Consider the following 72,089-nt stretch of genomic DNA (forward strand, 5'->3'; position numbering starts at 1 on the left):
TATGTTGAAAACTTTGGAGGTGGAAAAAAGGCGTTTAGAGGCATCCTAGACCCCCTAAAGTCCAGAAAATGGTTGTGGCCCAAAAATGGTGTCAGAGAGTCCTGAATGTCCCAAAAACATTTGCAGCCTGAAAGGGGCATTAACCCACATCCTAGACCACTGAAATTTCCAAAAATACTTTTGGCATGAAAAATTCATCCTATACCCCTGAAAGCTCAGAATATTTTAGCAGCCCAAAAAAGGCCTTAAAATGCATGTTAGGCCTGCAAAAATGTTGAAAACCTTGGATGCCAAAAAAAGGGGTTTACAGGCATCCTAGACCCCCTAAAGTCCAGAAAATGTTGGTGGGCCAAAATCGGTGACAGAGAGCTCTGAATGTCCCAAAAACATGTGCAGCCTGAAAAGGGCATTAACCCACATCCTAGACCACTGAAATTTCCAAAAATACTTTTGGCCAGAAAAATTCATACTACACCCCTGAAGCTCAGAATATGTTAGCAGCCCGAAAAAGGCCTTAAAATGCATCGTAGGCATGCAAAAATGTAGAAAACTTTGGAGGCCCAAAAAAGAGGTTTACAGGCATCCTAGACCCCCTAAAGTCCAGAAAATGTTGGTGGGCCAAAATTGGTGTCAGAGAGCTCTGAATGTCCCAAAAACATGTGCAGCCTGAAAGGGGCATTAAGCCGCATCCTAGATCACTGAAATTCCCCAAAATATTTTTGGCACGAAAAATGCAACCTATACCCCTGAAGCTCAGAATATGTTAGCAGCCCGAAAAAGGCCTTAAAATGCATTTCAGGCCTGCAAAAATGTTGAAAAGTTTGGAGGGCGAAAAAAGGGGTTTACAGGCATCCTAGACCCCCTAAAGTCCAGAAAATGTTGGTGGGCCAAAATCGGTGTCAGAGAGCTCTCAATGTCCCAAAAACATGTGCAGCCTGAAAGGGGCATTAAGCCGCATCCTAGATCACTGAAATTCCCAAAAATATTTTTGGCATAAAAAATTCATCCTACACCCCTGAAAGCTCTGAATATGTTAGCAGCCCAAAAAAGGCCTTAAAATGCATGTTAGGCCTGCAAATATGTTGAAAACTTTGGAGGTGGAAAAAAAGGGTTTACAGGCATCCTAGACCCCCTAAAGTCCAGAAAATGGTTGTGGCCCAAAAATGGTGTCAGAGAGCTCTGAATGTCCCAAAAACATTTGCAGAGTGAAAGGGGCATTCACCCGCATCCTAGACCACTGAAATTCCCAAAAATATTTTTGGCATAAAAAATGCATACTACACCCCTGAAAGTTCAGAAAATGGTGGCAGCTCAAAAAAAGGACTTAAAATGCATCTTAAGCATGCAAAAATGTAGAAATCTTTGGAGGTCGAAAAAAGGGGTTTACAGGCATCCTAGACCCCCTAAAGTCCAGAAAATGTTGGTGGGCCAAAATCGGTGTCAGAGAGCTCTGAATGTCCCAAAAACATGTGCAGCCTGAAAGGGGCATTAAGCCGCATCCTAGACCACTGAAATTTCCAAAAATACTTTTGGCCAGAAAAATTCATACTACACCCCTGAAAGTTCTTAAAATGTTAGCAGCCCAAAAATGCCTTAAAATGCATCGTAGGCATGCAAAAATGTAGAAAACTTTGGAGGCCCAAAAAAGGGGTTTACAGGCATCCTAGACCCCCTAAAGTCCAGAAAATGTTGGTGGGCCAAAATCTGTGTCAGAGAGCTCTGAATGTCCCAAAAACATGTGCAGCCTGAAAGGGGCATCAAGCCGCATCCTAGATCACTGAAATTCCCAAAAATATTTTTGGCATAAAAAATGCATACTACACCGCTGAAAGTTCAGAAAATGGTGGCAGCTCAAAAAAAGGACTTAAAATGCATCTTAAGCATGCAAAAATGTAGAAATCTTTGGAGGGCGAAAAAAGGGGTTTACAGGCATCCTAGACCCCCTAAAGTCCAGAAAATGTTGGTGGGCCAAAATCGGTGTCAGAGAGCTCTGAATGTCCCAAAAACATGTGCAGCCTGAAAGGGGCATTAAGCCGCATCCTAGACCACTGAAATTTCCAAAAATACTTTTGGCCAGAAAAATTCATACTACACCCCTGAAAGTTCTTAAAATGTTAGCAGCCCAAAAATGCCTTAAAATGCATCGTAGGCATGCAAAAATGTAGAAAACTTTGGAGGCCCAAAAAAGGGGTTTACAGGCATCCTAGACCCCCTAAAGTCTAGAAAATGTTGGTGGGCCAAAATTTGTGTCAGAGAGCTCTGAATGCCCCAAAAACATTTGCAGAGTGAAAGGGTCATCAACCCGCATCCTAGACCACTGAAATTGCCAAAAATATTTTTGGCACAAAAAATGCATACTACACCCCTGAAAGTTCAGAAAATGGTGGCAGCTCAAAAAAAGGACTTAAAATGCATCTTAAGTATGCAAATATGTAGAAATCTTTGGAGGGCGAAAAAAGGGGTTTACAGGCATCCTAGACCCCCTAAAGTCCAGAAAATGTTGGTGGGCCAAAATCGGTGTCAGAGAGCTCTGAATGTCCCAAAAACATGTGCAGCCTGAAAGGGGCATTAAGCCGCATCCTAGATCACTGAAATTCCCAAAAATATTTTTGCCACAAAAAATGCATCCTACAACCCTGAAAGTTCAGAAAATGGCGGCAGCTCAAAAAAAGGACTTAAAATGCATCTTAAGCATGCAAAAATATAGAAAACTTTGGAGGGCGAAAAAAAGGGTTTACAGGCATCTTAGACCCCCTAAAGTCCAGAAAATGTTGGTGGGCCAAAATCGGTGTCAGAGAGCTCTGAATGTCCCAAAAACACGTGCAGCCTGAAAGGGGCATTAAGCCGCATCCTAGATCACTGAAATTCCCCAAAATATTTTTGGCACGAAAAATGCAACCTATACCCCTGAAGCTCAGAATATGTTAGCAGCCCGAAAAAGGCCTTAAAATGCATTTCAGGCCTGAAAAAATGTTGAAAAGTTTGGAGGCCCAAAAAAGGGGTCTACAGGCATCCTAGACCCCCTAAAGTCCAGAAAATGTTGGTGGGCCAAAATCTGTGTCAGAGAGCTCTGAATGTCCCAAAAACATGTGCAGCCTGAAAGGGGCATTCACCCGCATCCTAGACCACTGAAATTCCCAAAAATATTTTTGGCATAAAAAATGCATACTACACCCCTGAAAGTTCAGAAAATGGTGGCAGCTCAAAAAAAGGACTTAAAATGCATCTTAAGCATGCAAAAATGTAGAAAACTTTGGAGGCCGAAAAAAGGGATTTACAGGCATCCTAGACCCCCTAAAGTCCAGAAAATATTGGTGGGCCAAAATCTGTGTCAGAGAGCTCTGAATGTCCCAAAAACATTTGCAGCCTGAAAGGGGCATTAACCCGCGTTCCTAGACCACTGAAATTCCCCAAAATATTTTTGGCATGAAAAATGCATCCTACAACCCTGAAAGTTCAGAAAATGTTGGAAGCTCAAAAAAGGACTTACTATGCAACTTAGGCCTGCAAACATGTTGAAAACATTGGAGGCCCAAAAAAGGGGTTTACAAGCATCCTAGACCCCCTAAAGTCTAGAAAATGTTGGTGGGCCAAAATTTGTGTCAGAGAGCTCTGAATGCCCCAAAAACATTTGCAGAGTGAAAGGGGCATTCACCCGCATCCTAGACCACTGAAATTCCCAAAAATATTTTTGGCACAAAAAATGCATACAACACCCCTGAAAGTTCAGAAAATGGTGGCAGCTCAAAAAAAGGACTTAAAATGCATCTTAAGCATGCAAAAATGTAGAAATCTTTGGAGGGTGATAAAAGGGGTTTACGGGCATCCTAGACCCCCTAAAGTCCAGAAAATGTTGGTGGGCCAAAATCGGTGTCAGAGAGCTCTGAATGTCCCAAAAACATGTGCAGCCTGAAAGGGGCATTAACCCACATCCTAGAACACTGAAATTTCCAAAAATACTTTTGGCATAAAAAATGCATACTACACCCCTGAAAGTTCTGAAAATGTTGGCAGCCCAAAAATGCCTTAAAATGCATCTTAGGCCTGCAAAAATGTAGAAAACTTTGGAGGTGGAAAAAAGGGGTTTAGAGGCATCCTAGACCCCCTAAAGTCCTGAAAATGGTTGTGGCCCAAAAATGGTGTCAGAGAGTCCTGAATGTCCCAAAAACATGTGCAGCCTGAAAGGGGCATTAAGCCGCATCCTAGATCACTGAAATTCCCAAAAATATTTTTGTCACAAAAAATGCATCCTACAACCCTGAAAGTTCAGAAAATGGTGGCAGCTCAAAAAAAGGACTTAAAATGCATCTTAAGCATGCAAAAATATAGAAAACTTTGGAGGGTGAAAAAAGGGATTTACAGGCATCCTAGACCCCCTAAAGTCCAGAAAATATTGGTGGGCCAAAATCTGTGTCAGAGAGCTCTGAATGTCCCAAAAACATTTGCAGCCTGAAAGGGGCATTAAGCCGCATCCTAGACCACTGAAATTTCCAAAAATACTTTTGGCCAGAAAAATTCATACTACACCCCTGAAAGTTCTTAAAATGTTAGCAGCCCAAAAATGCCTTAAAATGCATCGTAGGCATGCAAAAATGTAGAAAACTTTGGAGGCCCAAAAAAGGGGTTTACAGGCATCCTAGACCCCCTAAAGTCCAGAAAATGTTGGTGGGCCAAAATTGGTGTCAGAGAGCTCTGAATGTCCCAAAAACATGTGCAGCCTGAAAGGGGCATTAAGCCGCATCCTAGATCACTGAAATTCCCCAAAATATTTTTGGCACGAAAAATGCAACCTATACCCCTGAAGCTCAGAATATGTTAGCAGCCTGAAAAAGGCCTTAAAATGCATTTCAGGCCTGCAAAAATGTTGAAAAGTTTGGAGGCCCAAAAAAGGGGTCTACAGGCATCCTAGACCCCCTAAAGTCCAGAAAATGTTGGTGGGCCAAAATCTGTGTCAGAGAGCTCTGAATGCCCCAAAAACATTTGCAGAGTGAAAGGGGCATTCACCCGCATCCTAGACCACTGAAATTCCCAAAAATATTTTTGGCATAAAAAATTCATCCTACACCCCTGAAAGCTCTGAATATGTTAGCAGCCCAAAAAAGGCCTTAAAATGCATGTTAGGCCTGCAAATATGTTGAAAACTTTGGAGGTGGAAAAAAAGGGTTTACAGGCATCCTAGACCCCCTAAAGTCCAGAAAATGGTTGTGGCCCAGAAATGGTGTCAGAGAGTCCTGAATGTCCCAAAAACATTTGCAGCCTGAAAGGGGCATTAACCCGCATCCTAGACCACTGAAATTCCCCAAAATATTTTTGGCACGAAAAATTCATCCTACACCCCTGAAAGCTCTGAATATGTTAGCAGCCCAAAAAAGGCCTTAAAATGCATGTTAGGCCTGCAAATATGTTGAAAACTTTGGATGCCCAAAAAAGGGGTTTACAGGCATCCTAGACCCCCTAAAGTCCAGAAAATGTTGGTGGGCCAAAATCTGTGTCAGTGAGCTCTGAATGTCCCAATAACATTTGCAGCCTGAAAGGGGCATTAACCCACATCCTAGACCACTGAAATTTCCAAAAATACTTTTGGCCAGAAAAATTCATACTACACCCCTGAAAGTTCTTAAAATGTTAGCAGCCCAAAAATGCCTTAAAATGCATCGTAGGCATGCAAAAATGTAGAAAACTTTGGAGGCCCAAAAAAGGGGTTTACAGGCATCCTAGACCCCCTAAAGTCCAGAAAATGTTGGTGGGCCAAAATCGGTGTCAGAGAGCTCTGAATGTCCCAAAAACATGTGCAGCCTGAAAGGGGCATTAAGCCGCATCCTAGACCACTGAAATTTCCAAAAATACTTTTGGCCAGAAAAATTCATACTACACCCCTGAAAGTTCTTAAAATGTTAGCAGCCCAAAAATGCCTTAAAATGCATCGTAGGCATGCAAAAATGTAGAAAACTTTGGAGGCCCAAAAAAGGGGTTTACAGGCATCCTAGACCCCCTAAAGTCCAGAAAATGTTGGTGGGCCAAAATCTGTGTCAGAGAGCTCTGAATGTCCCAAAAACATGTGCAGCCTGAAAGGGGCATCAAGCCGCATCCTAGATCACTGAAATTCCCAAAAATATTTTTGGCATAAAAAATGCATACTACACCCCTGAAAGTTCAGAAAACGGTGGCAGCTCAAAAAAAGGACTTAAAATGCATCTTAAGCATGCAAAAATGTAGAAATCTTTGGAGGGCGAAAAAAGGGGTTTACAGGCATCCTAGACCCCCTAAAGTCCAGAAAATGTTGGTGGGCCAAAATCGGTGTCAGAGAGCTCTGAATGTCCCAAAAACATGTGCAGCCTGAAAGGGGCATTAAGCCGCATCCTAGACCACTGAAATTTCCAAAAATACTTTTGGCCAGAAAAATTCATACTACACCCCTGAAAGTTCTTAAAATGTTAGCAGCCCAAAAATGCCTTAAAATGCATCGTAGGCATGCAAAAATGTAGAAAACTTTGGAGGCCCAAAAAAGGGGTTTACAGGCATCCTAGACCCCCTAAAGTCTAGAAAATGTTGGTGGGCCAAAATTTGTGTCAGAGAGCTCTGAATGCCCCAAAAACATTTGCAGAGTGAAAGGGTCATCAACCCGCATCCTAGACCACTGAAATTCCCAAAAATATTTTTGGCACAAAAAATGCATACTACACCCCTGAAAGTTCAGAAAATGGTGGCAGCTCAAAAAAAGGACTTAAAATGCATCTTAAGTATGCAAATATGTAGAAATCTTTGGAGGGCGAAAAAAGGGGTTTACAGGCATCCTAGACCCCCTAAAGTCCAGAAAATGTTGGTGGGCCAAAATCGGTGTCAGAGAGCTCTGAATGTCCCAAAAACATGTGCAGCCTGAAAGGGGCATTAAGCCGCATCCTAGATCACTGAAATTCCCAAAAATATTTTTGCCACAAAAAATGCATCCTACAACCCTGAAAGTTCAGAAAATGGCGGCAGCTCAAAAAAAGGACTTAAAATGCATCTTAAGCATGCAAAAATATAGAAAACTTTGGAGGGTGAAAAAAAGGGTTTACAGGCATCTTAGACCCCCTAAAGTCCAGAAAATGTTGGTGGGCCAAAATCGGTGTCAGAGAGCTCTGAATGTCCCAAAAACACGTGCAGCCTGAAAGGGGCATTAAGCCGCATCCTAGATCACTGAAATTCCCCAAAATATTTTTGGCACGAAAAATGCAACCTATACCCCTGAAGCTCAGAATATGTTAGCAGCCCGAAAAAGGCCTTAAAATGCATTTCAGGCCTGAAAAAATGTTGAAAAGTTTGGAGGCCCAAAAAAGGGGTCTACAGGCATCCTAGACCCCCTAAAGTCCAGAAAATGTTGGTGGGCCAAAATCTGTGTCAGAGAGCTCTGAATGTCCCAAAAACATGTGCAGCCTGAAAGGGGCATTCACCCGCATCCTAGACCACTGAAATTCCCAAAAATATTTTTGGCATAAAAAATGCATACTACACCCCTGAAAGTTCCGAAAATGGTGGCAGCTCAAAAAAAGGACTTAAAATGCATCTTAAGCATGCAAAAATGTAGAAAACTTTGGAGGCCGAAAAAAGGGATTTACAGGCATCCTAGACCCCCTAAAGTCCAGAAAATATTGGTGGGCCAAAATCTGTGTCAGAGAGCTCTGAATGTCCCAAAAACATTTGCAGCCTGAAAGGGGCATTAACCCGCGTTCCTAGACCACTGAAATTCCCCAAAATATTTTTGGCATGAAAAATGCATCCTACAACCCTGAAAGTTCAGAAAATGTTGGAAGCTCAAAAAAGGACTTACTATGCAACTTAGGCCTGCAAACATGTTGAAAACATTGGAGGCCCAAAAAAGGGGTTTACAAGCATCCTAGACCCCCTAAAGTCTAGAAAATGTTGGTGGGCCAAAATTTGTGTCAGAGAGCTCTGAATGCCCCAAAAACATTTGCAGAGTGAAAGGGGCATTCACCCGCATCCTAGACCACTGAAATTCCCAAAAATATTTTTGGCACAAAAAATGCATACAACACCCCTGAAAGTTCAGAAAATGGTGGCAGCTCAAAAAAAGGACTTAAAATGCATCTTAAGCATGCAAAAATGTAGAAATCTTTGGAGGGTGAAAAAAGGGGTTTACGGGCATCCTAGACCCCCTAAAGTCCAGAAAATGTTGGTGGGCCAAAATCGGTGTCAGAGAGCTCTGAATGTCCCAAAAACATGTGCAGCCTGAAAGGGGCATTAACCCACATCCTAGACCACTGAAATTTCCAAAAATACTTTTGGCATAAAAAATGCATACTACACCCCTGAAAGTTCTGAAAATGTTGGCAGCCCAAAAATGCCTTAAAATGCATCTTAGGCCTGCAAAAATGTAGAAAACTTTGGAGGTGGAAAAAAGGGGTTTAGAGGCATCCTAGACCCCTTAAAGTCCTGAAAATGGTTGTGGCCCAAAAATGGTGTCAGAGAGTCCTGAATGTCCCAAAAACATGTGCAGCCTGAAAGGGGCATTAAGCCGCATCCTAGATCACTGAAATTCCCAAAAATATTTTTGTCACAAAAAATGCATCCTACAACCCTGAAAGTTCAGAAAATGGTGGCAGCTCAAAAAAAGGACTTAAAATGCATCTTAAGCATGCAAAAATATAGAAAACTTTGGAGGGTGAAAAAAGGGATTTACAGGCATCCTAGACCCCCTAAAGTCCAGAAAATATTGGTGGGCCAAAATCTGTGTCAGAGAGCTCTGAATGTCCCAAAAACATTTGCAGCCTGAAAGGGGCATTAAGCCGCATCCTAGACCACTGAAATTTCCAAAAATACTTTTGGCCAGAAAAATTCATACTACACCCCTGAAAGTTCTTAAAATGTTAGCAGCCCAAAAATGCCTTAAAATGCATCGTAGGCATGCAAAAATGTAGAAAACTTTGGAGGCCCAAAAAAGGGGTTTACAGGCATCCTAGACCCCCTAAAGTCCAGAAAATGTTGGTGGGCCAAAATTGGTGTCAGAGAGCTCTGAATGTCCCAAAAACATGTGCAGCCTGAAAGGGGCATTAAGCCGCATCCTAGATCACTGAAATTCCCCAAAATATTTTTGGCACGAAAAATGCAACCTATACCCCTGAAGCTCAGAATATGTTAGCAGCCTGAAAAAGGCCTTAAAATGCATTTCAGGCCTGCAAAAATGTTGAAAAGTTTGGAGGCCCAAAAAAGGGGTCTACAGGCATCCTAGACCCCCTAAAGTCCAGAAAATGTTGGTGGGCCAAAATCTGTGTCAGAGAGCTCTGAATGCCCCAAAAACATTTGCAGAGTGAAAGGGGCATTCACCCGCATCCTAGACCACTGAAATTCCCAAAAATATTTTTGGCATAAAAAATTCATCCTACACCCCTGAAAGCTCTGAATATGTTAGCAGCCCAAAAAAGGCCTTAAAATGCATGTTAGGCCTGCAAATATGTTGAAAAATTTGGAGGTGGAAAAAAAGGGTTTACAGGCATCCTAGACCCCCTAAAGTCCAGAAAATGGTTGTGGCCCAGAAATGGTGTCAGAGAGTCCTGAATGTCCCAAAAACATTTGCAGCCTGAAAGGGGCATTAACCCGCATCCTAGACCACTGAAATTCCCCAAAATATTTTTGGCACGAAAAATTCATCCTACACCCCTGAAAGCTCTGAATATGTTAGCAGCCCAAAAAAGGCCTTAAAATGCATGTTAGGCCTGCAAATATGTTGAAAACTTTGGATGCCCAAAAAAGGGGTTTACAGGCATCCTAGACCCCCTAAAGTCCAGAAAATGTTGGTGGGCCAAAATCTGTGTCAGTGAGCTCTGAATGTCCCAAAAACATTTGCAGCCTGAAAGGGGCATTAACCCACATCCTAGACCACTGAAATTCCCAAAAATATTTTTGCCACAAAAAATGCATCCTACAACCCTGAAAGTTCAGAAAATGGTGGCAGCTCAAAAAAAGGACTTAAAATGCATCTTAAGCATGCAAAAATATAGAAAACTTTGGAGGGTGAAAAAAGGGATTTACAGGCATCCTAGACCCCCTAAAGTCCAGAAAATATTGGTGGGCCAAAATCTCTGTCAGAGAGCTCTGAATGTCCCAAAAACATTTGCAGCCTGAAAGGGGCATTAACCCGCGTTCCTAGACCACTGAAATTCCCCAAAATATTTTTGGCATGAAAAATGCATCCTACAACCCTGAAAGTTCAGAAAATGTTGGAAGCTCAAAAAAGGACTTACTATGCAACTTAGGCCTGCAAACATGTTGAAAACATTGGAGGCCCAAAAAAGGGGTTTACAAGCATCCTAGACCCAATAAAGTCTAGAAAATGTTGGTGGGCCAAAATTTGTGTCAGAGAGCTCTGAATGCCCCAAAAACATTTGCAGAGTGAAAGGGTCATCAACCCGCATCCTAGACCACTGAAATTCCCAAAAATATTTTTGGCACAAAAAATGCATACTACACCCCTGAAAGTTCAGAAAATGGTGGCAGCTCAAAAAAAGGACTTAAAATGCATCTTAAGCATGCAAAAATGTAGAAATCTTTGGAGTGCGAAAAAAGGGGTTTACAGGCATCCTAGACCCCCTAAAGTCCAGAAAATGGTGGTGGGCCAAAATTGGTGTCAGAGAGCTCTGAATGTCCCAAAAACATGTGCAGCCTGAAAGGGGCATTAAGCCGCATCCTAGACCACTGAAATTCCCCAAAATATTTTTGGCACGAAAAATTCATCCTACACCCCTGAAAGCTCTGAACATGTTAGCAGCCCAAAAAAGGCCTTAAAATGCATGTTAGGCCTGCAAATATGTTGAAAACTTTGGATGCCCAAAAAAGGGGTTTACAGGCATCCTAGAGCCCCTAAAGTCCAGAAAATGTTGGTGGGCCAAAATCTGTGTCAGAGAGCTCTGAATGTCCCAAAAACATCTGCAGCCTGAAAGGGGTATTAACCCACATCCTAGACCACTGAAATTTCCAAAAATACTTTTGGCCAGAAAAATTCATACTACACCCCTGAAAGTTCTTAAAATGTTAGCAGCCCAAAAATGCCTTAAAATGCATCGTAGGCATGCAAAAATGTAGAAAACTTTGGAGGCCCAAAAAAGGGGTTTACAGGCATCCTAGACCCCCTAAAGTCCAGAAAATGTTGGTGGGCCAAAATCTGTGTCAGAGAGCTCTGAATGTCCCAAAAACATTTGCAGCCTGAAAGGGGCATTAACCCGCGTTCCTAGACCACTGAAATTCCCCAAAATATTTTTGGCATGAAAAATGCATCCTACAACCCTGAAAGTTCAGAAAATGTTGGAAGCTCAAAAAAGGACTTACTATGCAACTTAGGCCTGCAAACATGTTGAAAACATTGGAGGCCCAAAAAAGGGGTTTACAGGCATCCTAGAACCCCTAAAGTCCAGAAAATGTTGGTGGGCCAAAATCTGTGTCAGAGAGCTCTGAATGTCCCAAAAACATTTGCAGCCTGAAAGGGGCATTAACCCGCGTTCCTAGACCACTGAAATTCCCCAAAATATTTTTGGCATGAAAAATGCATCCTACAACCCTGAAAGTTCAGAAAATGTTGGAAGCTCAAAAAAGGACTTACTATGCAACTTAGGCCTGCAAACATGTTGAAAACATTGGAGGCCCAAAAAAGGGGTTTACAGGCATCCTAGACCCCCTAAAGTCTAGAAAATGTTGGTGGGCCAAAATTTGTGTCAGAGAGCTCTGAATGCCCCAAAAACATTTGCAGAGTGAAAGGGTCATCAACCCGCATCCTAGACCACTGAAATTCCCCAAAAAAAAAGTTTGGCACAAAAAATGCATACTACACCCCTGAAAGTTCAGAAAATGGTGGCAGCTCAAAAAAAGGACTTAAAATGCATCTTAAGCATGCAGAAATGTAGAAATCTTTGGAGGGCGAAAAAAGGGGTTTACAGGCATCCTAGACCCCCTAAAGTCCAGAAAATGTTGGTGGGCCAAAATCGGTGTCAGAGAGCTCTGAATGTCCCAAAAACATGTGCAGCCTGAATGGGGCATTAAGCCGCATCCTAGATCACTGAAATTCTCAAAAATATTTTTGCCACAAAAAATGCATCCTACAACCCTGAAATTTCAGAAAATGGTGGCAGCTCAAAAAAGGACTTAAAATGCATCTTAAGCATGCAAAAATATAGAAAACTTTGGAGGGCGAAAAAAGGGGTTTACAGGCATCCTAGACCCCCTAAAGTCCAGAAAATGTTGGTGGGCCAAAATCGGTGTCAGAGAGCTCTGAATGTCCCAAAAACATGTGCAGCCTGAAAGGGGCATTAAGCCGCATCCTAGATCACTGAAATTCCCCAAAATATTTTTGGCACGAAAAATGCATCCTACAACCCTGAAAGATCAGAAGATGTTGGAAGCTCAAAAAAAGGACTTAAAATGCAACTTAGGCCTGCACAAATGTTGAAAACTTTGGAGGCTGAAAAAAGGGGTTAACAGGCATCCTAGACCCCCCAAAGTCCAGAAAATGTTGGTGGGCCAAAATCTGTGTCAGAGAGCTCTGAATGTCCCAAAAACATTTGAAGCCTCAAAAGAGCATTAACCCGCATCCTAGACCATTGAAATTCCCAAAAATATTTTTGGCACGAAAAATGCATCCTACACCCCGGAAGCTCAGAATATGTTATCAGCCCAAAAAATGCCTTAAGATGCATTTTAGGCCTGCGAAAATGTTGAAAACTTTGGAGGCCCAAAAAAGGGGTTTACAGGCATCCTAGACCCCCTAAAGTTCAGAAAATGTTGGTGGGACAAAATCGGTGTCAGAGAGCTCTGAATGTCCCAAAAACATGTGCAGCCTGAAAGGGGCATTAAGCCGCATCCTAGATCACTGAAATTCCCCAAAATATTTTTGACACGAAAAATGCAACCTATACCCCTGAAGCTCAGAATATGTTAGCAGCCCAAAAAAGGCCTTAAAATGCATTTTAGGCCTGCGAAAATGTTGAAAACTTTGGAGGCCCAAAAAAGGGGTTTACAGGCATCCTAGACCCCCTAAAGTCCAGAAAATGTTGGTGGCCCAAAAACAGTGTCAGAGAGCTCTGAATGTCCCAAAACGATTTGCAGTCTGAAAGGGGCATTAAGTCGCATCCTAGACCACTGAAATTCCCCAAAATATTTTTGGCACAAAAAATGCATCCTACAACCCTGAAGCTCAGAATATGTTAGCAGCCCAAAAATGGCCTTAAAATGCATTTTAAGCCTGCAAAAATGTTGAAAACTTTAAAGGACCAAAAAAGGGGTTTACAGGCATCCTAGACACCCTAAAGTCCAGAAAATGTTGGTGGGCCAAATATCGGTGTCAGAGAGCTCTGAATGTCCCAAAAACATGTGCAGCCCAAAAGGGGCATTAAGCCGCATCCTAGACCACTGAAATTCCCCAAAATATTTTTGGCACGAAAAATGCAACCTATACCCCTGAAGCTCAGAATATGTTAGCAGCCCAAAAAAGGCCTTAAAATGTATTTTAGGCCTGAAAAAATGTTGAAAACTTTGGAGCCCCAAAAAAGGGGTTTACAGGCCTCCTAGACCCCCTAAAGTCCAGAAAATGTTGGTGGACCAAAAACAGTGTCAGAGAACTGTGAATGTCTCAAAAAGATTTGTAGCCCAAAAGGGACATTAAGTCGCATCCTAGACCACTGAAATTCCCCAAAATATTTTTGACACGAAAAATTCATCCGACACCCCTGAAAGCTCAGAATACGTTAGCAGCCCAAAAAAGGCCTTAAAATGCATGTTAGGCCTGCAAAAATGTTGAAAACTTTGGAGGCCCAAAAAAGGGGTTTACAGGCATCCTAGACCCCCTAAAGTCCAGAAAATGTTGGTGGCCCAAAAACCGTGTCAGAGAGCTCTGAATGTCCCAAAAACATTTGCAGCCTGAAAAGGTCACTAACCCACATCCCAGACCACTGAAATTCCCAAAAATATTTTTGCCACAAAAAATGCATCCTACAACCCTGAAAGATCAGAAAATGTTGGCAGCTCAATAAAAGGACTTAAAATGCATCTTAAGCCTCCAAAAATGTTGAAAACTTTGGAGGCCCAAAAAAGGGGTTTACAGGCATCCTAGACCCCCTAAAGTTCAGAAAATGTTGGTGGGACAAAATCGGTGTCAGAGAGCTCTGAATGTCCCAAAAGCATTTGCAGCCTGAAAAGGGCACTAACCACATCCCAGACCACTGAAATTCCCAACAATATTTTTGCCACAAAAAATGCATCCAACAAACCTTGAAAGTTCAGAAAATGTTGGCAGCTCAAAAAAGGCCGTAAAATGCATTTTAGGCCTGCGAAAATGTTGAAAACTTTGGAGGCCCAAAAAAGGGGTTTACAGGCATCCTAGACCCCCTAAAGTCCAGAAAATGTTGGTGGCCCAAAAACAGTGTCAGAGAGCTCTGAATGTCCCAAAACGATTTGCAGTGTGAAAGGGGCATTAAGTCGCATCCTAGACCACTGAAATTCCCCAAAATATTTTTGGCACAAAAAATGCATCCTACAACCCTGAAGCTCAGAATATGTTAGCAGCCCAAAAATGGCCTTAAAATGCATTTTAAGCCTGCACAAATGTTGAAAACTTTGGAGGCTGAAAAAAGGGGTTAACAGGCATCCTAGACCCCCCAAAGTCCAGAAAATGTTGGTGGGCCAAAATCTGTGTCAGAGAGCTCTGAATGTCCCAAAAACATGTGAAGCCTCAAAGGGGCATTAACCCGCATCCTAGACCATTGAAATTCCCAAAAATATTTTTGGCACGAAAAATGCATCCTACACCCCGGAAGCTCAGAATATGTTATCAGCCCAAAAAATGCCTTAAGATGCATTTTAGGCCTGCGAAAATGTTGAAAACTTTGGAGGCCCAAAAAAGGGGTTTACAGGCATCCTAGACCCCCTAAAGTTCAGAAAATGTTGGTGGGACAAAATCGGTGTCAGAGAGCTCTGAATGTCCCAAAAACATGTGCAGCCTGAAAGGGGCATTAAGCCGCATCCTAGATCACTGAAATTCCCCAAAATATTTTTGACACGAAAAATGCAACCTATACCCCTGAAGCTCAGAAAATGTTGGCAGCTCAATAAAAGGACTTAAAATGCATCTTAAGCCTGCAAAAATGTTGAAAACTTTGGAGGCCCAAAAAAGGGGTTTACAGGCATCCTAGACACCCTAAAGTCCAGAAAATGTTGGTGGACCAAAAACAGTGTCAGAGAACTCTGAATGTCTCAAAAAGATGTGTAGCCCGAAAGGGGCATTAAGTCGCATCCTAAACCACTGAAAATCCCCAAAATATTTTTGGCACGAAAAATTCATCCTACACCCCTGAAAGCTCAGAATATGTTAGCAGCCCAAAAATGCCTTAAAATGCATGTTAGGCCTGTAAAAATGTTGAAAACTTTGGAGGCCCAAAAAAGGGGTTTACAGGCATCCTAGACCCCATAAAGTCCAGAAAATGTTGGTGGGCCAAAATCTGTGTCAGAGAGCTTTGAATGTCCCAAAAACATTTGCAGCCTGAAGGGGCATTAACCCACACCCAAGACCACAGACATTTCAAAAAATATTTTTGGCCAGAAAAATGCATATTACACCCCTGAAAGTTCTGAAAATGTTAGCAGCCCAAAAATGCCTTAAAATGCATCGTAGGCATGCAAAAATGTAGAAAACTTTGGAGGCCCAAAAAGGGGTTTACAGGCATCCTAGACCACCTAAAGTACAGAAAATGTTGGTGGGCCAAAATCTGTGTCAGAGAGCTCTGAATGTCCCAAAAACATTTGCAGAGTGAAAGGGGCATTAACCCGCATCCTAGACCACTGAAATTCCCAAAAATATTTTTGGCACAAAAAATGCATACTACACCCCTGAAAGTTCAGAAAATGTTGGAAGCTCAAAAAAGGACTTAATGTGCAACTTAGGCCTGCAAAAATGTTGAAAACTTTGGAGGGCAAAAAAGGAGTTTACAGGCATCCTAGATCCCTTAAAGTCCAGAAAATGTTCGTGGCCCAAAAACAGTGTCAGAGAGCTCTGAATATCCCAAAAACATTTGCAGCCTGAAAGGGGCACTAACCCACATCCCAGACCACTGAAATTCCAAAAAATATTTTTGCCACAAAAAATGCATCCTACAACCCTGAAAGTTCAGAAAATGTTGGCAGCTCAATAAAAGGACTTAAAATGCATCTTAAGCCTGCAAAAATGTTGACAACTTTGGAGGCCCAAAAAAGGGGTTTACAGGTATCCTACACCCCCTAAAGTCCAGAAAATGTTGGCAGCTCAATAAAAGGACTTTATATGCATCTTAAGCCTGCAAAAATGTTGAAAACTTTGGCGGCCCAAAAAAGGGGTTTACAGGCATCCTAGACCCCCTAAAGTCCAGAAAATGTTGGTGGCCCAAAAAGAGGGCCAGAGAGCTCTGAATGTCCCAAAAACATTTGCAGACGGAAAGGGGCATTAACCCACATCCTAGAACACTGAAATTCCCCAAAATATATTTGGCACGAAAAATCAATCCTACAACCCTGAAAGTTCAAGAAATTGTTGGAAGCTCAAAAAAAGGACTTAAAATGCAACTTAGGCCTGCAAAAATGTTGAAAACTTTGGAGGCCCAAAAAAGGGGTTTACAGGCATCCTAGACCCCCTAAAGTCCAGAAAATGTTGGTGGCCCAAAAACAGTGTCAGAGAGCTCTGAAAGTCCCAAAACGATTTGCAGCCTGAAAGGGACATTAAGTCGCATCCTAGACCACTGAAATTCCCCAAAATATTTTTGGCACAAAAAATGCATCCTACAACCCTGAAAGATCAGAAAATGTTGGCAGCTCAAAAAAAGGACTTAAAATGCTTCTTAGGCCTGCACAAATGTTGAAAACTTTGGAGGCTGAAAAAAGGGGTTAACAGGCATCCTAGACCCCCTAAAGTTCAGAAAATGTTGGTGGGCCAAAATCGGTGTCATAGAGCTCTGAATGTCCCAAAAACATGTGCAGCCCGAAAGGGGCATTAAGCCGCATCCTAGATCACTGAAATTCCCCAAAATATTTTTGGCACGAAAAATGCAACCTATACCCCTGAAGCTCAGAATATGTTAGCAGCCCAAAAAAGGCCGTAAAATGCATTTTAGGTCTGCAAAAATGTTGAAAACTTTGGAGGCCCAAAAAAGGGGTTTACAGGCATCCTAGACCCCCTAAAGTCCAGAAAATGTTGGTGGCCCTAATACAGTGTCAGAGAGCTATGAATGTCCGAAAACGATTTGCAGCCTGAAAGGGGCATTAAGTCGCATCCTGGACCACTGAAATTCCCCAAAATATTTTTGGCACAAAAAATGCATCCTACACCCCTGAAGCTCAAAATATGTTAGCAGCCCAAAAATGGCCTTAAAATGCATTTTAAGCCTGCAAAAATGTTGAAAACTTTAAAGGACCAAAAAAGGGGTTTACAGGCATCCTAGACACCCTAAAGTCCAGAAAATGTTGGTGGGCCAAAATCGGTGTCAGAGAGCTCTGAATGTCCCAAAAACATGTGCAGCCCAAAAGGGGCATTAAGCCGCATCCTAGACCACTGAAATTCCCCAAAATATTTTTGGCACGAAAAATGCAACCTATACCCCTGAAGCTCAGAATATGTTAGCAGCCCAAAAAAGGCCTTAAAATGTATTTTAGGCCTGAAAAAATGTTGAAAACTTTGGAGGCCCAAAAAAGGGTTTTACAGGCATCCTAGACCCCCTAAAGTCCAGAAAATGTTGGTGGCCCAAAAACAGTGTCAGAGAGCTCTGAATGTCCCAAAACGATTTGCAGTCTGAAAGGGGCATTAAGTCGCATCCTAGACCACTGAAATTCCCCAAAATATTTTTGGCACAAAAAATGCATCCTACAACCCTGAAAGATCAGAAAATGTTGGAAGCTCAAAAAAAGGACTTAAAATGCAACTTAGGCCTGCACAAATGTTGAAAACTTTGGAGGCTGAAAAAAGGGGTTAACAGGCATCCTAGACCCCCCAAAGTCCAGAAAATGTTGGTGGGCCAAAATCTGTGTCAGAGAGCTCTGAATGTCCCAAAAACATTTGAAGCCTCAAAAGGGCATTAACCCGCATCCTAGACCATTGAAATTCCCAAAAATATTTTTGGCACGAAAAATGCATCCTACACCCCGGAAGCTCAGAATATGTTTTCAGCCCAAAAAATGCCTTAAGATGCATTTTAGGCCTGCGAAAATGTTGAAAACTTTGGAGGCCCAAAAAAGGGGTTTACAGGCATCCTAGATCCCCTAAAGTTCAGAAAATGTTGGTGGGACAAAATCGGTGTCAGAGAGCTCTGAATGTCCCAAAAACATGTGCAGCCTGAAAGGGGCATTAAGCCGCATCCTAGATCACTGAAATTCCCCAAAATATTTTTGACACGAAAAATGCAACCTATACCCCTGAAGCTCAAAATATGTTAGCAGCCCAAAAAAGGCCGTAAAATGCATTTTAGGCCTGCGAAAATGTTGAAAACTTTGGAGGCCCAAAAAAGGGGTTTACAGGCATCCTAGACCCCCTAAAGTCCAGAAAATGTTGGTGGCCCAAAAACAGTGTCAGAGAGCTCTGAATGTCCCAAAACGATTTGCAGTGTGAAAGGGGCATTAAGTCGCATCCTAGACCACTGAAATTCCCCAAAATATTTTTGGCACAAAAAATGCATCCTACAACCCTGAAGCTCAGAATATGTTAGCAGCCCAAAAATGGCCTTAAAATGCATTTTAAGCCTGCAAAAATGTTGAAAACTTTAAAGGACCAAAAAAGGGGTTTACAGGCATCCTAGACACCCTAAAGTCCAGAAAATGTTGGTGGGCCAAAATCGGTGTCAGAGAGCTCTGAATGTCCCAAAAACATGTGCAGCCCAAAAGGGGCATTAAGCCGCATCCTAGACCACTGAAATTCCCCAAAATATTTTTGGCACGAAAAATGCAACCTATACCCCTGAAGCTCAGAATATGTTAGTGCCCAAAAAAGGCCTTAAAATGTATTTTAGGCCTGAAAAAATGTTGAAAACTTTGGAGACCCAAAAAAGGGGTTTACAGGCATCCTAGACCCCCTTAAGTCCAGAAAATGTTGGTGGACCAAAAACAGTGTCAGAGAACTCTGAATGTCTCAAAAAGATTTGTAGCCCAAAAGGGACATTAAGTCGCATCCTAGACCACTGAAATTCCCCAAAATATTTTTGGCACGAAAAAATCATCCGACACCCCTGAAAGCTCAGAATACGTTAGCAGCCCAAAAAAGGCCTTAAAATGCATGTTAGGCCTGCAAAAATGTTGAAAACATTGGAGGCCCAAAAAAGGGGTTTACAGGCATCCTAGACCCCCTAAAGTCCAGAAAATGTTGGTAGCCCAAAAACAGTGTCAGAGAGCTCTGAATGTCCCAAAAACATTTGCAGCCTGAAAAGGTCACTAACCCACATCCCAGACCACTGAAATTCCCAAAAATATTTTTGCCACAAAAAATGCATCCTACAACCCTGAAAGTTCAGAAAATGTTGGCAGCTCAATAAAAGGACTTAAAATGCATCTTAAGCCTCCAAAAATGTTGAAAACTTTGGAGGCCCAAAAAAGGGGTTTACAGGCATCCTAGACCCCCTAAAGTTCAGAAAATGTTGGTGGGACAAAATCGGTGTCAGAGAGCTCTGAATGTCCCAAAAACATGTGCAGCCTGAAAGGGGCATTAAGCCGCATCCTAGATCACTGAAATTCCCCAAAATATTTTTGACACGAAAAATGCAACCTATACCCCTGAAGCTCAGAATATGTTAGCAGCCCAAAAAAGGCCTTAAAATGCATTTTAGGCCTGCGAAAATGTTGAAAACTTTGGAGGCCCAAAAAAGGGGTTTACAGGCATCCTAGACCCCCTAAAGTCCAGAAAATGTTGGTGGCCCAAAAACAGTGTCAGAGAGCTCTGAATGTCCCAAAACGATTTGCAGTCTGAAAGGGGCATTAAGTCGCATCCTAGACCACTGAAATTCCCCAAAATATTTTTGGCACAAAAAATGCATCCTACAACCCTGAAAGATCAGAAGATGTTGGAAGCTCAAAAAAAGGACTTAAAATGCAACTTAGGCCTGCACAAATGTTGAAAACTTTGGAGGCTGAAAAAAGGGGTTAACAGGCATCCTAGGCCCCCCAAAGTCCAGAAAATGTTGGTGGGCCAAAATCTGTGTCAGAGAGCTCTGAATGTCCCAAAAACATTTGAAGCCTCAAAAGGGCATTAACCCGCATCCTAGACCATTGAAATTCCCAAAAATATTTTTGGCACGAAAAATGCATCCTACACCCCGGAAGCTCAGAATATGTTATCAGCCCAAAAAATGCCTTAAGATGCATTTTAGGCCTGCGAAAATGTTGAAAACTTTGGAGGCCCAAAAAAGGGGTTTACAGGCATCCTAGACCCCCTAAAGTTCAGAAAATGTTGGTGGGACAAAATCGGTGTCAGAGAGCTCTGAATGTCCCAAAAACATGTGCAGCCTGAAAGGGGCATTAAGCCGCATCCTAGATCACTGAAATTCCCCAAAATATTTTTGACACGAAAAATGCAACCTATACCCCTGAAGCTCAGAATATGTTAGCAGCCCAAAAAAGGCCTTAAAATGCATTTTAGGCCTGCGAAAATGTTGAAAACTTTGGAGGCCCAAAAAAGGGGTTTACAGGCATCCTAGACCCCCTAAAGTCCAGAAAATGTTGGTGGCCCAAAAACAGTGTCAGAGAGCTCTGAATGTCCCAAAACGATTTGCAGTCTGAAAGGGGCATTAAGTCGCATCCTAGACCACTGAAATTCCCCAAAATATTTTTGGCACAAAAAATGCATCCTACAACCCTGAAGCTCAGAATATGTTAGCAGCCCAAAAATGGCCTTAAAATGCATTTTAAGCCTGCAAAAATGTTGAAAACTTTAAAGGACCAAAAAAGGGGTTTACAGGCATCCTAGACACCCTAAAGTCCAGAAAATGTTGGTGGGCCAAATATCGGTGTCAGAGAGCTCTGAATGTCCCAAAAACATGTGCAGCCCAAAAGGGGCATTAAGCCGCATCCTAGACCACTGAAATTCCCCAAAATATTTTTGGCACGAAAAATGCAACCTATACCCCTGAAGCTCAGAATATGTTAGCAGCCCAAAAAAGGCCTTAAAATGTATTTTAGGCCTGAAAAAATGTTGAAAACTTTGGAGCCCCAAAAAAGGGGTTTACAGGCCTCCTAGACCCCCTAAAGTCCAGAAAATGTTGGTGGACCAAAAACAGTGTCAGAGAACTGTGAATGTCTCAAAAAGATTTGTAGCCCAAAAGGGACATTAAGTCGCATCCTAGACCACTGAAATTCCCCAAAATATTTTTGGCACGAAAAATTCATCCGACACCCCTGAAAGCTCAGAATACGTTAGCAGCCCAAAAAAGGCCTTAAAATGCATGTTAGGCCTGCAAAAATGTTGAAAACTTTGGAGGCCCAAAAAAGGGGTTTACAGGCATCCTAGACCCCCTAAAGTCCAGAAAATGTTGGTGGCCCAAAAACAGTGTCAGAGAGCTCTGAATGTCCCAAAAACATTTGCAGCCTGAAAAGGTCACTAACCCACATCCCAGACCACTGAAATTCCCAAAAATATTTTTGCCACAAAAAATGCATCCTACAACCCTGAAAGATCAGAAAATGTTGGCAGCTCAATAAAAGGACTTAAAATGCATCTTAAGCCTCCAAAAATGTTGAAAACTTTGGAGGCCCAAAAAAGGGGTTTACAGGCATTCTAGACCCCCTAAAGTTCAGAAAATGTTGGTGGGACAAAATCGGTGTCAGAGAGCTCTGAATGTCCCAAAAACATGTGCAGCCTGAAAGGGGCATTAAGCCGCATCCTAGATCACTGAAATTCTCGAAAATATTTTTGACACGAAAAATGCAACCTATACCCCTGAAGCTCAGAATATGTTAGCAGCCCAAAAAAGGCCTTAAAATGCATTTTAGGCCTGCGAAAATGTTGAAAACTTTGGAGGCCCAAAAAAGGGGTTTACAGGCATCCTAGACCCCCCAAAGTCCAGAAAATGTTGGTGGGCCAAAATCTGTGTCAGAGAGCTCTGAATGTCCCAAAAAATTTGAAGCCTCAAAAGGGCATTAACCGGCATCCTAGACCATTGAAATTCCCAAAAATATTTTTGGCACGAAAAATGCATCCTACACCCCGGAAGCTCAGAATATGTTATCAGCCCAAAAAATGCCTTAAGATGCATTTTAGGCCTGCGAAAATGTTGAAAACTTTGGAGGACCAAAAAAGGGGTTTACAGGCATCCTAGACCCCCTAAAGTCCAGAAAATGTTGGTGGCCCAAAAAGAGGGTCAGAGAGCTCTGAATGTCCCAAAAACATTTGCAGAGGGAAAGGGGCATTAACCCGCATCCTAGAACACTGAAATTCCCCAAAATATTTTTGGCACGAAAAATCCATCCTACTACCCTGAAAGTTCAGAAAATGTTGGAAGCTCAAAAAAAGGACTTAAAATGCAACTTAGGCCTGCAAAAATGTTGAAAACTTTGGAGGCCCAAAAAAGGGGTTTACAGGCATCCTAGACCCCCTAAAGTCCAGAAAATGTTGGTGGGCCAAAATCTGTGTCAGAGAGCTCTCAATGTCCCAAACACATTTGCAGCCTGAAAGGGGCATTACCACATCCTAGACCAGAGAAATGTCCAAAAATATTTTTGGCCAGAAAAATGCATACTACACCCCTGAAAGTTCTGAAAATGTTAGCAGCCCAAAAATGCCTTAAAATGCATCGTAGGCATGCAAAAATGTAGAAAACTTTAGAGTCCCAAAAAGGGGTTGACAGGCATCCTAGACCACCTAAAGTCCAGAAAATGTTGGTGTGCTAAAATCTGTGTCAGAGAGCTCTGAATGTCCCAAAACGATTTGCAGCCTGAAAGGGGCATTAAGTCGCATCCTAGACCACTGAAATTCCCAAAAATATTTTTGGCACAAAGAATGCACACTACACCCCTGAACGTTCAGAAAATGTTGGAAGCTCAAAAAAGGACTTAATGTGCAACTTAGGTCTGCAAAAATGTTGAAAACTTTGGAGGGCAAACAAAGGGGTTTCCAGGCATCCTAGACCCCCTAAAGTCCAGAAAATGTTGGTGGCCCAAAAACAGTGACAGAGAGCTCTGAATGTCCCCAAAACATTTTCAGCCTGAAAAGGGCACTAACCACATCCCAGACCACTGAAATTCCCAAAAATATTTTTGCCACAAAAAATGCATCCAACAAACCTTGAAAGTTCAGAAAATGTTGGCAGCTCAAAAAAAGGACTTAAAATGCATCTTAAGCCTACAAAAAGGTTGAAAACTTTGGCGTCCCAAAAAAGGGGTTTACAGGCATCCTACACCCCCTAAAGTCCAAAAAATGTTGGTGGGCCAGAATCGGTGTCAGGGAGCTCTGAATGTCTCAAAAACACGTGCAGCCCAAAAGGGGCATTAAGCCGCATCCTAGATCACTGAAATTCCCCAAAATATTTTTGGCACGAAAAATGCAACCTATACCCCTGAAGCTCAGAATATGTTAGCAGCCCAAAAAAGGCCTTAAAATGCATTGTAGGCCTGCAAAAATGTTGAAAACTTTGGAGGCCCAAAAAAGGGGTTTACAGGCATCCTAGACCCCCTAAAGTCCAGAAAATGTTGGTGGCCCAAAAACAGTGTCAGAGAGCTCTGAATGTCCCAAAATGATTTGCAGCCTGAAAGGGGCATTAAGTCGCATCCTGGACCACTGAAATTACCCAAAATATTTTTGGCACAAAAAATGCATCCTACAACCCTGAAAGTTTAGAAAATGTTGGCAGCTCAATAAAAGGACTTAAAATGCATCTTAAGCCTGCAAAAATGTTGAAAACTTTGGAGGCCCAAAAAAGGGGTTTACAGGCATCCTAGACACCCTAAAGTCCAGAAAATGTTGGTGGACCAAAAACAGTGTCAGAGAACTCTGAATGTCTCAAAAAGATGTGTAGCCCGAAAGGGGCATTAAGTCGCATCCTAAACCACTGAAAATCCCCAAAATATTTTTGGCACGAAAAATTCATCCTACACCCCTGAAAGCTCAGAATATGTTAGCAGCCCAAAAATGCCTTAAAATGCATGTTAGGCCTGTAAAAATGTTGAAAACTTTGGAGGCCCAAAAAAGGGGTTTACAGGCATCCTAGACCCCATAAAGTCCAGAAAATGTTGGTGGGCCAAAATCTGTGTCAGAGAGCTTTGAATGTCCCAAAAACATTTGCAGCCTGAAGGGGCATTAACCCACACCCAAGACCACAGACATTTCAAAAAATATTTTTGGCCAGAAAAATGCATATTACACCCCTGAAAGTTCTGAAAATGTTAGCAGCCCAAAAATGCCTTAAAATGCATCGTAGGCATGCAAAAATGTAGAAAACTTTGGAGGCCCAAAAAGGGGTTTACAGGCATCCTAGACCACCTAAAGTACAGAAAATGTTGGTGGGCCAAAATCTGTGTCAGAGAGCTCTGAATGTCCCAAAAACATTTGCAGAGTGAAAGGGGCATTAACCCGCATCCTAGACCACTGAAATTCCCAAAAATATTTTTGGCACAAAAAATGCATACTACACCCCTGAAAGTTCAGAAAATGTTGGAAGCTCAAAAAAGGACTTAATGTGCAACTTAGGCCTGCAAAAATGTTGAAAACTTTGGAGGGCAAAAAAGGAGTTTACAGGCATCCTAGACCCCTTAAAGTCCAGAAAATGTTCATGTCCCAAAAACAGTGTCAGAGAGCTCTGAATATCCCAAAAACATTTGCAGCCTGAAAGGGGCACTAACCCACATCCCAGACCACTGAAATTCCAAAAAATATTTTTGCCACAAAAAATGCATCCTACAACCCTGAAACTTCAGAAAATGTTGGCAGCTCAATAAAAGGACTTAAAATGCATCTTAAGCCTGCAAAAATGTTGAAAACTTTGGAGGCCCAAAAAAGGGGTTTACAGGCATCATAGACCCCCTAAAGTCCAGAAAATGTTGGTGGCCCAAAAACAGTGTCAGAGAGCTCTGAATGTCCCAAAACGATTTGCAGCCTGAAAGGGACATTAAGTCGCATCCTAGACCACTGAAATTCCCCAAAATATTTTTGGCACAAAAAATGCATCCTACAATCCTGAAAGATCAGAAAATGTTGGCAGCTCAAAAAAAGGACTTAAAATGTTTCTTAGGCCTGCACAAATGTTGAAAACTTTGGAGGCTGAAAAAAGGGGTTAACAGGCATCCTAGACCCCCTAAAGTTCAGAAAATGTTGGTGGGCCAAAATCGGTGTCATAGAGCTCTGAATGTCCCAAAAACATGTGCAGCCCGAAAGGGGCATTAAGCCGCATCCTAGATCACTGAAATTCCCCAAAATATTTTTGGCACGAAAAATGCAACCTATACTCCTGAAGCTCAGAATATGTTAGCAGCCCAAAAAAGGCCGTAAAATGCATTTTAGGCCTGCAAAAATGTTGAAAACTTTGGAGGCCCAAAAAAGGGGTTTACAGGCATCCTAGACCCCCTAAAGTCCAGAAAATGTTGGTGGCCCAAAAACAGTGTCAGAGAGCTATGAATGTCCGAAAACGATTTGCAGCCTGAAAGGGGCATTAAGTCGCATCCTGGACCACTGAAATTCCCCAAAATATTTTTGGCACAAAAAATGCATCCTACACCCCTGAAGCTCAGAATATGTTAGCAGCCCAAAAATGGCCTTAAAATGCATTTTAAGCCTGCAAAAATGTTGAAAACTTTAACGGACCAAAAAAGGGGTTCACAGGCATCCTAGACACCCTAAAGTCCAGAAAATGTTGGTGGGCCAAAATCGGTGTCAGAGAGCTCTGAATGTCCCAAAAACATGTGCAGCCCAAAAGGGGCATTAAGCCGCATCCTAGACCACTGAAATTCCCCAAAATATTTTTGGCACGAAAAATGCAACCTATACCCCTGAAGCTCAGAATATGTTAGCAGCCCAAAAAAGGCCTTAAAATGTATTTTAGGCCTGAAAAAATGTTGAAAACTTTGGAGGCCCAAAAAAGGGGTTTACAGGCATCCTAGACCCCCTAAAGTCCAGAAAATGTTGGTGGCCCAAAAACAGTGTCAGAGAGCTCTGAATGTCCCAAAACGATTTGCAGTCTGAAAGGGGCATTAAGTCGCATCCTAGACCACTGAAATTCCCCAAAATATTTTTCCCACAAAAAATGCATCCTACAACCCTGAAAGTGTTGGCAGCTCAATAAAAGGACTTAAAATGCATCTTAAGCCTCCAAAAATGTTGAAAACTTTGGAGGCCCAAAAAAGGGGTTTACAGGCATCCTAGACCCCCTAAAGTTCAGAAAATGTTGGTGGGACAAAATCGGTGTCAGAGAGCTCTGAATGTCCCAAAAACATGTGCAGCCTGAAAGGGGCATTAAGCCGCATCCTAGATCACTGAAATTCCCCAAAATATTTTTGACACGAAAAATGCAACCTATACCCCTGAAGCTCAGAATATGTTAGCAGCCCAAAAAAGGCCTTAAAATGCATTTTAGGCCTGCGAAAATGTTGAAAACTTTGGAGGCCCAAAAAAGGGGTTTACAGGCATCCTAGACCCCCTAAAGTCCAGAAAATGTTGGTGGCCCAAAAACAGTGTCAGAGAGCTCTGAATGTCCCAAAACGATTTGCAGTCTGAAAGGGGCATTAAGTCGCATCCTAGACCACTGAAATTCCCCAAAATATTTTTGGCACAAAAAATGCATCCTACAACCCTGAAAGATCAGAAAATGATGGAAGCTCAAAAAAAGGACTTAAAATGCAACTTAGGCCTGCACAAATGTTGAAAACTTTGGAGGCTGAAAAAAGGGGTTAACAGGCATCCTAGACCCCCCAAAGTCCAGAAAATGTTGGTGGGCCAAAATCTGTGTCAGAGAGCTCTGAATGTCCCAAAAACATGTGAAGCCTCAAAAGGGCATTAACCCGCATCCTAGACCATTGAAATTCCCAAAAATATTTTTGGCACGAAAAATGCATCCTACACCCCGGAAGCTCAGAATATGTTATCAGCCCAAAAAATGCCTTAAGATGCATTTTAGGCCTGCGAAAATGTTGAAAACTTTGGAGGCCCAAAAAAGGGGTTTACAGGCATCCTAGACCCCCTAAAGTTCAGAAAATGTTGGTGGGACAAAATCGGTGTCAGAGAGCTCTGAATGTCCCAAAAACATGTGCAGCCTGAAAGGGGCATTAAGCCGCATCCTAGATCACTGAAATTCCCCAAAATATTTTTGACACGAAAAATGCAACCTATACCCCTGAAGCTCAGAAAATGTTGGCAGCTCAATAAAAGGACTTAAAATGCATCTTAAGCCTGCAAAAATGTTGAAAACTTTGGAGGCCCAAAAAAGGGGTTTACAGGCATCCTAGACACCCTAAAGTCCAGAAAATGTTGGTGGACCAAAAACAGTGTCAGAGAACTCTGAATGTCTCAAAAAGATGTGTAGCCCGAAAGGGGCATTAAGTCGCATCCTAAACCACTGAAAATCCCCAAAATATTTTTGGCACGAAAAATTCATCCTACACCCCTGAAAGCTCAGAATATGTTAGCAGCCCAAAAATGCCTTAAAATGCATGTTAGGCCTGTAAAAATGTTGAAAACTTTGGAGGCCCAAAAAAGGGGTTTACAGGCATCCTAGACCCCTTAAAGTCCAGAAAATGTTGGTGGGCCAAAATCTGTGTCAGAGAGCTTTGAATGTCCCAAAAACATTTGCAGCCTGAAGGGGCATTAACCCACACCCAAGACCACAGACATTTCAAAAAATATTTTTGGCCAGAAAAATGCATATTACACCCCTGAAAGTTCTGAAAATGTTAGCAGCCCAAAAATGCCTTAAAATGCATCGTAGGCATGCAAAAATGTAGAAAACTTTGGAGGCCCAAAAAGGGGTTTACAGGCATCCTAGACCACCTAAAGTACAGAAAATGTTGGTGGGCCAAAATCTGTGTCAGAGAGCTCTGAATGTCCCAAAAACATTTGCAGAGTGAAAGGGGCATTAACCCGCATCCTAGACCACTGAAATTCCCAAAAATATTTTTGGCACAAAAAATGCATACTACACCCCTGAAAGTTCAGAAAATGTTGGAAGCTCAAAAAAGGACTTAATGTGCAACTTAGGCCTGCAAAAATGTTGAAAACTTTGGAGGGCAAAAAAGGAGTTTACAGGCATCCTAGATCCCTTAAAGTCCAGAAAATGTTGGCAGCTCAATAAAAGGACTTAAAATGCATCTTAAGCCTGCAAAAATGTTGAAAACTTTGGCGGCCCAAAAAAGGGGTTTACAGGTATCCTAGACCCCCTAAAGTCCAGAAAATGTTGGTGGCCCAAAAAGAGGGTCAGAGAGCTCTGAATGTCCCAAAAACATTTGCAGACGGAAAGGGGCATTAACCCACATCCTAGAACACTGAAATTCCCCAAAATATATTTGGCACGAAAAATCAATCCTACAACCCTGAAAGTTCAAGAAATTGTTGGAAGCTCAAAAAAAGGACTTAAAATGCAACTTAGGCCTGCAAAAATGTTGAAAACTTTGGAGGCCCAAAAAAGGGGTTTACAGGCATCCTAGACCCCCTAAAGTCCAGAAAATGTTGGTGGCCCAAAAACAGTGTCAGAGAGCTCTGAAAGTCCCAAAACGATTTGCAGCCTGAAAGGGACATTAAGTCGCATCCTAGACCACTGAAATTCCCCAAAATATTTTTGGCACAAAAAATGCATCCTACAACCCTGAAAGATCAGAAAATGTTGGCAGCTCAAAAAAAGGACTTAAAATGCTTCTTAGGCCTGCACAAATGTTGAAAACTTTGGAGGCTGAAAAAAGGGGTTAACAGGCATCCTAGACCCCCTAAAGTTCAGAAAATGTTGGTGGGCCAAAATCGGTGACATAGAGCTCTGAATGTCCCAAAAACATGTGCAGCCCGAAAGGGGCATTAAGCCGCATCCTAGATCACTGAAATTCCCCAAAATATTTTTGGCACGAAAAATGCAACCTATACCCCTGAAGCTCAGAATATGTTAGCAGCCCAAAAAAGGCCGTAAAATGCATTTTAGGCCTGCAAAAATGTTGAAAACTTTGGAGGCCCAAAAAAGGGGTTTACAGGCATCCTAGACCCCCTAAAGTCCAGAAAATGTTGGTGGCCCTAATACAGTGTCAGAGAGCTATGAATGTCCGAAAACGATTTGCAGCCTGAAAGGGGCATTAAGTCGCATCCTGGACCACTGAAATTCCCCAAAATATTTTTGGCACAAAAAATGCATCCTACACCCCTGAAGCTCAAAATATGTTAGCAGCCCAAAAATGGCCTTAAAATGCATTTTAAGCCTGCAAAAATGTTGAAAACTTTGGAGGCCCAAAAAAGGGGTTTACAGGCATCCTAGACCCCTTAAAGTCCAGAAAATGTTGGTGGGCCAAAATCTGTGTCAGAGAGCTTTGAATGTCCCAAAAACATTTGCAGCCTGAAGGGGCATTAACCCACACCCAAGACCACAGACATTTCAAAAAATATTTTTGGCCAGAAAAATGCATATTACACCCCTGAAAGTTCTGAAAATGTTAGCAGCCCAAAAATGCCTTAAAATGCATCGTAGGCATGCAAAAATGTAGAAAACTTTGGAGGCCCAAAAAGGGGTTTACAGGCATCCTAGACCACCTAAAGTACAGAAAATGTTGGTGGGCCAAAATCTGTGTCAGAGAGCTCTGAATGTCCCAAAAACATTTGCAGAGTGAAAGGGGCATTAACCCGCATCCTAGACCACTGAAATTCCCAAAAATATTTTTGGCACAAAAAATGCATACTACACCCCTGAAAGTTCAGAAAATGTTGGAAGCTCAAAAAAGGACTTAATGTGCAACTTAGGCCTGCAAAAATGTTGAAAACTTTGGAGGGCAAAAAAGGAGTTTACAGGCATCCTAGATCCCTTAAAGTCCAGAAAATGTTTGTGGCCCAAAAACAGTGTCAGAGAGCTCTGAATATCCCAAAAACATTTGCAGCCTGAAAGGGGCACTAACCCACATCCCAGACCACTGAAATTCCCAAAAATATTTTTGCCACAAAAAATGCATCCTACAACCCTGAAAGTTCAGAAAATGTTGGCAGCTCAATAAAAGGACTTAAAATGCATCTTAAGCCTGCAAAAATGTTGACAACTTTGGAGGCCCAAAAAAGGGGTTTACAGGTATCCTACACCCCCTAAAGTCCAGAAAATGTTGGCAGCTCAATAAAAGGACTTAAAATGCATCTTAAGCCTGCAAAAATGTTGAAAACTTTGGCGGCCCAAAAAAGGGGTTTACAGGTATCCTAGACCCCCTAAAGTCCAGAAAATGTTGGTGGCCCAAAAAGAGGGTCAGAGAGCTCTGAATGTCCCAAAAACATTTGCAGACGGAAAGGGGCATTAACCCACATCCTAGAACACTGAAATTCCCCAAAATATATTTGGCACGAAAAATCAATCCTACAACCCTGAAAGTTCAAGAAATTGTTGGAAGCTCAAAAAAAGGACTTAAAATGCAACTTAGGCCTGCAAAAATGTTGAAAACTTTGGAGGCCCAAAAAAGGGGTTTACAGGCATCCTAGACCCCCTAAAGTCCAGAAAATGTTGGTGGCCCAAAAACAGTGTCAGAGAGCTCTGAAAGTCCCAAAACGATTTGCAGCCTGAAAGGGACATTAAGTCGCATCCTAGACCACTGAAATTCCCCAAAATATTTTTGGCACAAAAAATGCATCCTACAACCCTGAAAGATCAGAAAATGTTGGCAGCTCAAAAAAAGGACTTAAAATGCTTCTTAGGCCTGCACAAATGTTGAAAACTTTGGAGGCTGAAAAAAGGGGTTAACAGGCATCCTAGACCCCCTAAAGTTCAGAAAATGTTGGTGGGCCAAAATCGGTGACATAGAGCTCTGAATGTCCCAAAAACATGTGCAGCCCGAAAGGGGCATTAAGCCGCATCCTAGATCACTGAAATTCCCCAAAATATTTTTGGCACGAAAAATGCAACCTATACCCCTGAAGCTCAGAATATGTTAGCAGCCCAAAAAAGGCCGTAAAATGCATTTTAGGCCTGCAAAAATGTTGAAAACTTTGGAGGCCCAAAAAAGGGGTTTACAGGCATCCTAGACCCCCTAAAGTCCAGAAAATGTTGGTGGCCCTAATACAGTGTCAGAGAGCTATGAATGTCCGAAAACGATTTGCAGCCTGAAAGGGGCATTAAGTCGCATCCTGGACCACTGAAATTCCCCAAAATATTTTTGGCACAAAAAATGCATCCTACACCCCTGAAGCTCAAAATATGTTAGCAGCCCAAAAATGGCCTTAAAATGCATTTTAAGCCTGCAAAAATGTTGAAAACTTTGGAGGCCCAAAAAAGGGGTTTACAGGCATCCTAGACCCCTTAAAGTCCAGAAAATGTTGGTGGGCCAAAATCTGTGTCAGAGAGCTTTGAATGTCCCAAAAACATTTGCAGCCTGAAGGGGCATTAACCCACACCCAAGACCACAGACATTTCAAAAAATATTTTTGGCCAGAAAAATGCATATTACACCCCTGAAAGTTCTGAAAATGTTAGCAGCCCAAAAATGCCTTAAAATGCATCGTAGGCATGCAAAAATGTAGAAAACTTTGGAGGCCCAAAAAGGGGTTTACAGGCATCCTGACCACCTAAAGTACAGAAAATGTTGGTGGGCCAAAATCTGTGTCAGAGAGCTCTGAATGTCCCAAAAACATTTGCAGAGTGAAAGGGGCATTAACCCGCATCCTAGACCACTGAAATTCCCAAAAATATTTTTGGCACAAAAAATGCATACTACACCCCTGAAAGTTCAGAAAATGTTGGAAGCTCAAAAAAGGACTTAATGTGCAACTTAGGCCTGCAAAAATGTTGAAAACTTTGGAGGGCAAAAAAGGAGTTTACAGGCATCCTAGATCCCTTAAAGTCCAGAAAATGTTTGTGGCCCAAAAACAGTGTCAGAGAGCTCTGAATATCCCAAAAACATTTGCAGCCTGAAAGGGGCACTAACCCACATCCCAGACCACTGAAATTCCCAAAAATATTTTTGCCACAAAAAATGCATCCTACAACCCTGAAAGTTCAGAAAATGTTGGCAGCTCAATAAAAGGACTTAAAATGCATCTTAAGCCTGCAAAAATGTTGACAACTTTGGAGGCCCAAAAAAGGGGTTTACAGGTATCCTACACCCCCTAAAGTCCAGAAAATGTTGGCAGCTCAATAAAAGGACTTAAAATGCATCTTAAGCCTGCAAAAATGTTGAAAACTTTGGCGGCCCAAAAAAGGGGTTTACAGGTATCCTAGACCCCCTAAAGTCCAGAAAATGTTGGTGGCCCAAAAAGAGGGTCAGAGAGCTCTGAATGTCCCAAAAACATTTGCAGACGGAAAGGGGCATTAACCCACATCCTAGAACACTGAAATTCCCCAAAATATATTTGGCACGAAAAATCAATCCTACAACCCTGAAAGTTCAAGAAATTGTTGGAAGCTCAAAAAAAGGACTTAAAATGCAACTTAGGCCTGCAAAAATGTTGAAAACTTTGGAGGCCCAAAAAAGGGGTTTACAGGCATCCTAGACCCCCTAAAGTCCAGAAAATGTTGGTGGCCCAAAAACAGTGTCAGAGAGCTCTGAAAGTCCCAAAACGATTTGCAGCCTGAAAGGGACATTAAGTCGCATCCTAGACCACTGAAATTCCCCAAAATATTTTTGGCACAAAAAATGCATCCTACAACCCTGAAAGATCAGAAAATGTTGGCAGCTCAAAAAAAGGACTTAAAATGCTTCTTAGGCCTGCACAAATGTTGAAAACTTTGGAGGCTGAAAAAAGGGGTTAACAGGCATCCTAGACCCCCTAAAGTTCAGAAAATGTTGGTGGGCCAAAATCGGTGACATAGAGCTCTGAATGTCCCAAAAACATGTGCAGCCCGAAAGGGGCATTAAGCCGCATCCTAGATCACTGAAATTCCCCAAAATATTTTTGGCACGAAAAATGCAACCTATACCCCTGAAGCTCAGAATATGTTAGCAGCCCAAAAAAGGCCGTAAAATGCATTTTAGGCCTGCAAAAATGTTGAAAACTTTGGAGGCCCAAAAAAGGGGTTTACAGGCATCCTAGACCCCCTAAAGTCCAGAAAATGTTGGTGGCCCTAATACAGTGTCAGAGAGCTATGAATGTCCGAAAACGATTTGCAGCCTGAAAGGGGCATTAAGTCGCATCCTGGACCACTGAAATTCCCCAAAATATTTTTGGCACAAAAAATGCATCCTACACCCCTGAAGCTCAAAATATGTTAGCAGCCCAAAAATGGCCTTAAAATGCATTTTAAGCCTGCAAAAATGTTGAAAACTTTGGAGGCCCAAAAAAGGGGTTTACAGGCATCCTAGACCCCTTAAAGTCCAGAAAATGTTGGTGGGCCAAAATCTGTGTCAAAGAGCTTTGAATGTCCCAAAAACATTTGCAGCCTGAAGGGGCATTAACCCACACCCAAGACCACAGACATTTCAAAAAATATTTTTGGCCAGAAAAATGCATATTACACCCCTGAAAGTTCTGAAAATGTTAGCAGCCTAAAAATGCCTTAAAATGCATCGTAGGCATGCAAAAATGTAGAAAACTTTGGAGGCCCAAAAAGGGGTTTACAGGCATCCTAGACCACCTAAAGTACAGAAAATGTTGGTGGGCCAAAATCTGTGTCAGAGAGCTCTGAATGTCCCAAAAACATTTGCAGAGTGAAAGGGGCATTAACCCGCATCCTAGACCACTGAAATTCCCAAAAATATTTTTGGCACAAAAAATGCATACTACACCCCTGAAAGTTCAGAAAATGTTGGAAGCTCAAAAAAGGACTTAATGTGCAACTTAGGCCTGCAAAAATGTTGAAAACTTTGGAGGGCAAAAAAGGAGTTTACAGGCATCCTAGATCCCTTAAAGTCCAGAAAATGTTTGTGGCCCAAAAACAGTGTCAGAGAGCTCTGAATATCCCAAAAACATTTGCAGCCTGAAAGGGGCACTAACCCACATCCCAGACCACTGAAATTCCCAAAAATATTTTTGCCACAAAAAATGCATCCTACAACCCTGAAAGTTCAGAAAATGTTGGCAGCTCAATAAAAGGACTTAAAATGCATCTTAAGCCTGCAAAAATGTTGACAACTTTGGAGGCCCAAAAAAGGGGTTTACAGGTATCCTACACCCCCTAAAGTCCAGAAAATGTTGGCAGCTCAATAAAAGGACTTAAAATGCATCTTAAGCCTGCAAAAATGTTGAAAACTTTGGCGGCCCAAAAAAGGGGTTTACAGGTATCCTAGACCCCCTAAAGTCCAGAAAATGTTGGTGGCCCAAAAAGAGGGTCAGAGAGCTCTGAATGTCCCAAAAACATTTGCAGACGGAAAGGGGCATTAACCCACATCCTAGAACACTGAAATTCCCCAAAATATATTTGGCACGAAAAATCAATCCTACAACCCTGAAAGTTCAAGAAATTGTTGGAAGCTCAAAAAAAGGACTTAAAATGCAACTTAGGCCTGCAAAAATGTTGAAAACTTTGGAGGCCCAAAAAAGGGGTTTACAGGCATCCTAGACCCCCTAAAGTCCAGAAAATGTTGGTGGCCCAAAAACAGTGTCAGAGAGCTCTGAAAGTCCCAAAACGATTTGCAGCCTGAAAGGGACATTAAGTCGCATCCTAGACCACTGAAATTCCCCAAAATATTTTTGGCACAAAAAATGCATCCTACAACCCTGAAAGATCAGAAAATGTTGGCAGCTCAAAAAAAGGACTTAAAATGCTTCTTAGGCCTGCACAAATGTTGAAAACTTTGGAGGCTGAAAAAAGGGGTTAACAGGCATCCTAGACCCCCTAAAGTTCAGAAAATGTTGGTGGGCCAAAATCGGTGTCATAGAGCTCTGAATGTCCCAAAAACATGTGCAGCCCGAAAGGGGCATTAAGCCGCATCCTAGATCACTGAAATTCCCCAAAATATTTTTGGCACGAAAAATGCAACCTATACTCCTGAAGCTCAGAATATGTTAGCAGCCCAAAAAAGGCCGTAAAATGCATTTTAGGCCTGCAAAAATGTTGAAAACTTTGGAGGCCCAAAAAAGGGGTTTACAGGCATCCTAGACCCCCTAAAGTCCAGAAAATGTTGGTGGCCCAAAAACAGTGTCAGAGAGCTCTGAATGTCCCAAAACGATTTGCAGTCTGAAAGGGGCATTAAGTCGCATCCTAGACCACTGAAATTCCCCAAAATATTTTTGGCACAAAAAATGCATCCTACAACCCTGAAAGATCAGAAAATGATGGAAGCTCAAAAAAAGGACTTAAAATGCAACTTAGGCCTGCACAAATGTTGAAAACTTTGGAGGCTGAAAAAAGGGGTTAACAGGCATCCTAGACCCCCCAAAGTCCAGAAAATGTTGGTGGGCCAAAATCTGTGTCAGAGAGCTCTGAATGTCCCAAAAACATGTGAAGCCTCAAAAGGGCATTAACCCGCATCCTAGACCATTGAAATTCCCAAAAATATTTTTGGCACGAAAAATGCATCCTACACCCCGGAAGCTCAGAATATGTTATCAGCCCAAAAAATGCCTTAAGATGCATTTTAGGCCTGCGAAAATGTTGAAAACTTTGGAGGCCCAAAAAAGGGGTTTACAGGCATCCTAGACCCCCTAAAGTTCAGAAAATGTTGGTGGGACAAAATCGGTGTCAGAGAGCTCTGAATGTCCCAAAAACATGTGCAGCCTGAAAGGGGCATTAAGCCGCATCCTAGATCACTGAAATTCCCCAAAATATTTTTGACACGAAAAATGCAACCTATACCCCTGAAGCTCAGAAAATGTTGGCAGCTCAATAAAAGGACTTAAAATGCATCTTAAGCCTGCAAAAATGTTGAAAACTTTGGAGGCCCAAAAAAGGGGTTTACAGGCATCCTAGACACCCTAAAGTCCAGAAAATGTTGGTGGACCAAAAACAGTGTCAGAGAACTCTGAATGTCTCAAAAAGATGTGTAGCCCGAAAGGGGCATTAAGTCGCATCCTAAACCACTGAAAATCCCCAAAATATTTTTGGCACGAAAAATTCATCCTACACCCCTGAAAGCTCAGAATATGTTAGCAGCCCAAAAATGCCTTAAAATGCATGTTAGGCCTGTAAAAATGTTGAAAACTTTGGAGGCCCAAAAAAGGGGTTTACAGGCATCCTAGACCCCTTAAAGTCCAGAAAATGTTGGTGGGCCAAAATCTGTGTCAGAGAGCTTTGAATGTCCCAAAAACATTTGCAGCCTGAAGGGGCATTAACCCACACCCAAGACCACAGACATTTCAAAAAATATTTTTGGCCAGAAAAATGCATATTACACCCCTGAAAGTTCTGAAAATGTTAGCAGCCCAAAAATGCCTTAAAATGCATCGTAGGCATGCAAAAATGTAGAAAACTTTGGAGGCCCAAAAAGGGGTTTACAGGCATCCTAGACCACCTAAAGTACAGAAAATGTTGGTGGGCCAAAATCTGTGTCAGAGAGCTCTGAATGTCCCAAAAACATTTGCAGAGTGAAAGGGGCATTAACCCGCATCCTAGACCACTGAAATTCCCAAAAATATTTTTGGCACAAAAAATGCATACTACACCCCTGAAAGTTCAGAAAATGTTGGAAGCTCAAAAAAGGACTTAATGTGCAACTTAGGCCTGCAAAAATGTTGAAAACTTTGGAGGGCAAAAAAGGAGTTTACAGGCATCCTAGATCCCTTAAAGTCCAGAAAATGTTGGCAGCTCAATAAAAGGACTTAAAATGCATCTTAAGCCTGCAAAAATGTTGAAAACTTTGGCGGCCCAAAAAAGGGGTTTACAGGTATCCTAGACCCCCTAAAGTCCAGAAAATGTTGGTGGCCCAAAAAGAGGGTCAGAGAGCTCTGAATGTCCCAAAAACATTTGCAGACGGAAAGGGGCATTAACCCACATCCTAGAACACTGAAATTCCCCAAAATATATTTGGCACGAAAAATCAATCCTACAACCCTGAAAGTTCAAGAAATTGTTGGAAGCTCAAAAAAAGGACTTAAAATGCAACTTAGGCCTGCAAAAATGTTGAAAACTTTGGAGGCCCAAAAAAGGGGTTTACAGGCATCCTAGACCCCCTAAAGTCCAGAAAATGTTGGTGGCCCAAAAACAGTGTCAGAGAGCTCTGAAAGTCCCAAAACGATTTGCAGCCTGAAAGGGACATTAAGTCGCATCCTAGACCACTGAAATTCCCCAAAATATTTTTGGCACAAAAAATGCATCCTACAACCCTGAAAGATCAGAAAATGTTGGCAGCTCAAAAAAAGGACTTAAAATGCTTCTTAGGCCTGCACAAATGTTGAAAACTTTGGAGGCTGAAAAAAGGGGTTAACAGGCATCCTAGACCCCCTAAAGTTCAGAAAATGTTGGTGGGCCAAAATCGGTGACATAGAGCTCTGAATGTCCCAAAAACATGTGCAGCCCGAAAGGGGCATTAAGCCGCATCCTAGATCACTGAAATTCCCCAAAATATTTTTGGCACGAAAAATGCAACCTATACCCCTGAAGCTCAGAATATGTTAGCAGCCCAAAAAAGGCCGTAAAATGCATTTTAGGCCTGCAAAAATGTTGAAAACTTTGGAGGCCCAAAAAAGGGGTTTACAGGCATCCTAGACCCCCTAAAGTCCAGAAAATGTTGGTGGCCCTAATACAGTGTCAGAGAGCTATGAATGTCCGAAAACGATTTGCAGCCTGAAAGGGGCATTAAGTCGCATCCTGGACCACTGAAATTCCCCAAAATATTTTTGGCACAAAAAATGCATCCTACACCCCTGAAGCTCAAAATATGTTAGCAGCCCAAAAATGGCCTTAAAATGCATTTTAAGCCTGCAAAAATGTTGAAAACTTTGGAGGCCCAAAAAAGGGGTTTACAGGCATCCTAGACCCCTTAAAGTCCAGAAAATGTTGGTGGGCCAAAATCTGTGTCAGAGAGCTTTGAATGTCCCAAAAACATTTGCAGCCTGAAGGGGCATTAACCCACACCCAAGACCACAGACATTTCAAAAAATATTTTTGGCCAGAAAAATGCATATTACACCCCTGAAAGTTCTGAAAATGTTAGCAGCCCAAAAATGCCTTAAAATGCATCGTAGGCATGCAAAAATGTAGAAAACTTTGGAGGCCCAAAAAGGGGTTTACAGGCATCCTAGACCACCTAAAGTACAGAAAATGTTGGTGGGCCAAAATCTGTGTCAGAGAGCTCTGAATGTCCCAAAAACATTTGCAGAGTGAAAGGGGCATTAACCCGCATCCTAGACCACTGAAATTCCCAAAAATATTTTTGGCACAAAAAATGCATACTACACCCCTGAAAGTTCAGAAAATGTTGGAAGCTCAAAAAAGGACTTAATGTGCAACTTAGGCCTGCAAAAATGTTGAAAACTTTGGAGGGCAAAAAAGGAGTTTACAGGCATCCTAGATCCCTTAAAGTCCAGAAAATGTTTGTGGCCCAAAAACAGTGTCAGAGAGCTCTGAATATCCCAAAAACATTTGCAGCCTGAAAGGGGCACTAACCCACATCCCAGACCACTGAAATTCCCAAAAATATTTTTGCCACAAAAAATGCATCCTACAACCCTGAAAGTTCAGAAAATGTTGGCAGCTCAATAAAAGGACTTAAAATGCATCTTAAGCCTGCAAAAATGTTGACAACTTTGGAGGCCCAAAAAAGGGGTTTACAGGTATCCTACACCCCCTAAAGTCCAGAAAATGTTGACAGCTCAATAAAAGGACTTAAAATGCATCTTAAGCCTGCAAAAATGTTGAAAACTTTGGCGGCCCAAAAAAGGGGTTTACAGGTATCCTAGACCCCCTAAAGTCCAGAAAATGTTGGTGGCCCAAAAAGAGGGTCAGAGAGCTCTGAATGTCCCAAAAACATTTGCAGACGGAAAGGGGCATTAACCCACATCCTAGAACACTGAAATTCCCCAAAATATATTTGGCACGAAAAATCAATCCTACAACCCTGAAAGTTCAAGAAATTGTTGGAAGCTCAAAAAAAGGACTTAAAATGCAACTTAGGCCTGCAAAAATGTTGAAAACTTTGGAGGCCCAAAAAAGGGGTTTACAGGCATCCTAGACCCCCTAAAGTCCAGAAAATGTTGGTGGCCCAAAAACAGTGTCAGAGAGCTCTGAAAGTCCCAAAACGATTTGCAGCCTGAAAGGGACATTAAGTCGCATCCTAGACCACTGAAATTCCCCAAAATATTTTTGGCACAAAAAATGCATCCTACAACCCTGAAAGATCAGAAAATGTTGGCAGCTCAAAAAAAGGACTTAAAATGCTTCTTAGGCCTGCACAAATGTTGAAAACTTTGGAGGCTGAAAAAAGGGGTTAACAGGCATCCTAGACCCCCTAAAGTTCAGAAAATGTTGGTGGGCCAAAATCGGTGACATAGAGCTCTGAATGTCCCAAAAACATGTGCAGCCCGAAAGGGGCATTAAGCCGCATCCTAGATCACTGAAATTCCCCAAAATATTTTTGGCACGAAAAATGCAACCTATACCCCTGAAGCTCAGAATATGTTAGCAGCCCAAAAAAGGCCGTAAAATGCATTTTAGGCCTGCAAAAATGTTGAAAACTTTGGAGGCCCAAAAAAGGGGTTTACAGGCATCCTAGACCCCCTAAAGTCCAGAAAATGTTGGTGGCCCTAATACAGTGTCAGAGAGCTATGAATGTCCGAAAACGATTTGCAGCCTGAAAGGGGCATTAAGTCGCATCCTGGACCACTGAAATTCCCCAAAATATTTTTGGCACAAAAAATGCATCCTACACCCCTGAAGCTCAAAATATGTTAGCAGCCCAAAAATGGCCTTAAAATGCATTTTAAGCCTGCAAAAATGTTGAAAACTTTGGAGGCCCAAAAAAGGGGTTTACAGGCATCCTAGACCCCTTAAAGTCCAGAAAATGTTGGTGGGCCAAAATCTGTGTCAGAGAGCTTTGAATGTCCCAAAAACATTTGCAGCCTGAAGGGGCATTAACCCACACCCAAGACCACAGACATTTCAAAAAATATTTTTGGCCAGAAAAATGCATATTACACCCCTGAAAGTTCTGAAAATGTTAGCAGCCCAAAAATGCCTTAAAATGCATCGTAGGCATGCAAAAATGTAGAAAACTTTGGAGGCCCAAAAAGGGGTTTATAGGCATCCTAGACCACCTAAAGTACAGAAAATGTTGGTGGGCCAAAATCTGTGTCAGAGAGCTCTGAATGTCCCAAAAACATTTGCAGAGTGAAAGGGGCATTAACCCGCATCCTAGACCACTGAAATTCCCAAAAATATTTTTGGCACAAAAAATGCATACTACACCCCTGAAAGTTCAGAAAATGTTGGAAGCTCAAAAAAGGACTTAATGTGCAACTTAGGCCTGCAAAAATGTTGAAAACTTTGGAGGGCAAAAAAGGAGTTTACAGGCATCCTAGATCCCTTAAAGTCCAGAAAATGTTTGTGGCCCAAAAACAGTGTCAGAGAGCTCTGAATATCCCAAAAACATTTGCAGCCTGAAAGGGGCACTAACCCACATCCCAGACCACTGAAATTCCCAAAAATATTTTTGCCACAAAAAATGCATCCTACAACCCTGAAAGTTCAGAAAATGTTGGCAGCTCAATAAAAGGACTTAAAATGCATCTTAAGCCTGCAAAAATGTTGACAACTTTGGAGGCCCAAAAAAGGGGTTTACAGGTATCCTACACCCCCTAAAGTCCAGAAAATGTTGGCAGCTCAATAAAAGGACTTAAAATGCATCTTAAGCCTGCAAAAATGTTGAAAACTTTGGCGGCCCAAAAAAGGGGTTTACAGGTATCCTAGACCCCCTAAAGTCCAGAAAATGTTGGTGGCCCAAAAAGAGGGTCAGAGAGCTCTGAATGTCCCAAAAACATTTGCAGACGGAAAGGGGCATTAACCCACATCCTAGAACACTGAAATTCCCCAAAATATATTTGGCACGAAAAATCAATCCTACAACCCTGAAAGTTCAAGAAATTGTTGGAAGCTCAAAAAAAGGACTTAAAATGCAACTTAGGCCTGCAAAAATGTTGAAAACTTTGGAGGCCCAAAAAAGGGGTTTACAGGCATCCTAGACCCCCTAAAGTCCAGAAAATGTTGGTGGCCCAAAAACAGTGTCAGAGAGCTCTGAAAGTCCCAAAACGATTTGCAGCCTGAAAGGGACATTAAGTCGCATCCTAGACCACTGAAATTCCCCAAAATATTTTTGGCACAAAAAATGCATCCTACAACCCTGAAAGATCAGAAAATGTTGGCAGCTCAAAAAAAGGACTTAAAATGCTTCTTAGGCCTGCACAAATGTTGAAAACTTTGGAGGCTGAAAAAAGGGGTTAACAGGCATCCTAGACCCCCTAAAGTTCAGAAAATGTTGGTGGGCCAAAATCGGTGACATAGAGCTCTGAATGTCCCAAAAACATGTGCAGCCCGAAAGGGGCATTAAGCCGCATCCTAGATCACTGAAATTCCCCAAAATATTTTTGGCACGAAAAATGCAACCTATACCCCTGAAGCTCAGAATATGTTAGCAGCCCAAAAAAGGCCGTAAAATGCATTTTAGGCCTGCAAAAATGTTGAAAAATTTGGAGGCCCAAAAAAGGGGTTTACAGGCATCCTAGACCGCCTAAAGTCCAGAAAATGTTGGTGGCCCTAATACAGTGTCAGAGAGCTATGAATGTCCGAAAACGATTTGCAGCCTGAAAGGGGCATTAAGTCGCATCCTGGACCACTGAAATTCCCCAAAATATTTTTGGCACAAAAAATGCATCCTACACCCCTGAAGCTCAAAATATGTTAGCAGCCCAAAAATGGCCTTAAAATGCATTTTAAGCCTGCAAAAATGTTGAAAACTTTGGAGGCCCAAAAAAGGGGTTTACAGGCATCCTAGACCCCTTAAAGTCCAGAAAATGTTGGTGGGCCAAAATCTGTGTCAGAGAGCTTTGAATGTCCCAAAAACATTTGCAGCCTGAAGGGGCATTAACCCACACCCAAGACCACAGACATTTCAAAAAATATTTTTGGCCAGAAAAATGCATATTACACCCCTGAAAGTTCTGAAAATGTTAGCAGCCCAAAAATGCCTTAAAATGCATCGTAGGCATGCAAAAATGTAGAAAACTTTGGAGGCCCAAAAAGGGGTTTACAGGCATCCTAGACCACCTAAAGTACAGAAAATGTTGGTGGGCCAAAATCTGTGTCAGAGAGCTCTGAATGTCCCAAAAACATTTGCAGAGTGAAAGGGGCATTAACCCGCATCCTAGACCACTGAAATTCCCAAAAATATTTTTGGCACAAAAAATGCATACTACACCCCTGAAAGTTCAGAAAATGTTGGAAGCTCAAAAAAGGACTTAATGTGCAACTTAGGCCTGCAAAAATGTTGAAAACTTTGGAGGGCAAAAAAGGAGTTTACAGGCATCCTAGATCCCTTAAAGTCCAGAAAATGTTTGTGGCCCAAAAACAGTGTCAGAGAGCTCTGAATATCCCAAAAACATTTGCAGCCTGAAAGGGGCACTAACCCACATCCCAGACCACTGAAATTCCCAAAAATATTTTTGCCACAAAAAATGCATCCTACAACCCTGAAAGTTCAGAAAATGTTGGCAGCTCAATAAAAGGACTTAAAATGCATCTTAAGCCTGCAAAAATGTTGACAACTTTGGAGGCCCAAAAAAGGGGTTTACAGGTATCCTACACCCCCTAAAGTCCAGAAAATGTTGGCAGCTCAATAAAAGGACTTAAAATGCATCTTAAGCCTGCAAAAATGTTGAAAACTTTGGCGGCCCAAAAAAGGGGTTTACAGGTATCCTAGACCCCCTAAAGTCCAGAAAATGTTGGTGGCCCAAAAAGAGGGTCAGAGAGCTCTGAATGTCCCAAAAACATTTGCAGACGGAAAGGGGCATTAACCCACATCCTAGAACACTGAAATTCCCCAAAATATATTTGGCACGAAAAATCAATCCTACAACCCTGAAAGTTCAAGAAATTGTTGGAAGCTCAAAAAAAGGACTTAAAATGCAACTTAGGCCTGCAAAAATGTTGAAAACTTTGGAGGCCCAAAAAAGGGGTTTACAGGCATCCTAGACCCCCTAAAGTCCAGAAAATGTTGGTGGCCCAAAAACAGTGTCAGAGAGCTCTGAAAGTCCCAAAACGATTTGCAGCCTGAAAGGGACATTAAGTCGCATCCTAGACCACTGAAATTCCCCAAAATATTTTTGGCACAAAAAATGCATCCTACAACCCTGAAAGATCAGAAAATGTTGGCAGCTCAAAAAAAGGACTTAAAATGCTTCTTAGGCCTGCACAAATGTTGAAAACTTTGGAGGCTGAAAAAAGGGGTTAACAGGCATCCTAGACCCCCTAAAGTTCAGAAAATGTTGGTGGGCCAAAATCGGTGACATAGAGCTCTGAATGTCCCAAAAACATGTGCAGCCCGAAAGGGGCATTAAGCCGCATCCTAGATCACTGAAATTCCCCAAAATATTTTTGGCACGAAAAATGCAACCTATACCCCTGAAGCTCAGAATATGTTAGCAGCCCAAAAAAGGCCGTAAAATGCATTTTAGGCCTGCAAAAATGTTGAAAACTTTGGAGGCCCAAAAAAGGGGTTTACAGGCATCCTAGACCCCCTAAAGTCCAGAAAATGTTGGTGGCCCTAATACAGTGTCAGAGAGCTATGAATGTCCGAAAACGATTTGCAGCCTGAAAGGGGCATTAAGTCGCATCCTGGACCACTGAAATTCCCCAAAATATTTTTGGCACAAAAAATGCATCCTACACCCCTGAAGCTCAAAATATGTTAGCAGCCCAAAAATGGCCTTAAAATGCATTTTAAGCCTGCAAAAATGTTGAAAACTTTAAAGGACCAAAAAAGGGGTTTACAGGCATCCTAGACACCCTAAAGTCCAGAAAATGTTGGTGGGCCAAAATCGGTGTCAGAGAGCTCTGAATGTCCCAAAAACATGTGCAGCCCAAAAGGGGCATTAAGCCGCATCCTAGACCACTGAAATTCCCCAAAATATTTTTGGCACGAAAAATGCAACCTATACCCCTGAAGCTCAGAATATGTTAGCAGCCCAAAAAAGGCCTTAAAATGTATTTTAGGCCTGAAAAAATGTTGAAAACTTTGGAGGCCCAAAAAAGGGTTTTACAGGCATCCTAGACCCCCTAAAGTCCAGAAAATGTTGGTGGCCCAAAAACAGTGTCAGAGAGCTCTGAATGTCCCAAAACGATTTGCAGTCTGAAAGGGGCATTAAGTCGCATCCTAGACCACTGAAATTCCCCAAAATATTTTTGCCACAAAAAATGCATCCTACAACCCTGAAAGTTCAGAAAATGTTGGCAGCTCAATAAAAGGACTTAAAATGCATCTTAAGCCTCCAAAAATGTTGAAAACTTTGGAGGCCCAAAAAAGGGGTTTACAGGCATCCTAGACCCCCTAAAGTTCAGAAAATGTTGGTGGGACAAAATCGGTGTCAGAGAGCTCTGGATGTCCCAAAAACATGTGCGGCCTGAAAGGGGCATTAAGCCGCATCCTAGATCACTGAAATTCCCCAAAATATTTTTGACACGAAAAATGCAACCTATACCCCTGAAGCTCAGAATATGTTAGCAGCCCAAAAAAGGCCTTAAAATGCATTTTAGGCCTGCGAAAATGTTGAAAACTTTGGAGGCCCAAAAAAGGGGTTTACAGGCATCCTAGACCCCCTAAAGTCCAGAAAATGTTGGTGGCCCAAAAACAGTGTCAGAGAGCTCTGAATGTCCCAAAACGATTTGCAGTCTGAAAGGGGCATTAAGTCGCATCCCAGACCTAGATGAAATTCCCCAAAATATTTTTGGCACAAAAAATGCATCCTACAACCCTGAAGCTCAGAATATGTTAGCAGCCCAAAAACGGCCTTAAAATGCATTTTAAGCCTGCAAAAATGTTGAAAACTTTAAAGGAAGCTCAGAATATGTTAGCAACCCAAAAAAGGACTTAAAATGCAACTTAGGCCTGCAAAAATGTTGAAAACTTTGGAGCCCCAAAAAAGGGGTTTACAGGCATCCTAGACCCCCTAAAGTCCAGAAAATGTTGGTGGACCAAAAACAGTGTCAGAGAACTGTGAATGTCTCAAAAAGATTTGTAGCCCAAAAGGGACATTAAGTCGCATCCTAGACCACTGAAATTCCCCAAAATATTTTTGGCACAAAAAATGCATCCTACAATCCTGAAAGATCAGAAAATGTTGGCAGCTCAAAAAAAGGACTTAAAATGTTTCTTAGGCCTGCACAAATGTTGAAAACTTTGGAGGCTGAAAAAAGGGGTTAACAGGCATCCTAGACCCCCTAAAGTTCAGAAAATGTTGGTGGGCCAAAATCGGTGTCATAGAGCTCTGAATGTCCCAAAAACATGTGCAGCCCGAAAGGGGCATTAAGCCGTATCCTAGATCACTGAAATTCCCCAAAATATTTTTGGCACGAAAAATGCAACCTATACTCCTGAAGCTCAGAATATGTTAGCAGCCCAAAAAAGGCCGTAAAATGCATTTTAGGCCTGCAAAAATGTTGAAAACTTTGGAGGCCCAAAAAAGGGGTTTACAGGCATCCTAGACCCCCTAAAGTCCAGAAAATGTTGGTGGCCCAAAAACAGTGTCAGAGAGCTATGAATGTCCGAAAACGATTTGCAGCCTGAAAGGGGCATTAAGTCGCATCCTGGACCACTGAAATTCCCCAAAATATTTTTGGCACAAAAAATGCATCCTACACCCCTGAAGCTCAGAATATGTTAGCAGCCCAAAAATGGCCTTAAAATGCATTTTAAGCCTGCAAAAATGTTGAAAACTTTAAAGGACCAAAAAAGGGGTTTACAGGCATCCTAGACACCCTAAAGTCCAGAAAATGTTGGTGGGCCAAAATCGGTGTCAGAGAGCTCTGAATGTCCCAAAAACATGTGCAGCCCAAAAGGGGCATTAAGCCGCATCCTAGACCACTGAAATTCCCCAAAATATTTTTGGCACGAAAAATGCAACCTATACCCCTGAAGCTCAGAATATGTTAGCAGCCCAAAAAAGGCCTTAAAATGTATTTTAGGCCTGAAAAAATGTTGAAAACTTTGGAGGCCCAAAAAAGGGGTTTACAGGCATCCTAGACCCCCTAAAGTCCAGAAAATGTTGGTGGCCCAAAAACAGTGTCAGAGAGCTCTGAATGTCCCAAAACGATTTGCAGTCTGAAAGGGGCATTAAGTCGCATCCTAGACCACTGAAATTCCCCAAAATATTTTTCCCACAAAAAATGCATCCTACAACCCTGAAAGTGTTGGCAGCTCAATAAAAGGACTTAAAATGCATCTTAAGCCTCCAAAAATGTTGAAAACTTTGGAGGCCCAAAAAAGGGGTTTACAGGCATCCTAGATCCCCTAAAGTTCAGAAAATGTTGGTGGGACAAAATCGGTGTCAGAGAGCTCTGAATGTCCCAAAACGATTTGCAGTCTGAAAGGGGCATTAAGTCGCATCCTAGACCACTGAAATTCCCCAAAATATTTTTGCCACAAAAAATGCATCCTACAACCCTGAAAGTTCAGAAAATGTTGGCAGCTCAATAAAAGGACTTAAAATGCATCTTAAGCCTCCAAAAATGTTGAAAACTTTGGAGGCCCAAAAAAGGGGTTTACAGGCATCCTAGACCCCCTAAAGTTCAGAAAATGTTGGTGGGACAAAATCGGTGTCAGAGAGCTCTGGATGTCCCAAAAACATGTGCGGCCTGAAAGGGGCATTAAGCCGCATCCTAGATCACTGAAATTCCCCAAAATATTTTTGACACGAAAAATGCAACCTATACCCCTGAAGCTCAGAATATGTTAGCAGCCCAAAAAAGGCCTTAAAATGCATTTTAGGCCTGCGAAAATGTTGAAAACTTTGGAGGCCCAAAAAAGGGGTTTACAGGCATCCTAGACCCCCTAAAGTCCAGAAAATGTTGGTGGCCCAAAAACAGTGTCAGAGAGCTCTGAATGTCCCAAAACGATTTGCAGTCTGAAAGGGGCATTAAGTCGCATCCCAGACCTAGATGAAATTCCCCAAAATATTTTTGGCACAAAAAATGCATCCTACAACCCTGAAGCTCAGAATATGTTAGCAGCCCAAAAACGGCCTTAAAATGCATTTTAAGCCTGCAAAAATGTTGAAAACTTTAAAGGAAGCTCAGAATATGTTAGCAACCCAAAAAAGGACTTAAAATGCAACTTAGGCCTGCAAAAATGTTGAAAACTTTGGAGCCCCAAAAAAGGGGTTTACAGGCATCCTAGACCCCCTAAAGTCCAGAAAATGTTGGTGGACCAAAAACAGTGTCAGAGAACTGTGAATGTCTCAAAAAGATTTGTAGCCCAAAAGGGACATTAAGTCGCATCCTAGACCACTGAAATTCCCCAAAATATTTTTGGCACAAAAAATGCATCCTACAATCCTGAAAGATCAGAAAATGTTGGCAGCTCAAAAAAAGGACTTAAAATGTTTCTTAGGCCTGCACAAATGTTGAAAACTTTGGAGGCTGAAAAAAGGGGTTAACAGGCATCCTAGACCCCCTAAAGTTCAGAAAATGTTGGTGGGCCAAAATCGGTGTCATAGAGCTCTGAATGTCCCAAAAACATGTGCAGCCCGAAAGGGGCATTAAGCCGTATCCTAGATCACTGAAATTCCCCAAAATATTTTTGGCACGAAAAATGCAACCTATACTCCTGAAGCTCAGAATATGTTAGCAGCCCAAAAAAGGCCGTAAAATGCATTTTAGGCCTGCAAAAATGTTGAAAACTTTGGAGGCCCAAAAAAGGGGTTTACAGGCATCCTAGACCCCCTAAAGTCCAGAAAATGTTGGTGGCCCAAAAACAGTGTCAGAGAGCTATGAATGTCCGAAAACGATTTGCAGCCTGAAAGGGGCATTAAGTTGCATCCTGGACCACTGAAATTCCCCAAAATATTTTTGGCACAAAAAATGCATCCTACACCCCTGAGGCTCAGAATATGTTAGCAGCCCAAAAATGGCCTTAAAATGCATTTTAAGCCTGCAAAAATGTTGAAAACTTTAAAGGACCAAAAAAGGGGTTTACAGGCATCCTAGACACCCTAAAGTCCAGAAAATGTTGGTGGGCCAAAATCGGTGTCAGAGAGCTCTGAATGTCCCAAAAACATGTGCAGCCCAAAAGGGGCATTAAGCCGCATCCTAGACCACTGAAATTCCCCAAAATATTTTTGGCACGAAAAATGCAACCTATACCCCTGAAGCTCAGAATATGTTAGCAGCCCAAAAAAGGCCTTAAAATGTATTTTAGGCCTGAAAAAATGTTGAAAACTTTGGAGGCCCAAAAAAGGGGTTTACAGGCATCCTAGACCCCCTAAAGTCCAGAAAATGTTGGTGGCCCAAAAACAGTGTCAGAGAGCTCTGAATGTCCCAAAACGATTTGCAGTCTGAAAGGGGCATTAAGTCGCATCCTAGACCACTGAAATTCCCCAAAATATTTTTCCCACAAAAAATGCATCCTACAACCCTGAAAGTGTTGGCAGCTCAATAAAAGGACTTAAAATGCATCTTAAGCCTCCAAAAATGTTGAAAACTTTGGAGGCCCAAAAAAGGGGTTTACAGGCATCCTAGATCCCCTAAAGTTCAGAAAATGTTGGTGGGACAAAATCGGTGTCAGAGAGCTCTGAATGTCCCAAAAACATGTGCAGCCTGAAAGGGGCATTAAGCCGCATCCTAGATCACTGAAATTCCCCAAAATATTTTTGGCACGAAAAATGCAACCTATACCCCTGAAGATCAGAATATGTTAGCAGCCCGAAAAAGGCCTTAAAATGCATTTCAGGCCTGCAAAAATGTTGAAAACTTTGGAGGCCCAAAAAAGGGGTTTACAGGCATCCTAGACCCCCTAAAGTCCAGAAAATGTTGGTGGCCCAAAAACAGTGTCAGAGAGCTCTGAATGTCCCAAAAACATTTGCAGCCTAAAAAGGGCACTAACCACATCCCAGACCACTGAAATTCCCAACAATATTTTTGCCACAAAAAATGCACCCAACAAACCTTGAAAGTTCAGAAAATGTTGGCAACTCAAAAAAGGACTTAAAATGCATCTTAAGCCTGCAAAAATATTGAAAACTTTGGCGTCCCAAAAAAGGGGTTTACAGGCATCCTAGACCCCCTAAAGTCCAAAAAATGTTGGTGGGCCAGAATCGGTGTCAGAGAGCTCTGAATGTCTCAAAAACCTGTGCAGCCCAAAATGGGCATTAAGCCGCATCCTAGATCACTGAAATTCCCCAAAATATTTTTGGCACGAAAAATGCAACCTATACCCCTGAAGCTCAGAATATGTTAGCAGCCCAAAAAAGGCCTTAAAATGCATTTTAGGCCTGCAAAAATGTTGAAAACTGTGGAGGCCCAAAAAAGGGGTTTACAGGCATCCTAGACCCCCTAAAGTCCAGAAAATGTTGGTGGCCCAAAAACAGTGTCAGAGAACTCTGAATGTCCCAAACTGATCTGCAGCCTGAAAGGGGCATTAAGTCGCATCCTGGACCACTCAAATTCCCAAAAATATTTTTGGCACGAAAAATCCTTCCTACAACCCTGAAAGTTCAGAAAATGTTGGAAGCTCAAAAAAAGGACTTAAAATGCATCTTAGGCCTGCAAAAATGTTGAAAACTTTGGAGGCCCAAAAAAGGGGTAAACAGGCATCCTAGACCCCCTAAGGTCCAGAAAATGTTGGTGGCCCAAAAAGAGGGTCAGAGAGCTCTGAATGTCCCAAAAACATTTGCAGAGTGAAAGGGGCATTAACCCGCATCCTAGAACACTCAAATTCCCAAAAATATTTTTGGCACGAAAAATCCTTCCTACAACCCTGAAAGTTCAGAAAATGTTGGAAGCTCAAAAAAAGGACTTAAAATGCATCTTAGGCCTGCAAAAATGTTGAAAACTTTGGAGGCCCAAAAAAGGGGTTTACAGGCATCCTAGACCCCCTAAAGTCCAGAAAATGTTGGTGGGCCAAAATCTGTGTCAGAGAGCTCTGAATGTCCCAAAAACATTTGCAGCCTGAAAGGGGCATTAACCCGCATCCTAGACCACAGAAATGTCCAAAAATATTTTTGGCCAGAAAAATGCATACTACACCCCTGAAAGTTCTGAAAATGTTAGCAGCCCAAAAATGCCTTAAAATGCATCGTAGGCATGCAAAAATGTAGAAAACTTTGGAGGCCCAAAAAGGGGTTTACAGGCATCCTAGACCCCCTAAAGTCCAGAAAATGTTAGCAGCCCAAAAAAGGCCTTAAAATGCATTTCAGGCCTGCAAAAATGTTGAAAACTTTGGAGGCCCAAAAAAGGGTTTACAGGCATCCTAGACCACCTAAAGTCCAGAAAATGTTGGTGGCCCAAAAACAGTGTCAGAGAGCTCTGAATGTCGCAAAAACATTTGCAGCCTGAAAAGGGCACTAACCACATCCCAGACCACTGAAATTCCCAAAAATATTTTTGCCACAAAAAATGTATCCAACAAACCTTGAAAGTTCAGAAAATGTTGGCAGCTCAAAAAAAGGACTTAAAATGCATCTTAAGCCTGCAAAAATATTGAAAACTTTGGAGGCCCAAAAAAGGGGTTTACAGGCATCCTAGACCCCCTTAAGTTCAAAAAATGTTGGTGGGCCAAAATCTGTGTCAGAGAGCGCTGAATGTCCCAAAAACATTTGCAGCCTCAAAGGGGCATTAACCTGCATCCTAGACCACTGAAATTCACAAAAATATTTTTGCCACGAAAAATGCATCCTACACCCCTGAAGCTCAGAATATGTTAGCAGCCCAAAAACGGCCTTAAAATGCATTTTAGGCCTGCAAAAATGTTGAAATCTTTGAAGGACCAAAAAAATGGGTTTACAGGCATCCTAGACCCCCTAAGGTCCAGAAAATGTTGGTGGCCTAAAAAGAGTGTCAGAGAACTCTGAATGTCACAAAAAGATGTGTAGCCCGAAAGGGGCATTAAGTCGCATCCTAGACCACTGAAATTCCCCAAAATATTTTTGGCACGAAAAATCCATCCTACAACCCTGAAAGTTCAGAAAATGTTGGAAGCTCAAAAAAAGGACTTAAAATGCATTTTAGGCTTGCAAAAATGTTGAAAACTTTGGAGGCCCAAAAAAATGGGTTTACAGGCATTCTAGACCCCCTAAGGTCCAGAAAATGTTGGTGGCCCAAAAAGAGGGTCAGAGAGCTCTGAATGTCCCAAAAACATTTGCAGAGTGAAAGGGGCATTAACCCGCATCCTAGAACACTGAAATTCCCAAAAATATTTTTGGCACGAAAAATCCTTCCTACAACCCTGAAAGTTCAGAAAATGTTGGAAGCTCAAAAAAAGGACTTAAAATGCATCTTAGGCCTGCAAAAATGTTGAAAACTTTGGAGGCCCAAAAAAGGGGTTTACAGGCATCCTAGACCCCCTAAAGTCCAGAAAATGTTGGTGGGCCAAAATCTGTGTCAGAGAGCTCTGAATGTCCCAAAAACATTTGCAGCCTGAAAGGGGCATTAACCCACATCCTAGACCACAGAAATGTCCAAAAATATTTTTGGCCAGAAAAATGCATACTACACCCCTGAAAGTTCTGAAAATGTTAGCAGCCCAAAAATGCCTTAAAATGCATCGTAGGCATGCAAAAATATAGAAAACTTTGGAGGCCCAAAAAGGGGTTTACAGGCATCCTAGACCACCTAAAGTCCAGAAAATGTTGGTGGGCCAAAATCTGTGTCAGAGAGCTCTGAATGTCCCAAAAACATTTGCAGCCTGAAAAGGGCATTAACCTGTATCCTAGACCACTGAAATTCCCAAAAATATTTTTGGCACGAAAAATGCAACCTATACCCCTGAAGCTCAGAATATGTTAGCAGCCCAAAAAAGGCCTTAAAATGCATTTTAGGCCTGCAAAAATGTTGAAAACTTTGGAGGCCCAAAAAAGGGGTTTACAGGCATCCTAGACCCCCTAAAGTCCAGAAAATGTTGGTGGCCCAAAAACAGTGTCAGAGAGCTCTGAATGTCCCAAAAGCATTTGCAGCCTGAAAAGGGCACTAACCACATCCCAGACCACTGAAATTCCCAACAATCTTTTTGCCACAAAAAATGCATCCAACAAACCTTGAAAGTTCAGAAAATGTTGGCAGCTCAAAAAAAGGACTTAAAATGCATCTTAAGCCTGCAAAAATGTTGAAAACTTTGGCGTCCCAAAAAAGGGGTTTACAGGCATCCTAGACCCCCTAAAGTCCAAAAAATGTTGGTGGGCCAGAATCGGTGTCAGAGAGCTCTGAATGTCTCAAAAAAATGTGCAGCCCAAAATGGGCAGTAAGCCGCATCCTAGATCACTGAAATTCCCCAAAATATTTTTGGCACGAAAAATGCAACCTATACCCCTGAAGCTCAGAATATGTTAGCAGCCCAAAAAAGGCCTTAAAATGCATTTTAGGCCTGCAAAAATGTTGAAAACTTTGGAGGCCCAAAAAAGGGGTTTACAGGCATCCTAGACCCCCTAAAGTCCAGAAAATGTTGGTGGGCCAAAATTTGTGTCAGAGAGCTCTGAATCTCTCAAAAACATTTGCAGCCTGAAAGGGGCATTAACCCACATCCTAGACCACAGAAATGTCCAAAAATATTTTTGGCCAGAAAAATGCATACTACACCCCTGAAAGTTCTGAAAATGTTAGCAGCCCAAAAATGCCTTAAAATGCATCGTAGGCATGCAAAAATGTAGAAAACTTTGGAGGCCCAAAAAGGGGTTTACAGGCATCCTAGACCACCTTAAGTCCAGAAAATGTTGGTGGGCCAAAATCTGTGTCAGAGAGCTCTGAATACCCCAAAAACATTTGCAGAGTGAAAGGGGCATTCACCTGCATCCTAGACCACTGAAATTCCCCAAAATAATTTTGGCATGAAAAATTCATCCTACACCCCTGAAAGCTCAGAATATGTTAGCAGCCCAAAAAAGGCCTTAAAATGCATGTTAGGCCTGCAAAAATGTTGAAAACTTTGGAGGCCCAAAAAAGGGGTTTACAGGCATCCTAGACCCCCTAAAGTTCAGAAAATGTTGGTGGGACAAAATCGATGTCAGAGAGCTCTGAATGTCCCAAAAACAGGTGCAGCCTGAAAGGGGCATTAAGCCGCATCCTAGATCACTGAAATTCCCCAAAATATTTTTGGCACGAAAAATGCAACCTATACCCCTGAAGCTCAGAATATGTTAGCAGCCCAAAAAAGGCCTTAAAATGCATTTTAGGCCTGCGAAAATGTTGAAAACTTTGGAGGCCCAAAAAAACTGGTTTACAGGCATCCTAGACCCCCTAAAGTCCAGAAAATGTTGGTGGCCAAAAAATGGTGTCAGAGAGCCCTGAATGTCCGAAAAACATTTGCAGAGTGAAAGGGGCATTAAGCCGCATCCTAGACCACTGAAATTCCCCAAAATATTTTTGGCACGAAAAATGCAACCTATACCCCTGAAGCTCAGAATATGTTATCAGCCCAAAAAAGGCCTTAAAATATATTTTAGGCCTGAAAAAATGCTGAAAACTTTGGAGGCCCAAAAAAGGGGTTTACAGGCATCCTAGACCCCCTAAAGTCCAGAAAATGTTGGTGGACCAAAAACGGTGTCAGAGAACTCTGAATGTCCCAAAAACATGTGCAGCCCAAAAGGGGCATTAAGCCGCATCCTAGACCACTGAAATTCCCCAAAATATTTTTGGCACGAAAAATGCAACCTATACCCCTGAAGCTCAGAATATGTTAGCAGCCCAAAAAAGGCCTTAAAATGTATTTTAGGCCTGAAAAAATGTTGAAAACTTTGGAGGCCCAAAAAAGGGGTTTACAGGCATCCTAGACCCCCTAAAGTCCAGAAAATGTTGGTGGCCCAAAAACAGTGTCAGAGAGCTCTGAATGTCCCAAAACGATTTGCAGTCTGAAAGGGGCATTAAGTCGCATCCTAGACCACTGAAATTCCCCAAAATATTTTTCCCACAAAAAATGCATCCTACAACCCTGAAAGTGTTGGCAGCTCAATAAAAGGACTTAAAATGCATCTTAAGCCTCCAAAAATGTTGAAAACTTTGGAGGCCCAAAAAAGGGGTTTACAGGCATCCTAGATCCCCTAAAGTTCAGAAAATGTTGGTGGGACAAAATCGGTGTCAGAGAGCTCTGAATGTCCCAAAAACATGTGCAGCCTGAAAGGGGCATTAAGCCACATCCTAGATCACTGAAATTCCCCAAAATATTTTTGGCACGAAAAATGCAACCTATACCCTTGAAGCTCAGAATATGTTAGCAGCCCGAAAAAGGCCTTAAAATGCATTTCAGGCCTGCAAAAATGTTGAAAACTTTGGAGGCCCAAAAAAGGGGTTTACAGGCATCCTAGACCCCCTAAAGTCCAGAAAATGTTGGTGGCCCAAAAACAGTGTCAGAGAGCTCTGAATGTCCCAAAAACATTTGCAGCCTAAAAAGGGCACTAACCACATCCCAGACCACTGAAATTCCCAACAATATTTTTGCCACAAAAAATGCACCCAACAAACCTTGAAAGTTCAGAAAATGTTGGCAACTCAAAAAAAGGACTTAAAATGCATCTTAAGCCTGCAAAAATATTGAAAACTTTGGCGTCCCAAAAAAGGGGTTTACAGGCATCCTAGACCCCCTAAAGTCCAAAAAATGTTGGTGGGCCAGAATCGGTGTCAGAGAGCTCTGAATGTCTCAAAAACCTGTGCAGCCCAAAATGGGCATTAAGCCGCATCCTAGATCACTGAAATTCCCCAAAATATTTTTGGCACGAAAAATGCAACCTATACCCCTGAAGCTCAGAATATGTTAGCAGCCCAAAAAAGGCCTTAAAATGCATTTTAGGCCTGCAAAAATGTTGAAAACTGTGGAGGCCCAAAAAAGGGGTTTACAGGCATCCTAGACCCCCTAAAGTCCAGAAAATGTTGGTGGCCCAAAAACAGTGTCAGAGAACTCTGAATGTCCCAAACTGATCTGCAGCCTGAAAGGGGCATTAAGTCGCATCCTGGACCACTCAAATTCCCAAAAATATTTTTGGCACGAAAAATCCTTCCTACAACCCTGAAAGTTCAGAAAATGTTGGAAGCTCAAAAAAAGGACTTAAAATGCATCTTAGGCCTGCAAAAATGTTGAAAACTTTGGAGGCCCAAAAAAGGGGTAAACAGGCATCCTAGACCCCCTAAGGTCCAGAAAATGTTGGTGGCCCAAAAAGAGGGTCAGAGAGCTCTGAATGTCCCAAAAACATTTGCAGAGTGAAAGGGGCATTAACCCGCATCCTAGAACACTCAAATTCCCAAAAATATTTTTGGCACGAAAAATCCTTCCTACAACCCTGAAAGTTCAGAAAATGTTGGAAGCTCAAAAAAAGGACTTAAAATGCATCTTAGGCCTGCAAAAATGTTGAAAACTTTGGAGGCCCAAAAAAGGGGTTTACAGGCATCCTAGACCCCCTAAAGTCCAGAAAATGTTGGTGGGCCAAAATCTGTGTCAGAGAGCTCTGAATGTCCCAAAAACATTTGCAGCCTGAAAGGGGCATTAACCCGCATCCTAGACCACAGAAATGTCCAAAAATATTTTTGGCCAGAAAAATGCATACTACACCCCTGAAAGTTCTGAAAATGTTAGCAGCCCAAAAATGCCTTAAAATGCATCGTAGGCATGCAAAAATGTAGAAAACTTTGGAGGCCCAAAAAGGGGTTTACAGGCATCCTAGACCCCCTAAAGTCCAGAAAATGTTAGCAGCCCAAAAAAGGCCTTAAAATGCATTTCAGGCCTGCAAAAATGTTGAAAACTTTGGAGGCCCAAAAAAGGGTTTACAGGCATCCTAGACCACCTAAAGTCCAGAAAATGTTGGTGGCCCAAAAACAGTGTCAGAGAGCTCTGAATGTCGCAAAAACATTTGCAGCCTGAAAAGGGCACTAACCACATCCCAGACCACTGAAATTCCCAAAAATATTTTTGCCACAAAAAATGTATCCAACAAACCTTGAAAGTTCAGAAAATGTTGGCAGCTCAAAAAAAGGACTTAAAATGCATCTTAAGCCTGCAAAAATATTGAAAACTTTGGAGGCCCAAAAAAGGGGTTTACAGGCATCCTAGACCCCCTTAAGTTCAAAAAATGTTGGTGGGCCAAAATCTGTGTCAGAGAGCGCTGAATGTCCCAAAAACATTTGCAGCCTCAAAGGGGCATTAACCTGCATCCTAGACCACTGAAATTCACAAAAATATTTTTGCCACGAAAAATGCATCCTACACCCCTGAAGCTCAGAATATGTTAGCAGCCCAAAAACGGCCTTAAAATGCATTTTAGGCCTGCAAAAATGTTGAAATCTTTGAAGGACCAAAAAAATGGGTTTACAGGCATCCTAGACCCCCTAAGGTCCAGAAAATGTTGGTGGCCTAAAAAGAGTGTCAGAGAACTCTGAATGTCACAAAAAGATGTGTAGCCCGAAAGGGGCATTAAGTCGCATCCTAGACCACTGAAATTCCCCAAAATATTTTTGGCACGAAAAATCCATCCTACAACCCTGAAAGTTCAGAAAATGTTGGAAGCTCAAAAAAAGGACTTAAAATGCATTTTAGGCTTGCAAAAATGTTGAAAACTTTGGAGGCCCAAAAAAATGGGTTTACAGGCATTCTAGACCCCCTAAGGTCCAGAAAATGTTGGTGGCCCAAAAAGAGGGTCAGAGAGCTCTGAATGTCCCAAAAACATTTGCAGAGTGAAAGGGGCATTAACCCGCATCCTAGAACACTGAAATTCCCAAAAATATTTTTGGCACGAAAAATCCTTCCTACAACCCTGAAAGTTCAGAAAATGTTGGAAGCTCAAAAAAAGGACTTAAAATGCATCTTAGGCCTGCAAAAATGTTGAAAACTTTGGAGGCCCAAAAAAGGGGTTTACAGGCATCCTAGACCCCCTAAAGTCCAGAAAATGTTGGTGGGCCAAAATCTGTGTCAGAGAGCTCTGAATGTCCCAAAAACATTTGCAGCCTGAAAGGGGCATTAACCCACATCCTAGACCACAGAAATGTCCAAAAATATTTTTGGCCAGAAAAATGCATACTACACCCCTGAAAGTTCTGAAAATGTTAGCAGCCCAAAAATGCCTTAAAATGCATCGTAGGCATGCAAAAATATAGAAAACTTTGGAGGCCCAAAAAGGGGTTTACAGGCATCCTAGACCACCTAAAGTCCAGAAAATGTTGGTGGGCCAAAATCTGTGTCAGAGAGCTCTGAATGTCCCAAAAACATTTGCAGCCTGAAAAGGGCATTAACCTGTATCCTAGACCACTGAAATTCCCAAAAATATTTTTGGCACGAAAAATGCAACCTATACCCCTGAAGCTCAGAATATGTTAGCAGCCCAAAAAAGGCCTTAAAATGCATTTTAGGCCTGCAAAAATGTTGAAAACTTTGGAGGCCCAAAAAAGGGGTTTACAGGCATCCTAGACCCCCTAAAGTCCAGAAAATGTTGGTGGCCCAAAAACAGTGTCAGAGAGCTCTGAATGTCCCAAAAGCATTTGCAGCCTGAAAAGGGCACTAACCACATCCCAGACCACTGAAATTCCCAACAATCTTTTTGCCACAAAAAATGCATCCAACAAACCTTGAAAGTTCAGAAAATGTTGGCAGCTCAAAAAAAGGACTTAAAATGCATCTTAAGCCTGCAAAAATGTTGAAAACTTTGGCGTCCCAAAAAAGGGGTTTACAGGCATCCTAGACCCCCTAAAGTCCAAAAAATGTTGGTGGGCCAGAATCGGTGTCAGAGAGCTCTGAATGTCTCAAAAAAATGTGCAGCCCAAAATGGGCAGTAAGCCGCATCCTAGATCACTGAAATTCCCCAAAATATTTTTGGCACGAAAAATGCAACCTATACCCCTGAAGCTCAGAATATGTTAGCAGCCCAAAAAAGGCCTTAAAATGCATTTTAGGCCTGCAAAAATGTTGAAAACTTTGGAGGCCCAAAAAAGGGGTTTACAGGCATCCTAGACCCCCTAAAGTCCAGAAAATGTTGGTGGGCCAAAATTTGTGTCAGAGAGCTCTGAATCTCTCAAAAACATTTGCAGCCTGAAAGGGGCATTAACCCACATCCTAGACCACAGAAATGTCCAAAAATATTTTTGGCCAGAAAAATGCATACTACACCCCTGAAAGTTCTGAAAATGTTAGCAGCCCAAAAATGCCTTAAAATGCATCGTAGGCATGCAAAAATGTAGAAAACTTTGGAGGCCCAAAAAGGGGTTTACAGGCATCCTAGACCACCTTAAGTCCAGAAAATGTTGGTGGGCCAAAATCTGTGTCAGAGAGCTCTGAATACCCCAAAAACATTTGCAGAGTGAAAGGGGCATTCACCTGCATCCTAGACCACTGAAATTCCCCAAAATAATTTTGGCATGAAAAATTCATCCTACACCCCTGAAAGCTCAGAATATGTTAGCAGCCCAAAAAAGGCCTTAAAATGCATGTTAGGCCTGCAAAAATGTTGAAAACTTTGGAGGCCCAAAAAAGGGGTTTACAGGCATCCTAGACCCCCTAAAGTTCAGAAAATGTTGGTGGGACAAAATCGATGTCAGAGAGCTCTGAATGTCCCAAAAACAGGTGCAGCCTGAAAGGGGCATTAAGCCGCATCCTAGATCACTGAAATTCCCCAAAATATTTTTGGCACGAAAAATGCAACCTATACCCCTGAAGCTCAGAATATGTTAGCAGCCCAAAAAAGGCCTTAAAATGCATTTTAGGCCTGCGAAAATGTTGAAAACTTTGGAGGCCCAAAAAAACTGGTTTACAGGCATCCTAGACCCCCTAAAGTCCAGAAAATGTTGGTGGCCAAAAAATGGTGTCAGAGAGCCCTGAATGTCCGAAAAACATTTGCAGAGTGAAAGGGGCATTAAGCCGCATCCTAGACCACTGAAATTCCCCAAAATATTTTTGGCACGAAAAATGCAACCTATACCCCTGAAGCTCAGAATATGTTATCAGCCCAAAAAAGGCCTTAAAATATATTTTAGGCCTGAAAAAATGCTGAAAACTTTGGAGGCCCAAAAAAGGGGTTTACAGGCATCCTAGACCCCCTAAAGTCCAGAAAATGTTGGTGGACCAAAAACGGTGTCAGAGAACTCTGAAAGTCTCAAAAAGATTTGTAGCCCGAAAGGGACATTAAGTCGCATCCTAGACCACTGAAATTCCCCAAAATATTTTTGGCACAAAAAATGCATCCTACAACCCTGAAGCTCAGAATATGTTAGCAGCCCAAAAATGGCCTTAAAATGCATTTTAAGCCTGCAAAAATGTTGAAAACTTTAAAGGAAGCTCAGAATATGTTAGCAGCCCAAAAAAGGACTTAAAATGCAACTTAGGCCTGCAAAAATGTTGAAAACTTTGGAGCCCCAAAAAAGGGGTTTACAGGCATCCTAGACCCCCTAAAGTCCAGAAAATGTTGGTGGACCAAAAACAGTGTCAGAGAACTGTGAATGTCTCAAAAAGATTTGTAGCCCAAAAGGGACATTAAGTCGCATCCTAGACCACTGAAATTCCCCAAAATATTTTTGGCACAAAAAATGCATCCTACAATCCTGAAAGATCAGAAAATGTTGGCAGCTCAAAAAAAGGACTTAAAATGTTTCTTAGGCCTGCACAAATGTTGAAAACTTTGGAGGCTGAAAAAAGGGGTTAACAGGCATCCTAGACCCCCTAAAGTTCAGAAAATGTTGGTGGGCCAAAATCGGTGTCATAGAGCTCTGAATGTCCCAAAAACATGTGCAGCCTGAAAGGGGCATTAAGTCGCATCCTGGACCACTGAAATTCCCCAAAATATTTTTGGCACAAAAAATGCATCCTACACCCCTGAAGCTCAGAATATGTTAGCAGCCCAAAAATGGCCTTAAAATGCATTTTAAGCCTGCAAAAATGTTGAAAACTTTAAAGGACCAAAAAAGGGGTTTACAGGCATCCTAGACACCCTAAAGTCCAGAAAATGTTGGTGGGCCAAAATCGGTGTCAGAGAGCTCTGAATGTCCCAAAAACATGTGCAGCCCAAAAGAGGCATTAAGCCGCATCCTAGACCACTGAAATTCCCCAAAATATTTTTGGCACGAAAAATGCAACCTATACCCCTGAAGCTCAGAATATGTTAGCAGCCCAAAAAAGGCCTTAAAATGTATTTTAGGCCTGAAAAAATGTTGAAAACTTTGGAGGCCCAAAAAAGGGGTTTACAGGCATCCTAGACCCCCTAAAGTCCAGAAAATGTTGGTGGCCCAAAAACAGTGTCAGAGAGCTCTGAATGTCCCAAAACGATTTGCAGTCTGAAAGGGGCATTAAGTCGCATCCTAGACCACTGAAATTCCCCAAAATATTTTTCCCACAAAAAATGCATCCTACAACCCTGAAAGTGTTGGCAGCTCAATAAAAGGACTTAAAATGCATCTTAAGCCTCCAAAAATGTTGAAAACTTTGGAGGCCCAAAAAAGGGGTTTACAGGCATCCTAGACCCCCTAAAGTTCAGAAAATGTTGGTGGGACAAAATCGGTGTCAGAGAGCTCTGAATGTCCCAAAAACATGTGCAACCTGAAAGGGGCATTAAGCCGCATCCTAGATCACTGAAATTCCCCAAAATATTTTTGGCACGAAAAATGCAACCTATACCCCTGAAGCTCAGAATATGTTAGCAGCCCGAAAAAGGCCTTAAAATGCATTTCAGGCCTGCAAAAATGTTGAAAACTTTGGAGGCCCAAAAAAGGGGTTTACAGGCATCCTAGACCCCCTAAAGTCCAGAAAATGTTGGTGGCCCAAAAACAGTGTCAGAGAGCTCTGAATGTCCCAAAAACATTTGCAGCCTAAAAAGGGCACTAACCACATCCCAGACCACTGAAATTCCCAACAATATTTTTGCCACAAAAAATGCACCCAACAAACCTTGAAAGTTCAGAAAATGTTGGCAACTCAAAAAAAGGACTTAAAATGCATCTTAAGCCTGCAAAAATATTGAAAACTTTGGCGTCCCAAAAAAGGGGTTTACAGGCATCCTAGACCCCCTAAAGTCCAAAAAATGTTGGTGGGCCAGAATCGGTGTCAGAGAGCTCTGAATGTCTCAAAAACCTGTGCAGCCCAAAATGGGCATTAAGCCGCATCCTAGATCACTGAAATTCCCCAAAATATTTTTGGCACGAAAAATGCAACCTATACCCCTGAAGCTCAGAATATGTTAGCAGCCCAAAAAAGGCCTTAAAATGCATTTTAGGCCTGCAAAAATGTTGAAAACTGTGGAGGCCCAAAAAAGGGGTTTACAGGCATCCTAGACCCCCTAAAGTCCAGAAAATGTTGGTGGCCCAAAAACAGTGTCAGAGAACTCTGAATGTCCCAAACTGATCTGCAGCCTGAAAGGGGCATTAAGTCGCATCCTGGACCACTCAAATTCCCAAAAATATTTTTGGCACGCAAAATCCTTCCTACAACCCTGAAAGTTCAGAAAATGTTGGAAGCTCAAAAAAAGGACTTAAAATGCATCTTAGGCCTGCAAAAATGTTGAAAACTTTGGAGGCCCAAAAAAGGGGTAAACAGGCATCCTAGACCCCCTAAGGTCCAGAAAATGTTGGTGGCCCAAAAAGAGGGTCATAGAGCTCTGAATGTCCCAAAAACATTTGCAGAGTGAAAGGGGCATTAACCCGCATCCTAGAACACTCAAATTCCCAAAAATATTTTTGGCACGAAAAATCCTTCCTACAACCCTGAAAGTTCAGAAAATGTTGGAAGCTCAAAAAAAGGACTTAAAATGCATCTTAGGCCTGCAAAAATGTTGAAAACTTTGGAGGCCCAAAAAAGGGGTTTACAGGCATCCTAGACCCCCTAAAGTCCAGAAAATGTTGGTGGGCCAAAATCTGTGTCAGAGAGCTCTGAATGTCCCAAAAGCATTTGCAGCCTGAAAGGGGCATTAACCCGCATCCTAGACCACAGAAATGTCCAAAAATATTTTTGGCCAGAAAAATGCATACTACACCCCTGAAAGTTCTGAAAATGTTAGCAGCCCAAAAATGCCTTAAAATGCATCGTAGGCATGCAAAAATGTAGAAAACTTTGGAGGCCCAAAAAGGGGTTTACAAGCATCCTAGACCCCCTAAAGTCCAGAAAATGTTAGCAGCCCAAAAAAGGCCTTAAAATGCATTTCAGGCCTGCAAAAATGTTGAAAACTTTGGAGGCCCAAAAAAGGGTTTACAGGCATCCTAGACCACCTAAAGTCCAGAAAATGTTGGTGGCCCAAAAACAGTGTCAGAGAGCTCTGAATGTCGCAAAAACATTTGCAGCCTGAAAAGGGCACTAACCACATCCCAGACCACTGAAATTCCCAAAAATATTTTTGCCACAAAAAATGTATCCAACAAACCTTGAAAGTTCAGAAAATGTTGGCAGCTCAAAAAAGGACTTAAAATGCATCTTAAGCCTGCAAAAATATTGAAAACTTTGGAGGCCCAAAAAAGGGGTTTACAGGCATCCTAGACCCCCTTAAGTTCAAAAAATGTTGGTGGGCCAAAATCTGTGTCAGAGAGCGCTGAATGTCCCAAAAACATTTGCAGCCTCAAAGGGGCATTAACCTGCATCCTAGACCACTGAAATTCACAAAAATATTTTTGGCACGAAAAATGCATCCTACACCCCTGAAGCTCAGAATATGTTAGCAGCCCAAAAACGGCCTTAAAATGCATTTTAGGCCTGCAAAAATGTTGAAATCTTTGAAGGACCAAAAAAATGGGTTTACAGGCATCCTAGACCCCCTAAGGTCCAGAAAATGTTGGTGGCCTAAAAAGAGTGTCAGAGAACTCTGAATGTCACAAAAAGATGTGTAGCCCGAAAGGGGCATTAAGTCGCATCCTAGACCACTGAAATTCCCCAAAATATTTTTGGCACGAAAAATCCATCCTACAACCCTGAAAGTTCAGAAAATGTTGGAAGCTCAAAAAAAGGACTTAAAATGCATTTTGGGCTTGCAAAAATGTTGAAAACTTTGGAGGCCCAAAAAAATGGGTTTACAGGCATTCTAGACCCCCTAAGGTCCAGAAAATGTTGGTGGCCCAAAAAGAGGGTCAGAGAGCTCTGAATGTCCCAAAAACATTTGCAGAGTGAAAGGGGCATTAACCCGCATCCTAGAACACTGAAATTCCCAAAAATATTTTTGGCACGAAAAATCCTTCCTACAACCCTGAAAGTTCAGAAAATGTTGGAAGCTCAAAAAAAGGACTTAAAATGCATCTTAGGCCTGCAAAAATGTTGAAAACTTTGGAGGCCCAAAAAAGGGGTTTACAGGCATCCTAGACCCCCTAAAGTCCAGAAAATGTTGGTGGGCCAAAATCTGTGTCAGAGAGCTCTGAATGTCCCAAAAACATTTGCAGCCTGAAAGGGGCATTAACCCACATCCTAGACCACAGAAATGTCCAAAAATATTTTTGGCCAGAAAAATGCATACTACACCCCTGAAAGTTCTGAAAATGTTAGCAGCCCAAAAATGCCTTAAAATGCATCGTAGGCATGCAAAAATATAGAAAACTTTGGAGGCCCAAAAAGGGGTTTACAGGCATCCTAGACCACCTAAAGTCCAGAAAATGTTGGTGGGCCAAAATCTGTGTCAGAGAGCTCTGAATGTCCCAAAAACATTTGCAGCCTGAAAAGGGCATTAACCTGTATCCTAGACCACTGAAATTCCCAAAAATATTTTTGGCACGAAAAATGCAACCTATACCCCTGAAGCTCAGAATATGTTAGCAGCCCAAAAAAGGCCTTAAAATGCATTTTAGGCCTGCAAAAATGTTGAAAACTTTGGAGGCCCAAAAAAGGGGTTTACAGGCATCCTAGACCCCCTAAAGTCCAGAAAATGTTGGTGGCCCAAAAACAGTGTCAGAGAGCTCTGAATGTCCCAAAAGCATTTGCAGCCTGAAAAGGGCACTAACCACATCCCAGACCACTGAAATTCCCAACAATCTTTTTGCCACAAAAAATGCATCCAACAAACCTTGAAAGTTCAGAAAATGTTGGCAGCTCAAAAAAAGGACTTAAAATGCATCTTAAGCCTGCAAAAATGTTGAAAACTTTGGCGTCCCAAAAAAGGGGTTTACAGGCATCCTAGACCCCCTAAAGTCCAAAAAATGTTGGTGGGCCAGAATCGGTGTCAGAGAGCTCTGAATGTCTCAAAAAAATGTGCAGCCCAAAATGGGCAGTAAGCCGCATCCTAGATCACTGAAATTCCCCAAAATATTTTTGGCACGAAAAATGCAACCTATACCCCTGAAGCTCAGAATATGTTAGCAGCCCAAAAAAGGCCTTAAAATGCATTTTAGGCCTGCAAAAATGTTGAAAACTTTGGAGGCCCAAAAAAGGGGTTTACAGGCATCCTAGACCCCCTAAAGTCCAGAAAATGTTGGTGGGCCAAAATTTGTGTCAGAGAGCTCTGAATCTCTCAAAAACATTTGCAGCCTGAAAGGGGCATTAACCCACATCCTAGACCACAGAAATGTCCAAAAATATTTTTGGCCAGAAAAATGCATACTACACCCCTGAAAGTTCTGAAAATGTTAGCAGCCCAAAAATGCCTTAAAATGCATCGTAGGCATGCAAAAATGTAGAAAACTTTGGAGGCCCAAAAAGGGGTTTACAGGCATCCTAGACCACCTTAAGTCCAGAAAATGTTGGTGGGCCAAAATCTGTGTCAGAGAGCTCTGAATACCCCAAAAACATTTGCAGAGTGAAAGGGGCATTCACCTGCATCCTAGACCACTGAAATTCCCCAAAATAATTTTGGCATGAAAAATTCATCCTACACCCCTGAAAGCTCAGAATATGTTAGCAGCCCAAAAAAGGCCTTAAAATGCATGTTAGGCCTGCAAAAATGTTGAAAACTTTGGAGGCCCAAAAAAGGGGTTTACAGGCATCCTAGACCCCCTAAAGTTCAGAAAATGTTGGTGGGACAAAATCGATGTCAGAGAGCTCTGAATGTCCCAAAAACAGGTGCAGCCTGAAAGGGGCATTAAGCCGCATCCTAGATCACTGAAATTCCCCAAAATATTTTTGGCACGAAAAATGCAACCTATACCCCTGAAGCTCAGAATATGTTAGCAGCCCAAAAAAGGCCTTAAAATGCATTTTAGGCCTGCGAAAATGTTGAAAACTTTGGAGGCCCAAAAAAACTGGTTTACAGGCATCCTAGACCCCCTAAAGTCCAGAAAATGTTGGTGGCCAAAAAATGGTGTCAGAGAGCCCTGAATGTCCGAAAAACATTTGCAGAGTGAAAGGGGCATTAAGCCGCATCCTAGACCACTGAAATTCCCCAAAATATTTTTGGCACGAAAAATGCAACCTATACCCCTGAAGCTCAGAATATGTTATCAGCCCAAAAAAGGCCTTAAAATATATTTTAGGCCTGAAAAAATGCTGAAAACTTTGGAGGCCCAAAAAAGGGGTTTACAGGCATCCTAGACCCCCTAAAGTCCAGAAAATGTTGGTGGACCAAAAACGGTGTCAGAGAACTCTGAAAGTCTCAAAAAGATTTGTAGCCCGAAAGGGACATTAAGTCGCATCCTAGACCACTGAAATTCCCCAAAATATTTTTGGCACAAAAAATGCATCCTACAACCCTGAAGCTCAGAATATGTTAGCAGCCCAAAAATGGCCTTAAAATGCATTTTAAGCCTGCAAAAATGTTGAAAACTTTAAAGGAAGCTCAGAATATGTTAGCAGCCCAAAAAAGGACTTAAAATGCAACTTAGGCCTGCAAAAATGTTGAAAACTTTGGAGCCCCAAAAAAGGGGTTTACAGGCATCCTAGACCCCCTAAAGTCCAGAAAATGTTGGTGGACCAAAAACAGTGTCAGAGAACTGTGAATGTCTCAAAAAGATTTGTAGCCCAAAAGGGACATTAAGTCGCATCCTAGACCACTGAAATTCCCCAAAATATTTTTGGCACAAAAAATGCATCCTACAATCCTGAAAGATCAGAAAATGTTGGCAGCTCAAAAAAAGGACTTAAAATGTTTCTTAGGCCTGCACAAATGTTGAAAACTTTGGAGGCTGAAAAAAGGGGTTAACAGGCATCCTAGACCCCCTAAAGTTCAGAAAATGTTGGTGGGCCAAAATCGGTGTCATAGAGCTCTGAATGTCCCTAAAACATGTGCAGCCCGAAAGGGGCATTAAGCCGTATCCTAGATCACTGAAATTCCCCAAAATATTTTTGGCACGAAAAATGCAACCTATACTCCTGAAGCTCAGAATATGTTAGCAGCCCAAAAAAGGCCGTAAAATGCATTTTAGGCCTGCAAAAATGTTGAAAACTTTGGAGGCCCAAAAAAGGGGTTTACAGGCATCCTAGACCCCCTAAAGTCCAGAAAATGTTGGTGGCCCAAAAACAGTGTCAGAGAGCTATGAATGTCCGAAAACGATTTGCAGCCTGAAAGGGGCATTAAGTCGCATCCTGGACCACTGAAATTCCCCAAAATATTTTTGGCACAAAAAATGCATCCTACACCCCTGAAGCTCAGAATATGTTAGCAGCCCAAAAATGGCCTTAAAATGCATTTTAAGCCTGCAAAAATGTTGAAAACTTTAAAGGACCAAAAAAGGGGTTTACAGGCATCCTAGACACCCTAAAGTCCAGAAAATGTTGGTGGGCCAAAATCGGTGTCAGAGAGCTCTGAATGTCCCAAAAACATGTGCAGCCCAAAAGAGGCATTAAGCCGCATCCTAGACCACTGAAATTCCCCAAAATATTTTTGGCACGAAAAATGCAACCTATACCCCTGAAGCTCAGAATATGTTAGCAGCCCAAAAAAGGCCTTAAAATGTATTTTAGGCCTGAAAAAATGTTGAAAACTTTGGAGGCCCAAAAAAGGGGTTTACAGGCATCCTAGACCCCCTAAAGTCCAGAAAATGTTGGTGGCCCAAAAACAGTGTCAGAGAGCTCTGAATGTCCCAAAACGATTTGCAGTCTGAAAGGGGCATTAAGTCGCATCCTAGACCACTGAAATTCCCCAAAATATTTTTCCCACAAAAAATGCATCCTACAACCCTGAAAGTGTTGGCAGCTCAATAAAAGGACTTAAAATGCATCTTAAGCCTCCAAAAATGTTGAAAACTTTGGAGGCCCAAAAAAGGGGTTTACAGGCATCCTAGACCCCCTAAAGTTCAGAAAATGTTGGTGGGACAAAATCGGTGTCAGAGAGCTCTGAATGTCCCAAAAACATGTGCAGCCTGAAAGGGGCATTAAGCCGCATCCTAGATCACTGAAATTCCCCAAAATATTTTTGGCACGAAAAATGCAACCTATACCCCTGAAGCTCAGAATATGTTAGCAGCCCGAAAAAGGCCTTAAAATGCATTTCAGGCCTGCAAAAATGTTGAAAACTTTGGAGGCCCAAAAAAGGGGTTTACAGGCATCCTAGACCCCCTAAAGTCCAGAAAATGTTGGTGGCCCAAAAACAGTGTCAGAGAGCTCTGAATGTCCCAAAAACATTTGCAGCCTAAAAAGGGCACTAACCACATCCCAGACCACTGAAATTCCCAACAATATTTTTGCCACAAAAAATGCACCCAACAAACCTTGAAAGTTCAGAAAATGTTGGCAACTCAAAAAAAGGACTTAAAATGCATCTTAAGCCTGCAAAAATATTGAAAACTTTGGCGTCCCAAAAAAGGGGTTTACAGGCATCCTAGACCCCCTAAAGTCCAAAAAATGTTGGTGGGCCAGAATCGGTGTCAGAGAGCTCTGAATGTCTCAAAAACCTGTGCAGCCCAAAATGGGCATTAAGCCGCATCCTAGATCACTGAAATTCCCCAAAATATTTTTGGCACGAAAAATGCAACCTATACCCCTGAAGCTCAGAATATGTTAGCAGCCCAAAAAAGGCCTTAAAATGCATTTTAGGCCTGCAAAAATGTTGAAAACTGTGGAGGCCCAAAAAAGGGGTTTACAGGCATCCTAGACCCCCTAAAGTCCAGAAAATGTTGGTGGCCCAAAAACAGTGTCAGAGAACTCTGAATGTCCCAAACTGATCTGCAGCCTGAAAGGGGCATTAAGTCGCATCCTGGACCACTCAAATTCCCAAAAATATTTTTGGCACGCAAAATCCTTCCTACAACCCTGAAAGTTCAGAAAATGTTGGAAGCTCAAAAAAAGGACTTAAAATGCATCTTAGGCCTGCAAAAATGTTGAAAACTTTGGAGGCCCAAAAAAGGGGTAAACAGGCATCCTAGACCCCCTAAGGTCCAGAAAATGTTGGTGGCCCAAAAAGAGGGTCAGAGAGCTCTGAATGTCCCAAAAACATTTGCAGAGTGAAAGGGGCATTAACCCGCATCCTAGAACACTCAAATTCCCAAAAATATTTTTGGCACGAAAAATCCTTCCTACAACCCTGAAAGTTCAGAAAATGTTGGAAGCTCAAAAAAAGGACTTAAAATGCATCTTAGGCCTGCAAAAATGTTGAAAACTTTGGAGGCCCAAAAAAGGGGTTTACAGGCATCCTAGACCCCCTAAAGTCCAGAAAATGTTGGTGGGCCAAAATCTGTGTCAGAGAGCTCTGAATGTCCCAAAAACATTTGCAGCCTGAAAGGGGCATTAACCCGCATCCTAGACCACAGAAATGTCCAAAAATATTTTTGGCCAGAAAAATGCATACTACACCCCTGAAAGTTCTGAAAATGTTAGCAGCCCAAAAATGCCTTAAAATGCATCGTAGGCATGCAAAAATGTAGAAAACTTTGGAGGCCCAAAAAGGGGTTTACAAGCATCCTAGACCCCCTAAAGTCCAGAAAATGTTAGCAGCCCAAAAAAGGCCTTAAAATGCATTTCAGGCCTGCAAAAATGTTGAAAACTTTGGAGGCCCAAAAAAGGGTTTACAGGCATCCTAGACCACCTAAAGTCCAGAAAATGTTGGTGGCCCAAAAACAGTGTCAGAGAGCTCTGAATGTCGCAAAAACATTTGCAGCCTGAAAAGGGCACTAACCACATCCCAGACCACTGAAATTCCCAAAAATATTTTTGCCACAAAAAATGTATCCAACAAACCTTGAAAGTTCAGAAAATGTTGGCAGCTCAAAAAAAGGACTTAAAATGCATCTTAAGCCTGCAAAAATATTGAAAACTTTGGAGGCCCAAAAAAGGGGTTTACAGGCATCCTAGACCCCCTTAAGTTCAAAAAATGTTGGTGGGCCAAAATCTGTGTCAGAGAGCGCTGAATGTCCCAAAAACATTTGCAGCCTCAAAGGGGCATTAACCTGCATCCTAGACCACTGAAATTCACAAAAATATTTTTGGCACGAAAAATGCATCCTACACCCCTGAAGCTCAGAATATGTTAGCAGCCCAAAAACGGCCTTAAAATGCATTTTAGGCCTGCAAAAATGTTGAAATCTTTGAAGGACCAAAAAAATGGGTTTACAGGCATCCTAGACCCCCTAAGGTCCAGAAAATGTTGGTGGCCTAAAAAGAGTGTCAGAGAACTCTGAATGTCACAAAAAGATGTGTAGCCCGAAAGGGGCATTAAGTCGCATCCTAGACCACTGAAATTCCCCAAAATATTTTTGGCACGAAAAATCCATCCTACAACCCTGAAAGTTCAGAAAATGTTGGAAGCTCAAAAAAAGGACTTAAAATGCATTTTAGGCTTGCAAAAATGTTGAAAACTTTGGAGGCCCAAAAAAATGGGTTTACAGGCATTCTAGACCCCCTAAGGTCCAGAAAATGTTGGTGGCCCAAAAAGAGGGTCAGAGAGCTCTGAATGTCCCAAAAACATTTGCAGAGTGAAAGGGGCATTAACCCGCATCCTAGAACACTGAAATTCCCAAAAATATTTTTGGCACGAAAAATCCTTCCTACAACCCTGAAAGTTCAGAAAATGTTGGAAGCTCAAAAAAAGGACTTAAAATGCATCTTAGGCCTGCAAAAATGTTGAAAACTTTGGAGGCCCAAAAAAGGGGTTTACAGGCATCCTAGACCCCCTAAAGTCCAGAAAATGTTGGTGGGCCAAAATCTGTGTCAGAGAGCTCTGAATGTCCCAAAAACATTTGCAGCCTGAAAGGGGCATTAACCCACATCCTAGACCACAGAAATGTCCAAAAATATTTTTGGCCAGAAAAATGCATACTACACCCCTGAAAGTTCTGAAAATGTTAGCAGCCCAAAAATGCCTTAAAATGCATCGTAGGCATGCAAAAATATAGAAAACTTTGGAGGCCCAAAAAGGGGTTTACAGGCATCCTAGACCACCTAAAGTCCAGAAAATGTTGGTGGGCCAAAATCTGTGTCAGAGAGCTCTGAATGTCCCAAAAACATTTGCAGCCTGAAAAGGGCATTAACCTGTATCCTAGACCACTGAAATTCCCAAAAATATTTTTGGCACGAAAAATGCAACCTATACCCCTGAAGCTCAGAATATGTTAGCAGCCCAAAAAAGGCCTTAAAATGCATTTTAGGCCTGCAAAAATGTTGAAAACTTTGGAGGCCCAAAAAAGGGGTTTACAGGCATCCTAGACCCCCTAAAGTCCAGAAAATGTTGGTGGCCCAAAAACAGTGTCAGAGAGCTCTGAATGTCCCAAAAGCATTTGCAGCCTGAAAAGGGCACTAACCACATCCCAGACCACTGAAATTCCCAACAATATTTTTGCCACAAAAAATGCATCCAACAAACCTTGAAAGTTCAGAAAATGTTGGCAGCTCAAAAAAAGGACTTAAAATGCATCTTAAGCCTGCAAAAATGTTGAAAACTTTGGCGTCCCAAAAAAGGGGTTTACAGGCATCCTAGACCCCCTAAAGTCCAAAAAATGTTGGTGGGCCAGAATCGGTGTCAGAGAGCTCTGAATGTCTCAAAAACATGTGCAGCCCAAAATGGGCAGTAAGCCGCATCCTAGATCACTGAAATTCCCCAAAATATTTTTGGCACGAAAAATGCAACCTATACCCCTGAAGCTCAGAATATGTTAGCAGCCCAAAAAAGGCCTTAAAATGCATTTTAGGCCTGCAAAAATGTTGAAAACTGTGGAGGCCCAAAAAAGGGGTTTACAGGCATCCTAGACCCCCTAAAGTCCAGAAAATGTTGGTGGCCCAAAAACAGTGTCAGAGAGCTCTGAATGTCCCAAAATGATCTGCAGCCTGAAAGGGGCATTAACCCGCATCCTAGACTACTGAAATTCCCCAAAATATTTTTGGCACAAAAAATGCATACTACACCCCTGAAAGTTCAGAAAATGTCGGAAGCTCAAAAAAGGACTTAATGTGCAATTTAGGCCTGCAAAAATGTTGAAAACTTTGGAGGGCAAAAAAAGGGGTTTACAGGCATCCTAGACCCCTTAAAGTCCAGAAAATGTTGGTGGCCCAAAAACAGTGTCAGAGAGCTCCGAATGTCCCAAAAACATTTGCAGCCTGAAAGGGGCATTAACCCACATCCTAGACCACAGAAATGTCCAAAAATATTTTTGGCCAGAAAAATGCATACTACACCCCTGTAAATTCTGAAAATGTTAGCAGCCCAAAAATGCCTTAAAATGCATCTTAGGCCTGCAAAAATGTACAAAACTTTGGAGGTGGAAAAAAGGGGTTTAGAGGCATCCTAGACCCCTTAAAGTCCAGAAAATGGTTGTGCTCAAGAATGGTGTCAGAGAGCCCTGAATGTCCCAAAAACATTTGCAGCCTGAAAGGGGCATTAACCCGCATCCTAGACCACTGAAATTCCCCAAAATATTTTTGGCATGAAAAATTCATCCTATACCCCTGAAAGCTCAGAATATCTTAGCAGCCCAAAAAAGGCCTTAAAATGCATGTTAGGCCTGCAAAAATGTTGAAAACTTAGGATGCCCAAAAAAGGGGTTTACAGGCATCCTAGACCCCTAAAGTCCAGAAAATGTTGGTGGGCCAAAATCGGTGTCAGAGAGCTCTGAATGTCCCAAAAACATGTGCAGCCTGAAAGGGGCATTAACCCACATCCTAGACCACTGAAATTT

The sequence above is a fragment of the Ambystoma mexicanum genome, chromosome 3p (assembly GCF_040938575.1).
Source record: "Ambystoma mexicanum isolate Mex_15411 chromosome 3p, UKY_AmexF1_1, whole genome shotgun sequence".
NCBI lineage: Eukaryota > Metazoa > Chordata > Amphibia > Caudata > Ambystomatidae > Ambystoma > Ambystoma mexicanum.